Source organism: Bombina bombina, chromosome 3 (genome assembly GCF_027579735.1).
Source record: "Bombina bombina isolate aBomBom1 chromosome 3, aBomBom1.pri, whole genome shotgun sequence".
Lineage (NCBI taxonomy): Eukaryota > Metazoa > Chordata > Amphibia > Anura > Bombinatoridae > Bombina > Bombina bombina.
In genome coordinates, this window is record NC_069501.1 from 1,067,531,044 (window position 1) to 1,067,603,132 (window position 72,089).

A 72,089-nucleotide genomic window follows, 5' to 3' on the forward strand; every position below is an offset into this window, starting at 1 on the left:
GTGGTAGGGGATACCTGTTTTTTATCGTAATTTTATTGAGCTCCCTGAAGTCGATGATTGGTCGAAGGGAGTTATCTTTGTTTCTTACGAAGAAGAACCCGGCTGCTGCTGGAGAAACTGAAGGACGTATAAAACCTTTTTTTAAGTTTTCATCTAAATACGTCTTTAAATGATCAAGCTCGGGTTGGCAAAGAGGGTAAAGATGACCGTAGGGAGGAGTGGTACCAGGTTTGAGGTTGATCGGACAGTCATACGACCGATGAGGAGGTAGAGTATCAGCTTCCTTCTTACTGAATACGTCTGCAAACTTCTCATATACTTTAGGTATGTGTGGAGTTTCTGTCAAATGGAAGAGAACAGAATGATTTAGACAGGTTTGATGGCAATATGGTGAATCAAATTTTACTTCCAAAGAACACCAATTGATCACAGGTTCGTGTAAACGGAGCCATTGTAACCCTAGTACAATGGGGAATAGAGGAGAAGTAATAACATCAAAGGTGATGTATTCCTGATGTGAACCTAGGGTGGATACCAAAATGGGAATTGTATGCTGAGTAATAGGACCAGAAGAAAGTTCAGACCCATCTACAACCCGTATAGAGACAGGAGACAATTTAGTGATGAGAGGTATTTTATATTTTTCAACAATAGCTTTATCTATGTAATTCCCTTGGGCTCCTGTGTCAATTATAGCTTCTTTCATCATGCGATTGCTGTCCCACTGTAAAGAGAGGGTTAAAGTACAGTGAATTGGTTTATCATGTTCAATCATTGAAGTCAAATGTAAGAGAGACTTATTATTTTTATTTTTACGTAGGGAGGGGCATTCGCGGATAGGATGGTTTGGACTTCCACAATACATACACAGTCCTTTTGATTTTCTTCTAAACCTTTCTTCAGAGGTCAATGGACCCCTCCTAAAGCCTATATCCATAGGTTCAGGCACACTTGATGAAGAAGCAGTTGGAGGAGGATGGAATGATCTCTTGTAAGAAGAATCCCCAATTTGACGCTCTGACTTCCTTTCGCAAAGCCTTCTATCTATTTGCATTGAGAGCTTCATGAGGCCGTCTAAGGAGTCAGGGAGATCAGTTCGGGCTAGCTCATCTTTAACTGCTTCCGAGAGTCCTAGGCGAAATTGGTTTCTTAAGGCAATCACGTTCCATTGGGAATCAATGGCATGTTGTTTAAACTCTGTTATATAAACTTCAACAGGACGGTTGCCTTGCTTTAGTTTCCGCATCTTGCTTTCTGCAGTCAATTGTAAATTTGAGTCTGAATAAAGTTCATCCATGACTGCTAGAAAAGACTGTAGGGATGATAGAATAGGATCGTTGGTTTCAAAGAGCGTGTCTGCCCAGATTCGGGGTTCACCCCGTAGATAGGTAATCATTGTGAGCACTTTAATCTTATCATTAGGATATGTGAGTGGCTTAAGGTTGAAAGTGAGGAGGCAGGCATTCCTATATTGGCGATAGAGACTCCTATCACCATTGAACAAATCAGGTGCTGCAATCTGTGGTTCCACAATAGATTCAGCAGCTTTTGCTTTGGGAGGAGTTGTCTCTCTTATAACCTTAGTTAAAGTCTCATTTTCAATCTTTAGATCTCTAAGGCCTTGACTGAGTTTGTCTACTCTTTTAGACAGGTTGTAAACGAATTGGGGCAAATCTGCTGGATCCATATTTTTTAGGCTTAATTATTCTGTAATGATTTAGTAGAGAGTGAGGATGGATCACAACTGCAGAGTATGCAAAATAAATGATTTGTATCACTTTTGGCAAATGGACTATTGAACAGCATAGACCAAGCTGCTTTAAGTGAAGTTGTTATTCTCAAGTAATTGAATTGCAGATCAGAAACTTGTCTGGCAACGAATGATGTAAATCACATATGCTGTTGAATGTCACAGCAATAGTATAAACATAAACAAAGGCTGGATCAGAAGAAATGTAAAAAATAAAACAATTTCTTAGTAGCAAACTTTAGTGTTCAGCTAGCTCCCAGTATGATAAATCTTGATAAAGAAAAGCAGAGTTCCAGAAAGCAGGTAGTGTTGCTATTAGTGCTGGAGTAAGATATAACAGTTCAGTGTGAAGTGTAACTCTCAGTTTTAGACACTGTTAGTTAGTTTGTCACAAAATGGTATACACATGTGCTGATAGTCTTGCTGTCAGTAGAGCAGCAGGGAAAAGCAAAGTTCAAGGTTTATTTGTACAGCACAGCTTAAAGTAACTACAGTGCTTACCCCCAGTCACCGGATGGTGTGAAATAGAAGCAGAATTAATTCTGAGATGTCCTTGTACTTAGTCCGTGGGAGGTTGTTTGTAGATGAGTTGCACTGTGTTGCAGTGGAAGAGAGATTGAAGTCCGCTGTGTGAGAAACGCTTCAGTGGCTCAAATGAGATAGCAACTCAGAGGGAGAAGGCAGCAAACACACTGCAGTATGAAATAAGTCTCTGTTGTAGCGTGCACGCTTAAAAGAAAAACTCGCCTCTGTAAAAGTTTATGTAGGCAAAATGAGCATATGAACCGGCAGTAAAAATAAGTAATCCCAAGGTAGTAGCTGGTTCAGAAATTGGAAGAAAAGCAGACTGGTTTGTTTTCAGAAAAAACACACAGCAAGTGGAAAACAGACAGACTTCAGAGCTAGTCTAGAAACTTAATAATTAAGCACCTGTCTGCAGTCAGCTGATGCCTTAAGTACAGGTAAGGCTGAAGTCAGGTGAATGGGAAAGGCATAGGTAAAACATGGAGTGGAATCCATACATAAGGTGAATGGGAAAGGCATAGGTAAAACATGAAGCGGAATCCTTACAATAACGATCCCCCCATCCATGGGTTCTGTTCATGATAACAATCCCTCCATCCATGGGTTCTGCGCATGATAACGATCCCCCCATCCATGGGTTCTGCTCATGATAACGATCCCCCCACCCATGGGTTCTGCGCATGATAATGATCCCCCCATCCATGGGTTCTGCACATGATAATGATCATCCCATCCACGGGTTCTGCGCATGATAACGATCATCCCATCCACGGGTCCTGCACATGATACTGATCATCCCATTCACGGGTTCTGCATGTGATAACTATCCTCTCCTCCACTGGCTTTATGCATGATAACAATTATACCATCCACGGGTTCTGCACGTGATAACAATCCTCCCATCCACGGTTTCTGCACGTGATAACAATCCTCCCATCCACGGGTTCTGCACATGATAACAATCCTCTCCTCCACGGGTTCTGCACGTGATAACAATCCTCTCCTCCACAGTTTCTGCACATGATAACAATCCTCTCCTCCACAGGTTCTGCCCGTGATAACAATCCTCCCATCTACTGGCAACAAAATGAACATATCAAATTTAACACAAAAAGGGTGTTTATAAAGTGCAAAACTAGACATTTCTACATGTTTGACAGTTCCAGGAGAATTTGGAATAATTATATTATCTTGTGCATGTACAATACACTCTAAAAAACCTAGAGATTCAATTTTAGAAGTATATATATATATATATATATATATATATATCAATATATGGTCTAGATTCATTAAACCTATATTCAGCACTGTTGTATAGTCCTTCAGAAGTGAGCGGGACAAAGATTTATATATGTAAATGTTTTTAATAGACAGATACGTGATATCTCATACAGCTAATAAAAAATCAGCAGGAAATGTAGCCATCACGCTCTTGATATCTTTATTTTTGTTTCATACTATTATTTTTGGGATTGTAAACTACAGTATTCTCTTATTTAGGATTGGAGTTTCTCGTGACAAATATGTTGTCATAATTAGTAGTTCAATATTTGCCATTTAGTCTTGTTTATTTAAAACGGCAATTTTCTTACAGTTCTAAAAACGCGGCATAGACCGCATCCTGTACAGCAAGAGTGAGGTTTGGAAATAGCAGTCTACAGTGTATATTTTAAATACAATGAGTTATGCAACTTTAGACTATCTTCAAAATCCCATCACTTAGTGGATTCATGATTTACAGTGTGCAAACTATTAAAATCCTGTTTTAGAATATAAGATAAAATTGCAGCCACTTTCTTCTCATAGAAATTAATATCCTGCAGCATTCTTGATTTCAGAAACAAAGCTCACAAAACAGAAATTAATTTTTTAATAAATTTAAAAAAAGTAAAAAAATCTTTAAACATATTAAAAGTTTGAAAAAGATATGCCTAGAGTACGAGTTTTGCGTTAACAGGGGTGCGGTGCTAACGAGCAGTTTTCCCTCACCGCTCACTTACAGACAGCGCTGGTATTATGGGTTTTTACATACCAGTGCTGCTTACGTTAGCGGTGAGCTGGTAAATTGTGCTCGTGCACGATTTCCCCATGGGAATCAATGGGGGAGAGCCGTCTGAAAAAAACCCTGCAAAAAAGCAGCGTAAAAATCCTAACGCAGCCCCATTGATTCCTATGGGGAAATAAAAGTTATGTCTACACCAAACACCCTAACATGAACCCCAAGTCAAAACACCTCTAATATTACACTTATTAATCCCTAATCTGCCGCCCCCGACATCGCCGCCACCTGCATTATATTATTAACCCCTAATCTGCCGCTCCGGACACTGTCGCCACCTATATTATACTTATGAACCCCTAATCTGCCACCCCCAACATCGCCAACACCTACATTTTATTTATTAACCCCTAATCTGCTGCCCCCTATGTTGCCGCAACCTACCTACATTTATTAACCCCTAATCTGCTGCCCCCAAAGTCGCCGCCACTATAATAAACATATTAACCCCTAAATTTGAGTCTAACCCTAACCCTAACACCCCCTAACTTAAATATAATTTAAATAAATCTAAATAAAATTACTATCATTAACTAAATTATTCCTATTTAAAACTAAATACTTACCTATAAAATAATGCCTAAACTAGCTACAATATAACTAATAGTTACATTGTATCTAGCTTAGGGTTTATTTTTATTTTACAGGCAAGTTTGTATTTACTAGGTAGAATAGTTATTAAATAGTTATTAACTATTTATTAACTACCTAGTTAAAATAAAGACAAATGTACCTGTAAAATAAAACCTAACCTAAGTTACACTAACACCTAACACTACACTATAATTAAATAAATTAACTAAATTAAATACAATTAATTACAATTAAATAAAATTATCTAAATTATGAAAAAAACAAACACTAAATTACAGAAAATAATAAAGAAATTACAAGATATTTAAACTAATTACACCTACTCTAACCCCTAACAAAATAACCCCCACCCCCAAATAAAAAAAACCCTACCCTACACTAAATTACAAATAGCCCTTAAAAAAGTACAAATCCCCCCCAACATTAAAACCCACCACCCACACAACCAACCCTACTCAAAACCCACCTAATCCCCCCTTAAAAACACCTAACACTAACCCCTTGAAGATCACCTTACGGGGAGACGTCTTCACCCAAACAGGCAGAAGTGGTCCTCCATACGGGCAGTAGTCTTCATCCAGACGGAATCTTCTATCTTCATCCATCTGGCATGGAGCAGGGTCCATCTTCAAGACATCCGATGCGGAGCATCCGCTTCTGTCCACAGCCGACGACTGAATGAAGGTTCCTTTAAATGACGTCATCCAAGATTTCTATCAGCCAATCGGAATTAAGGTAGAAAAAATCCTATTGGCTGATGCAATCAGCCAATAGGAATGAACTTGCATTCTATTGGCTGATTGGAACAGTCAATAGAATGCCAGCTCAATCCTATTGACTGATTGGATCAGCCAATAGGATTGAAGTTCAATCCTATTGGCTGATTGCATCAGCCAATAGGATTTTTTCTACCTTAATTCCGATTGGCTGATAGAATTCTATCAGCCAATTGGAATTGAAGGGACGCCATCTTGGATGACATCATTTAAAGGAACCTTCAATGTACAAATACCCCCCCAACATTAAAACCCACCACCCACACAACCAACCCTACTCTAAAACCCACCCAATCCCCCCTTAAAAAAAACTAACATCCCCCCTTAAAAAAACCTAACACTAACCCCTTGAAGATCACCTTACCGGGAGGCGTCTTCATCCAACTGGGCAGAAGTGGTCCTCCAGATGGGCAGAAGTCTTCATCCAGACGGCATCTTCTATCTTCATCCATCCAGTGCGGAGCGGGTCCATCTTCAAGACATCCGACGCGGAGCATCCTCTTCTGTCCACGGCCAACGACTGAATGAAGGTTCCTTTAAATGATGTCATCCAAGATGGCGTCCCTTCAATTCCAATTGGCTGATAGAATTCTATCAGCCAATCGGAATTAAGGTAGAAAAAATCCTATTGGCTGATGCAATCAGCCAATTGGAATGAACTTGCATTCTATTGGCTGATTGGAACAGTCAATAGAATGCCAGCTCAATCCTATTGACTGATTGGATCAGCCAATAGGATTGAAGTTCAATCCTATTGGCTGATTGCATCAGCCAATAGGATTTTTTCTACCTTAATTCCGATTGGCTGATAGAATTCTATCAGCCAATTGGAATTGAAGGGACGCCATCTTGGATGACATCATTTAAAGGAACCTTCATTCAGTCGTTGGCCGTGGACAGAAGAGGATGCTCCGCGTCGGATGTCTTGAAGATGGACCCGCTCCGCACTGGATGGATGAAGATAGAAGATGCCGTCTGGATGAAGACTTCTGCCCATCTGGAGGACCACTTCTGCCCAGTTGGATGAAGACGCCTCCCGGTAAGGTGATCTTCAAGGGGTTAGTGTTAGGTTTTTTTAAGGGGGGATTGGGTGGGTTTTAGAGTAGGGTTGGTTGTGTGGGTGGTGGGTTTTAATGTTGGGGGGGGGTATTTGTACATTTTTTTTACAAGTAAGAGCTGATTACTTTGGGGCAATGCCCCGCAAAAGGCCCTTTTAAGGGCTATTTGTAATTTAGTGTAGGGTAGGGCTTTTTTATTTTGGGAGGCTTTTTTATTTTGTAAGGGGGATTAGAGTAGGTGTAATTACTTGTAATTTCTTTATTATTTTCTGTAATTTAGTGGGGTTTTTTCATACTTTAGATAAATTTATTTAATTGTAATTTATTGTATTTAATTTAGTTAATTTATTTAATTATAGTGTAGTGTTAGGTGTTAGTGTAACTTAGGTTAGGTTTTATTTTACAGGTAAATTTGTCTTTATTTTAACTAGGTAGTTATTAAATAGTTAATATAAATAAAAATAAAATAAACCCTAAGATAACTACAAAAAGAAAACCAATATGAAAACCAAGAGAAGTAGCACATGTAGTTAAGAGAAAAAAGACAGTCTATAAAAAATTGAAACTCACTGGCTCAGAAGAGGATAAAGAAAAATGCAGAACCCATCAAAAGATGGCAAAGCAGTTAATCAGAAAGGCTAAAGCTGATGCAGAAGAGAAAATAGCACAATCTGTAAAAAATGGTGGCAAAACCTTTAGATATATCAGTGAAAAGAGAAAAACTAACAGAGGGATAGTTAGACTCAAGAATGAGGATAGAGTAGTGGAAGAAGATAAACAAATAGCAAACTGTTTAAATGATTAATTTTGTTCAGTCTTTACAACAGATGGTAAAGATAGTGAGATTCTATTAAGGGATGTTACTGTAAATAATGTGAGTAGTACTTTTCTTTTTACAGAGGAAGCGGTTTCAAGGGCTTTATCAAAAATAAAAGTTAATAAGTCTGTGGGTCCAGATAATATTCATCCAAGGGTTATAAGAGAACTTTGATCCGTAATAGCTACTCCATTAGCTGATTTATTTAATCAGTCACTTCTAACAGAAGTTGTTCCAAAAGACTGGGAAATTGCCAATGTAGTCCCTCTTCATAAAAAGGGTAGTAGGGAAGATTCTGCTAACTATATGCCAGTCAGTTTGACCTCAATTGCAGGGAAATTAATGGAAACTCTTTTAAAGGAAAGACTTGTATCTTTCATTCAGACAAACAACTTAGAAGACAAAGGACAGCATGGTTTCAATGCTGGAAGATCATGCCTGACTAATCTAATTGATTTCTTTGACCATGTAACTAAAATAATAGACCAGGGAGGAGCCGTAGATGTTGCATATCTAGACTTTAGCAAAGCATTTGAACCGTCCCACACAACAAACTTATTCGCAAAATGTATTGCCTTGGAATAAATGCTGAGATTGTTAAGTGGGTAGAATGCTGGCTTAAAGATAGACGACAGAGGGTTTCAATTAATGGAGTACATTCAAATGAGGCATCAATTACTAGTGGTGTTCCCCAAGGGTCAGTTCTTGGGCCTGTTTTGTTTAACATGTTCATAAGTGATATTGGAAGTGGGCTTAAGGGGAAGGCTTGCTTGTTTGCTGATGATACAAAAATTTGTAACAGGGTAGATGTTCCAGGAGGAGTTGATCAAATGAACTGTGATATTAATAAACTAGAGGACTGGTCAAATAAATGGGATCTGAAATTTAATATTACCAAGAGCAAAATTATGCATATAGGATCCAAAAACCCAAAGGCCAATTATAGTCTCAATGGTACATTACTGACTGTAATTAAAGAAGAAAGGGATTTGGGAATTATTATTTCAGATGATTTAAAATTTGGTACACAATGCCGCAGTGCAGCCAGCAAGGCCAGTCAAATGCTTGGTTGCATTGGAAGAGGTTTTAGTAGCAGAAATAGCAAGGTTCTTATGCCCCTTTACAGATCATTAGTTAGACCAAATCTGGAATACTGTGTACAGTTTTGGAGACCATATCTTCAGAAAGATATAAATAAACTAGAAGCTGTCCAAAGGAGGGCTACTAAAATGGTACATGGTCTAAAATATAAAACGTACAAAGAAAGACTCTATGATCTAAATATGTATAGTTTAGAGGATAGAAGGGAAAGAGGTGACATGACAGAAACCTTCAAATATATGAAGGGACTTAATAAAATAGAAGCTGAAAGCATTTTTCACAAAAAAATAAATGCCAAAACAAGGGTCACAATCTAAAGTTAGAGGGTAGCAGATTCAGGAGAAAATTAAGGAAGCATTTTTTTACAGAAAGGGTGGTGGATTCATGGAATGAACTTCCATTTGAGGTGCTAAACACAAAGACTGTAAACGAATTTAAAAATGCCTGGGATATGCATAAGGCTAGCCTAAGGAAAAAGTAACATGTAATATGGGTAGACTTGATGGGCCTTTTTGGTAGACATGTGCGGTTCGTTTCGGATTAATTCGGAAATTCGGTAAATTCGGTAAATTCGGAGATTCGGATCGATTCGGATTTCCGAATTAAAATACTTCCGAATCTACCGAATGAATCCGAAATAGCTGCCGTATCTCCGAATAAATCCGAATTAGCTCGTTAAGATTCGGCATTTCCCCATAGGAAACAATGGGAGTTTCGGCTGAAAAAAAACTAACACCGCAGCCCCATTGTTTCCTATGGGGAAACACTAAGTCTGCACCTAACACCCTAACATGTACCCCGAGTCTCTAAACACCCCTAATCTAACACTTATTAACCCCTAATCTGCCGCCCCCGCTATCGCTGACACCTGCATTATTTTATTAACCCCTAATTTGCCGACCGAATATCGCCGCCACCTACATTATAGCTATTAACCCCTAATCTGCTGTCCCTAACACCGCCGACCCCTACATTATAGTTATTAACCCCTAATCTGCCTCCCCCCAACGTCGCCGCAATCTAACTACAAGTATTAACCCCTAATCTGCCGACCCGATATCGCCGCCGCCTACATTATAACTATTAACCCCTAATCTGCTGTCCCTAACACCGCCGACCCCTACATTATAGTTATTAACCCCTAATCTGCCTCCCCCAACGTCGCCGCAATCTAACTATAAGTATTAACCCCTAATCTGCCGACCCGATATCGCCGCCGCCTACATTATAGCTATTAACCCCTAACCTGCTGTCCCTAACACCGCCGACCCCTACATTATAGTTATTAACCCCTAATCTGCCTCCCCCCAACGTCGCCACAATCTAACTACAAGTATTAACCCCTAATCTGCCGACCGCAAATCGCCGCCACTATAATAAATGTATTAACCCCTAAACCGCCGCACTCCCTCCTCGCAAACACTATAATACATTTTATTAACCCCTAATCTGCCCTCCCTAACATCGCCGCCACCTACCTACAATTATTAACCCCTAATCTCCCGCCCCCAACGTCGCCGCTACTATAATAAGGTTATTAACCCCTAAACCTAAATCTAACCCTAACCCTAACACCCCCCTAACTTAAATATAATTTAAATAAAACGAAATAAGTTTACTATAGTTAAATAAATGAATCCTATTTAAAACTAAAGACTTACCTGTAAAATAAACCCTAATATAGCTACAATATAACTAATAGTTACATTGTAGCTATTTTAGGATTTATTTTTATTTTACAGGCAACTTTGTATTTATTTTAACTAGGTACAATAGTTATTAAATAGTTAATAACTATTTAATAACTACCTAGCTAAAATAAATACAAATTTACCTGTAAAATAAATCCTAACCTAAGTTACACTAACACCTAACACTACACTATCATTAAATTAACTAAATAAATGAATCATATTTAAAACAAAATACTTACCTGTAAAATAAACCCTAATATAGCTGCAATATAACTAATAGTTACATTGTAGCTATTTTAGCATTTATATTTATTTTACAGACAACTTTGTATTTATTTTAACTAGGTACAATAGCTATTAAATAGTTATTGACTAATTAATAGCTACCTAGTTAAAATAATTACAAAATTACCTGTAAAATAAATCCTAACCTAAGTTACAATTAAACCTAACACTACACTGTCATTAAATAAATTAACTACAAGTACCTACAATTATCTACAATTAAATAAACTAAAGTACAAAACCCCCCCACTAAATTACAAAAAAAAACAAACACTAAATTACAAAAAATAAAAAAATATTACAAGAATTTTAAACTAATTACACCTAATCTAAGCCCCCTAATAAAATAACAAAGCCCCCCAAAATAAAAAAAAATGCCCTACCCTATACTAAATTACAAAAGTTAACAGCTCTATTACCTTACCAGCCCTGAACAGGGCCCTTTGCGGGGCATGCCCCAAAGAAAACAGCTCTTTTGCCTGTAAAAAAAAAACACAATCCCCCCCCCACATTACAACCCACCACCCACATACCCCTACTCTAACCCAAACCCCCCTTAAATAAACCTAACACTACCCCCCTGAAGATCTCCCTACCTTGAGTCGTGTTCACCCAGCCGGGCCGAAGTCTTCATCCGATGGGGCAGAAGAGTACATCCAGACCGGCAGAAGTCTTCATCCAAGCGGGGCAAGAAGAGGTCTTCCATCCATCATACAAGTACCAAAATACAAACAAACACTAAATTACCAAAAATAATAAAATATTACAATAATTTTAAACTAATTACACCTAATCTAAGCCCCCTACTAGCTATTAATATAGCTTCAATATAACTAATAGTTACATTGTAGCTATTTTAGGATTTATATGTATTTTACAGGCAACTTTGTATTTATTTTAACTAGGTACAATAGTTATTAAATAGTTAATAACTATTTAATAACTACCTAGCTAAAATAAATACAAATTTACCTGTAAAATAAATCATAACCTAAGTTACAATTACACCTAACACTACACTATCATTAAATTAACTAAATAAATGAATCCTATATAAAACTAAAGACTTACCTGTAAAATAAACCCTAATATAGCTGCAATATAACTAATAGTTACATTGTAGCTATTTTAGCATTTATATTTATTGTACAGGCAACTTTGTATTCATTTTAACTAGGTTCAATAGCTATTAAATAGATATTGACTATTTAATAGCTACCTAGTTAAAATAATTACAAAATTACCTGTAAAATAAATCCTAACCTAAGTTACAATTAAACCTAACACTACACTATCATTAAATAAATTAACTACAAGTACCTACAATTAAATGCAATTAAAAAAACTAAACTAAAGTACAACCCCCCCCCCACTAATTTACAAAAAATAAAAAAATATTACAAGAATTTTAAACTAATTACACCTAATCTAAGCCCCCTAATAAAATAACAAAGCCCCCCAAAATAAAAAAAATGCCCTAACCTATACTAAATTACAAAAGTTAACAGCTCTATTACCTTACCAGCCCTGAACAGGGCCCTTTGCGGGGCATGCCCCAAAGAAAACAGCTCTTTTGCCTGTAAAAAAAAAAACACAATCCCTCCCCCCACATTACAACCCACCACCCACATACCCCTACTCTAACCCAAACCCCCCTTAAATAAACCTAACACTACCCCCCTGAAGATCTCCCTACCTTGAGTCGTGTTCACCCAGCCGGGCCGAAGTCTTCATCCGATGGGGCAGAAGAGGACATCCAGACCGGCAGAAGTCTTCATCCAAGCGGGGCAAGAAGAGGTCTTCCATCCATCAGAAAAGTACAAAAAAACAAACAAACACTAAATTAGCAAAAATAATAAAATATTACAATAATTTTAAACTAATTACACCTAATCTAAGCCCCCTACTAGCTATTAATATAGCTACAATATAACTAATAGTTACATTGTAGCTATTTTAGGATTTATATTTATTTTACAGGCAACTTTGTATTTATTTTAACTAGGTACAATAGCTATTAAATAGTTAATAACTACCTAGCTAAAATAAATACAAATTTACCTGTAAAATAAACCCTAACCGAAGTTACAATTACACCTAACACTACACTGTCATTAAATTAACTAAATAAATTAATCCTATATAAAACTAAATACTTACCTGTAAAATAAACCCTAATATAGCTACAATATAACTAATAGTTACATTGTAGCTATTTTAGCATTTATATTTATTTTACAGGCAACTTTGTATTTATTTTAACTAGGTACAATAGCTATTAAATAGTTATTGACTAATTAATAGCTACCTAGTTAAAATAATTACAAAATTACCTGTAAAATAAATCCTAACCTAAGTTACTATTAAACCTAACACTACACTATCATTAAATAAATTAACTACAAGTACCTACAATTAAATACAATGAAATAAACTAAACTAAAGTACAAAAAAAACAAACACTAAATTACAAAAAATAAAAAAAATTACAAGAATTTTAAACTAATTACACCTAATCTAAGCCCCCTAATAAAATAACAAAGCCCCCCAAAATAAAAAAATGCCCTACCCTATACTAAATTACAAAAGTAATCAGCTCTATTACCTTACCAGCCCTTAAAAGGGCCTTTTGCGGGGCATGCCCCAAAGAAAACAGCTCTTTTGCCTGTAAAAAAAAACACAATACCCCCCCCCACATTACAACCCACCACCCACATACCCCTACTCTAACCCAAACCCCCCTTAAATAAACCTAACACTACCCCCCTGAAGATCTCTCTACCGTGTCTTCACCCAGCGGGCCGAAGTCTTCATCCGATGGGGCAGAAGAGGACATCCAGACCGGCAGAAGTCTTCATCCAAGCGGGGCAAGAAGAGGTCTTCCATCCATCAGAAGTCTTGATCCAGGCGGCATCTTCTCTGTTCATCCATCCGGAGCGGAGCGGCAGCATCCTGAAGACATCCCACGCAGAGCATCCTCTTCTTTCTTGATCCGACGACTAGGTGACTGTACCTTTAAGTGACGTCATCCAAGATGGCATCCCTTGAATTCCGATTGGCTGATAGGATTCTATCAGCCAATCGGAATTAAGGTAGGAAAAATCTGATTGGCTGATTTAATCAGCCAATCAGATTCAAGTTCAATCCGATTGGCTGATGGAATCAGCCAATCAGATTGACCTCGCATTCTATTGGCTGTTCCGATCAGCCAATAGAATGCGAGCTCAATCTGATTGGCTGATTGGATCAGCCAATCGGATTGAACTTGAATCTGATTGGCTGATTGAATCAGCCAATCAGATTTTTCCTACCTTAATTCCGATTGGCTGATAGAATCCTATCAGCCAATCGGAATTCAAGGGACGCCATCTTGGATGACGTCACTTAAAGGTACAGTCACCTAGTCGTCGGATCAAGAAAGAAGAGGATGCTCTGCGTGGGATGTCTTCAGGATGCTGCCGCTCCGCTCCGGATGGATGAACAGAGAAGATGCCGCCTGGATCAAGACTTCTGATGGATGGAAGACCTCTTCTTGCCCCGCTTGGATGAAGACTTCTGCCGGTCTGGATGTCCTCTTCTGCCCCATCGGATGAAGACTTCGGCCCGCTGGGTGAAGATACGGTAGAGAGATCTTCAGGGGGGTAGTGTTAGGTTTATTTAAGGGGGGTTTGGGTTAGAGTAGGGGTATGTGGGTGGTGGGTTGTAATGTGGGGGGGTATTGTGTTTTTTTTTACAGGCAAAAGAGCTGTTTTCTTTGGGGCATGCCCCCGCAAAAGGCCCTTTTAAGGGCTGGTAAGGTAATAGAGCTGATTACTTTTGTAATTTAGTATAGGGTAGGGCATTTTTTTATTTTGGGGGGCTTTGTTATTTTATTAGGGGGCTTAGATTAGGTGTAATTAGTTTAAAATTCTTGTAATTTTTTTTATTTTTTGTAATTTAGTGTTTGTTTTTTTTGTACTTTAGTTTAGTTTATTTCATTGTATTTAATTGTAGGTACTTGTAGTTAATTTATTTAATGATAGTGTAGTGTTAGGTTTAATAGTAACTTAGGTTAGGATTTATTTTACAGGTAATTTTGTAATTATTTTAACTAGGTAGCTATTAAATAGTTATTGACTAATTAATAGCTACTGTACCTAGTTAAAATAAATACAAAGTTGCCTGTAAAATAAATATAAATGCTAAAATAGCTACAATGTAACTATTAGTTATATTGTAGCTATATTAGGGTTTATTTTACAGGTAAGTATTTAGTTTTATATAGGATTAATTTATTTAGTTAATTTAATGACAGTGTAGTGTTAGGTGTAATTGTAACTTAGGTTAGGGTTTATTTTACAGGTAAATTTGTATTTATTTTAGCTAGGTAGTTATTAACTATTTAATAGCTATTGTACCTAGTTAAAATAAATACAAAGTTGCCTGTAAAATAAATATAAATCCTAAAATAGCTACAATGTAACTATTAGTTATATTGTAGCTATATTAATAGCTAGTAGGGGGCTTAGATTAGGTGTAATTAGTTTAAAATTATTGCAATATTTTATTATTTTTGCTAATTTAGTGTTTGTTTGTTTTTTTGTACTTTTCTGATGGATGGAAGACCTCTTCTTGCCCCGCTTGGATGAAGACTTCTGCCAGTCTGGATGTCCTCTTCTGCCCCATCGGATGAAGACTTCGGCCCGGCTGGGTGAACACGACTCAAGGTAGGGAGATCTTCAGGGGGGTAGTGTTAGGTTTATTTAAGGGGGGTTTGGGTTAGAGTAGGGGTATGTGGGTGGTGGGTTGTAATGTGGGGGGGGGGATTGTGTTTTTTTTTACAGGCAAAAGAGCTGTTTTCTTTGGGGCATGCCCCGCAAAAGGCCCTGTTCAGGGCTGGTAAGGTAATAGAGCTGTTAACTTTTGTAATTTAGTATAGGGTAGGGCATTTTTTTTATTTTGGGGGGCTTTGTTATTTTATTAGGGGGCTTAGATTAGGTGTAATTAGTTTAAAATTCTTGTAATATTTTTTTATTTTTTGTAATTTAGTGGGGGGGGGTTGTACTTTAGTTTAGTTTTTTAATTGTATTTAATTGTAGGTACTTGTAGTTAATTTATTTAATGATAGTGTAGTGTTAGGTTTAATTGTAACTTAGGTTAGGATTTATTTTACAGGTAATTTTGTAATTATTTTAACTAGGTAGCTATTAAACAGTAAATATCTATTTAATAGCTATTGTACCTAGTTAAAATAAATACAAAGTTGCCTGTACAATAAATATAAATGCTAAAATAGCTACAATGTAACTATTAGTTATATTGCAGCTATATTAGGGTTTATTTTACAGGTAAGTCTTTAGTTTTATATAGGATTCATTTATTTAGTTAATTTAATGATAGTGTAGTGTTAGGTGTAATTGTAACTTAGGTTATGATTTATTTTACAGGTAAATTTGTATTTATTTTAGCTAGGTAGTTATTAAATAGTTATTAACTATTTAATAGCTATTGTACCTAGTTAAAATAAATACAAAGTTGCCTGTAAAATAAATATAAATCCTAAAATAGCTACAATGTAACTATTAGTTATATTGAAGCTATATTAATAGCTAGTAGGGGGCTTAGATTAGGTGTAATTAGTTTAAAATTATTGTAATATTTTATTATTTTTTGTAATTTAGTGTTTGTTTGTATTTTGGTACTTGTATGATGGATGGAAGACCTCTTCTTGCCCAGCTTGGATGTAGACTTCTGCCGGTCTGGATGTCCTCTTCTGCCCCATCGGATGAAGACTTCGGCCCGGCTGGGTGAACACGACTCAAGGTAGGGAGATCTTCAGGGGGGTAGTGTTAGGTTTATTTAAGGGGGGTTTGGGTTAGAGTAGGGGTATGTGGGTGGTGGGTTGTAATGTGGGGGTGGGATTGTGTTTTTTTTTTTACAGGCAAAAGAGCTGTTTTCTTTGGGGCATGCCCCGCAAAGGGCCCTGTTCAGGGCTGGTAAGGTAATAGAGCTGTTAACTTTTGTAATTTAGTATAGGGTAGGGCATTTTTTTTATTTTGGGGGGCTTTGTTATTTTATTAGGGGGCTTAGATTAGGTGTAATTAGTTTAAAATTCTTGTAATATTTTTTTATTTTTCGTAATTTAGTGTTTGTTTTTTTTTTTGTAATTTAGTGGGGGGGTTTTGTACTTTAGTTTATTTAATTGTAGATAATTGTAGGTACTTGTAGTTAATTTATTTAATGACAGTGTAGTGTTAGGTTTAATTGTAACTTAGGTTAGGATTTATTTTACAGGTAATTTTGTAATTATTTTAACTAGGTAGCTATTAATTAGTCAATAACTATTTAATAGCTTTTGTACCTAGTTAAAATAAATACAAAGTTGCCTGTAAAATAAATATAAATGCTAAAATAGCTACAATGTAACTATTAGTTATATTGCAGCTATATTAGGGTTTATTTTACAGGTAAGTATTTTGTTTTAAATATGATTCATTTATTTAGTTAATTTAATGATAGTGTAGTGTTAGGTGTTAGTGTAACTTAGGTTAGGATTTATTTTACAGGTAAATTTGTATTTATTTTAGCTAGGTAGTTATTAAATAGTTAATAACTATTTAATAACTATTGTACCTAGTTAAAATAAATACAAAGTTGCCTGTAAAATAAAAATAAATGCTAAAATAGCTACAATGTAACTATTAGTTATATTGCAGCTATATTAGGGTTTATTTTACAGGTAAGTCTTTAGTTTTAAATAGGATTCATTTATTTAACTATAGTAAACTTATTTCGTTTTATTTAAATTATATTTAAGTTAGGGGGTGTTAGTGTTAGGGTTAGACTTAGGTTTAGGGGTTAATAACCTTATTATAGTAGCGGCGACGATGGGGGCGGGAGATTAGGGGTTAATAATTGTAGGTAGGTGGCGGCGATGTTAGGGAGGGCAGATTAGGGGTTAATAAAATGTATTATAGTGTTTGCGAGGTGGGAGTGCGGCGGTTTAGGGGTTAATACATTTATTATAGTGGTGGCGATTTGCGGTCGGCAGATTAGGGGTTAATACTTGTAGTTAGATTGCGGCGACGTTGGGGGGAGGCAGATTAGGGGTTAATAACTATAATGTAGGGGTCGGCGGTGTTAGGGACAGCAGGTTAGGGGTTAATAGCTATAATGTAGGCGGCGGCGATATCGGGTCGGCAGATTAGGGGTTAATACTTGTAGTTAGATTGCGGCAACGTTGGGGGAGGCAGATTAGGGGTTAATAACTATAATGTAGGGGTCGGCGGTGTTAGGGACAGCAGATTAGGGGTTAATAGCTATAATGTAGGCGGCGGCGATATCGGGTCGGCAGATTAGGGGTTAATACTTGTAGTTAGATTGCGGCGACGTTGGGGGGGGCAGATTAGGGGTTAATAACTATAATGTAGGGGTCGGCGGTGTTAGGGACAGCAGATTAGGGGTTAATAGCTATAATGTAGGCGGCGGCGATATCGGGTCGGCAGATTAGGGGTTAATACTTGTAGTTAGATTGCGGCGACGTTGGGGGAGGCAGATTAGGGGTTAATAACTATAATGTAGGGGTCGGCGGTGTTAGGGACAGCAGATTAGGGGTTAATAGCTATAATGTAGGCGGCGGCGATATCCGATCGGCAGATTAGGGGTTAAATAATGTTATTATAGGGTTTGCGATGTGGGGGGGCCTCGGTTTAGTGGTTCATAGGTAGTTTATGGGTGTTAGTGACTTAGTGTACTAAATGGGTGTTAGTGTACTAAAAACATACCGAATTTCGGAACGGAATAGAACCGAATTCAGCCGAATCCGAATAAATCCGAAACGAATTTATTCGGATCCGAATAAATCCGAAACGAATTTATTCAAATTTTGCCGAATCAGATTCGATCCGAAACGAAATTCTAAAAGTCCGAATCGATCCGAACCGAAAACGAACCGAATTTTTTAGCGGTGCACATGTCTACTTTTTGGTTCTTATCTACCGTCAAATTCTATGTTTCTATGTTACAATGTAACTATTAGTTATATTGTAGCTAGCTTATGGTTTATTTTATAGGTAAGTATTTAGTTTTAAATAGGAATTATTTAGTTAATGATAGTAATTTTATTTAGATTTATTGTGATTATATTTAAGTTAGGAGGTTTTAGGTTTAGGGTTAGACTTAGGTTTAGGGGTTAACTCTTTTAAAGGAAAGACTTGTATCTTTCATTCAGACAAACAACTTAGAAGACAAAGGACAGCATGGTTTCAATGCTGGAAGATCATGCCTGACTAATCTAATTGATTTCTTTGACCATGTAACTAAAATAATAGACCAGGGAGGAGCCGTAGATGTTGCATATCTAGACTTTAGCAAAGCATTTGAACCGTCCCACACAACAAACTTATTCGCAAAATGTATTGCCTTGGAATAAATGCTGAGATTGTTAAGTGGGTAGAATGCTGGCTTAAAGATAGACGACAGAGGGTTTCAATTAATGGAGTACATTCAAATGAGGCATCAATTACTAGTGGTGTTCCCCAAGGGTCAGTTCTTGGGCCTGTTTTGTTTAACATGTTCATAAGTGATATTGGAAGTGGGCTTAAGGGGAAGGCTTGCTTGTTTGCTGATGATACAAAAATTTGTAACAGGGTAGATGTTCCAGGAGGAGTTGATCAAATGAACTGTGATATTAATAAACTAGAGGACTGGTCAAATAAATGGGATCTGAAATTTAATATTACCAAGAGCAAAATTATGCATATAGGATCCAAAAACCCAAAGGCCAATTATAGTCTCAATGGTACATTACTGACTGTAATTAAAGAAGAAAGGGATTTGGGAATTATTATTTCAGATGATTTAAAATTTGGTACACAATGCCGCAGTGCAGCCAGCAAGGCCAGTCAAATGCTTGGTTGCATTGGAAGAGGTTTTAGTAGCAGAAATAGCAAGGTTCTTATGCCCCTTTACAGATCATTAGTTAGACCAAATCTGGAATACTGTGTACAGTTTTGGAGACCATATCTTCAGAAAGATATAAATAAACTAGAAGCTGTCCAAAGGAGGGCTACTAAAATGGTACATGGTCTAAAATATAAAACGTACAAAGAAAGACTCTATGATCTAAATATGTATAGTTTAGAGGATAGAAGGGAAAGAGGTGACATGACAGAAACCTTCAAATATATGAAGGGACTTAATAAAATAGAAGCTGAAAGCATTTTTCACAAAAAAATAAATGCCAAAACAAGGGTCACAATCTAAAGTTAGAGGGTAGCAGATTCAGGAGAAAATTAAGGAAGCATTTTTTTACAGAAAGGGTGGGTGGATTCATGGAATGAACTTCCATTTGAGGTGCTAAACACAAAGACTGTAAACGAATTTAAAAATGCCTGGGATATGCATAAGGCTAGCCTAAGGAAAAAGTAACATGTAATATGGGTAGACTTGATGGGCCTTTTTGGTTCTTATCTACCGTCAAATTCTATGTTTCTATGTTACAATGTAACTATTAGTTATATTGTAGCTAGCTTATGGTTTATTTTATAGGTAAGTATTTAGTTTTAAATAGGAATTATTTAGTTAATGATAGTAATTTTATTTAGATTTATTGTGATTATATTTAAGTTAGGAGGTTTTAGGTTTAGGGTTAGACTTAGGTTTAGGGGTTAACTCTTTTAAAGGAAAGACTTGTATCTTTCATTCAGACAAACAACTTAGAAGACAAAGGACAGCATGGTTTCAATGCTGGAAGATCATGCCTGACTAATCTAATTGATTTCTTTGACCATGTAACTAAAATAATAGACCAGGGAGGAGCCGTAGATGTTGCATATCTAGACTTTAGCAAAGTATTTGAACCGTCCCACACAACAAACTTATTCTCAAAATGTATTGCCTTGGAATAAATGCTGAGATTGTTAAGTGGGTAGAATGCTGGCTTAAAGATAGACGACAGAGGGTTTCAATTAATGGAGTACATTCAAATGAGGCATCAATTACTAGTGGTGTTCCCCAAGGGTCAGTTCTTGGGCCTGTTTTGTTTAACATGTTCATAAGTGATATTGGAAGTGGGCTTAAGGGGAAGGCTTGCTTGTTTGCTGATGATACAAAAATTTGTAACAGGGTAGATGTTCCAGGAGGAGTTGATCAAATGAACTGTGATATTAATAAACTAGAGGACTGGTCAAATAAATGGGATCTGAAATTTAATATTACCAAGAGCAAAATTATGCATATAGGATCCAAAAACCCAAAGGCCAATTATAGTCTCAATGGTACATTACTGACTGTAATTAAAGAAGAAAGGGATTTGGGAATTATTATTTCAGATGATTTAAAATTTGGTACACAATGCCGCAGTGCAGCCAGCAAGGCCAGTCAAATGCTTGGTTGCATTGGAAGAGGTTTTAGTAGCAGAAATAGCAAGGTTCTTATGCCCCTTTACAGATCATTAGTTAGACCAAATCTGGAATACTGTGTACAGTTTTGGAGACCATATCTTCAGAAAGATATAAATAAACTAGAAGCTGTCCAAAGGAGGGCTACTAAAATGGTACATGGTCTAAAATATAAAACGTACAAAGAAAGACTCTATGATCTAAATATGTATAGTTTAGAGGATAGAAGGGAAAGAGGTGACATGATAGAAACCTTCAAATATATGAAGGGACTTAATAAAATAGAAGCTGAAAGCATTTTTCACAAAAAAATAAATGCCAAAACAAGGGTCACAATCTAAAGTTAGAGGGTAGCAGATTCAGGAGAAAATTAAGGAAGCATTTTTTTACAGAAAGGGTGGTGGATTCATGGAATGAACTTCCATTTGAGGTGCTAAACACAAAGACTGTAAACGAATTTAAAAATGCCTGGGATATGCATAAGGCTAGCCTAAGGAAAAAGTAACATGTAATATGGGTAGACTTGATGGGCCTTTTTGGTTCTTATCTACCGTCAAATTCTATGTTTCTATGTTACAATGTAACTATTAGTTATATTGTAGCTAGCTTATAGTTTATTTTATAGGTAAGTATTTAGTTTTAAATAGGAATTATTTAGTTAATGATAGTAATTTTATTTAGATTTATTGTGATTATATTTAAGTTAGGAGGTTTTAGGTTTAGGGTTAGACTTAGGTTTAGGGGTTAATAACTTTAATATAGTGGCGGCGACGTTGGGGGTGGCAGATTAGGGGTTAATAAATGTAGGTAGGTGTCGGCGATGTTAGGGACGGCAGATTAAGGGTTAATAATATTTAACTAGTGTTTGCGATGTGGGAGGGTGGCGGTTAAGGGGTTAATATATTTATTATAGTGGCGGCGATGTCCAGTTCGGCAGATTAGGGGTTAAAATATTTATTTTTGTGTTTGCGATGTGGGGGGCCTCAGTTTAGGGGTTAATAGGTAGTTTATGGGTGTTAATGTATTTTTTATCACTTTAGTTAAGAGTTTTATGCTACGGCATTGTAGTGTAAAAATCTTAACTACTGACTTTTAAATGCGGTACCAGGCTTGATGACAGGAGAGGGTCTACCGCTCACTTTTGTTCAGACTCGTAATACTGGCGCTATGCAAGTCCCATTGAAAATATAGGATTCGCCATTGAAGTAAGTGGATTTGCAGTATTTCCGAGTCTGGCCAAAAAAGTGAGAGGTACACCTGTACTTGCAAGACTCGTAATACCAGCGGGCGTTAAAAATCAGCGTTAGGACCTCTTAACGCTGCTTTTTAACCCTAACACACAACTCGTAATCTAGGCCATAATTGATTAAAAACATGCACAGTATACCCATCATGCCCATATACAAATGACATTCAGATTGTTTAACACGTATCATAAACTCCACTCTATCCAATTGTTAAACACACATTTCCAAGCTGTGGGAAAATGGAGATCAAATCTGTTGTGCGATAACAATCTCATCAAAGATTGTGATTATTTTGTTAACGAACAAAATAAAAAAACACATAACGTCTGTTGTAAAAAAGGGACAGATTGGAATCAACCCCAATATGTTATAACTAGAAACTTCTCCTAAATGTAGTTTTTCTTCCTTTCTTGCACATTTAACAAGCCAATCATGCATCAGCAGGGGCTGTCAAATCACCCAAGATAAATCCAATTGTTAAACACACACGTCACATCGACTTGTATTTCAGTGATCGGCATCCATTATTGGCAGTTCTGAGTTGTGGGAAAATGGAGATCATATATCTTGTGAGCTAACAATCTCAGCTGTGATTGACTTATAAAGATTTTCAACCACCCAGGATAGATCAATCATCAGGTTTTAATTCACCTTCTCTGAGGTGACAGAGTACTTAGGAAGTAGCAGTCTTACAGTGGTTACTTCTTTAAAGGGACCTCTTAACGCTGCTTTTTAACCCTAACACACAACTCGTAATCTAGGCCATAATTGATTAAAAACATGCACAGTATACCCATCATGCCCATATACAAATGACATTCAGATTGTTTAACACGTATCATAAACTCCACTCTATCCAATTGTTAAACACACATTTCCAATCTGTGGGAAAATGGAGATCAAATCTGTTGTGTGATAACAATCTCATCAAAGATTGTGATTATTTTGTTAACGAACAAAATAAAAAAACACATAACGTCTGTTGTAAAAAAGGGACAGATTGGAATCAACCCCAATATGTTATAACTAGAAACTTCTCCTAAATGTAGTTTTTCTTCCTTTCTTGCACATTTAACAAGCCAATCATGCATCAGCAGGGGCTGTCAAATCACCCAAGATAAATCCAATTGTTAAACACACACGTCACATCGACTTGTATTTCAGTGATCGGCATCCATTATTGGCAGTTCTGAGTTGTGGGAAAATGGAGATCATATATCTTGTGAGCTAACAATCTCAGCTGTGTTTGACTTATAAAGATTTTCAACCACCCAGGATAGATCAATCATCAGGTTTTAATTCACCTTCTCTGAGGTGACAGAGTACTTAGGAAGTAGCAGTCTTACAGTGGTTACTTCTTTAAAGGGACAGTATACGCCAGAATTTTGCTTGTTTAAAAAGATAGATAATCCCTTTATTACTCATTCCCCAGTTTTGCATAACGAGCACTATTATATTAATACACTTTTTACCTTTGTGATTACCTTGTATTTAATCCTCTGCAGACCGCCCCTTATCTCAGTTCTTTTGACAGACATGCATTTTAGCCTATCAGTGCTGACTCATAAATAACTGCACGGGAATGAGCACACTGTTATCGGTATGGCACACATGAACTAGTTCTGTCTAGCTGTGAAAAACTGTCAAAATGCAGGTAAGAGGATACCTTCAAGGGCTTAGAAATTAGCACATGGTTAGCTTTCAATGAATAATATTAAGAGAACAAAGCAAGGATAAAAGTACATTGGAATGTTGTTTAAAATTGCATGCCCTATCTGAATCATGAAAGTTTCATTTTGACTAAACTGTTTGTTAACTGGTAAATACTAGAGCCATAAAATGAGTAATAAATTAGATTAACCAGGCGATGACTCACTAACACCATGAAGTTGAAATAAAAAAGTAAAAGCTTGGAACAGTCAGGTGTTTATAGCCAGGCCAGGGTGATACACAGCAGATCATTATGAACATTTTCAAGCAGACGGGTCTACCAGAGTTAGGGTCAGTTCAGGCAAAGGTCCAGCACTAGTAGATCATTCTAAACAGTATAAAGCAGAGGGGCACAACAAAGGCAGGTCCAATTTAGGCAAAGGTCTAACGACAGTAGATCTATTTAAAGTGACAAGCAGTCTCACGTCATCTGAGCAAGGTTTGGCTACAGTCAGGCAATGCAGAGCAAAATCAGGTGACAAAGGCAAATCTGTATTTCAGGGAAAAGCTCAATAACAAAAATGACAGATGACATAGGCACCACGGATTCTCTCAAGAGAAGAAAAAATTAAAAGAAAAATTAAGATGCAAAATGTCATGTGCATGAAATAAATGCTCAAATGACCGATGATATAACCCGCATCACATAACCCATGTAGACCTAGTGACACAAGCAAGATGGTGTCTGCCATTGCAGTTGAGGTACTGACAGCGCCTGACCCAAAAAAGGACCCTTCAATGACCTATGCACAATTCTTCTGGCTTATACAAAAACAGGAGCATGAACTTCTTTGGTTGGTATTCAATCTCCAGTCGACTGTCCACAGATACAGCAGAGAGATATAAAATACAGGTAGAAAACATTTTGGGAAAAGACAATTTTTTGTAGCACCTGAACATCTGTTGTAACAAGGACTCACTTTTTTTAGGGCTTTCTGAGTCAAAATTTTTTAATGGAATTTGGTAAAGCTCATCCATGTTTATCTATGGTGGATTAATGACGACATGAAGAGGCAAATAATTACTGTTATAAAAAGCAATAAGAGACAAGTGCACTTATTTGTGGTATAGCTGCAGCTACTCCATCTTGAAAAGCAATACTTGGTATGATTTTAGGCTGAATGCCACACTGAATTTCATTCTAGTTTGGCCAAAGGTTCAGTGGTGTAGGTTTTGAGATACGTTTTTAGCCCCTGATTTACTGTCTCTCTCTGTATATTTGTCTATTGGTGATATCCAAAGGTTAAGGGAACTCACAGTTGTTTGTGCACTGCTTTACAAAAGTTAGAAATTATTTGTGGACCTTGGTTTGAGTTTATTTCAAATGTAACTCCTAAAAGCTGGATTAAAGGTGAATAAATAGATCAGTAAAATAAAAGTGGGGCACCAAATAGTGTATCCTGTTGTAACATATATGAAATCAGGTTCACTTGTGTAGTCTACTCACATATCCAAACAAATGGTATCTATGAGCACACTGGAACTTCAAAGTTTCCAGTTAACTCTGCATTTGCAGCAGTCAAACCCTTTTAAAATTAAATAAAACTTCGTTTTTAACTAAAAGACCTAAACATTTATTACTTAAAAATATTATAAGTTCTCTTTTACCAAGCGTTTCTCAACCCGCTGAGCACAGCATGATCGTTTCATCACACCTCAGAATTTAATGTCTATTTTATGTTTATTTTAAATTGTAATAATATATACAAAATAATTATGTAAAATGCTTGGTACTTTTTATATCCTATAGTAAAATGTAAAAGTTTTGTATGATATATAACACAGCTTAGGGCTAGATTACAAGTGGTGCACTAACTGTTGCGTGCAAACTATAATATAGTGCCCATATTATTTGAAAGTAAACGCATTCTCTTAAGTGCAATTGAATTTAACGTGCGCCAGAATGTCGCAACATCAGAGCTATGGGTAATTGTTACGCTCTACAAAAAAGTTGAACAAAACACGTAAAAAATACATTTAAAAGTACAGTTATACTCATAATAACAATGTCTAATAAAAATTATTAAATAAAAATATTGAACAATAGATACGAGGTCTCAAGTGTTAGAAAAAAAAAGCATGCAAAGGGCTTTAACTTATACAGATATATACACAGGAATTTCAAATGTATGTACTATATTATAGTTTGCACGCAACAGTCACTGGTCTTTTTTGTGAAATACTTTTACTTGGAAAAACTGTGTCGTTTCGAGGACAATGTATCCCCTTCTTCAGACGACGCGTGCAACAAACAATAGTGACTTTATACACTGTGACAAACAAACCCCTCCCCCCAATTAGAACAAAAAAACGCCAAACTGGTAACTATGGTGACTTATGAGTCACAATGTAAACAATCAAGTGCTATCATATTGTTAAAAGATTTATATAAGCCATCCCGGGTCCTACATAAATAGTGACTGCCCAGGTGCTAAATAAGGGAACTGCGGTAGAAATGGAAACCAAAACGGAACACTCACAGAACAGAAAAAGCGGAATGACAGTTCTCATTCAGTCATTCAAACTATCGCTTTCAACTCCATAACCATCAGGCATAGGGAGACTGTAAATCAGCATTAGAGAAAGTTAAAAACTCACCAAGGGGAGACACGTCTTTGATCGCTGCAGACCCACATCACTGCATCAGTACACAACGCCGTGTACGGAAACCCGGAACTGCATAGGTCAGTCACGTGGGGGGCAGTGAGCCAATAACAGGAATTGTATACTGCTGCCATGGTGATTGATCGCACCGAGCCACACACAGCAGAAGCGTAACTAAAATAAAAGAATGTTAACAATGTAAGCAAAGGCATATAGGTGTAGAGTAAAAAGCATAGCCTCACACACAGGGGACACACTCATAGAAGCTGGCCAACGAAGACGAGGAAGAGGCCTCATATTCGGAGGGGAGGCTGGAGAGAGAAAGCCACCACTACCATCCAGACAATAACCACTGCTAGTCCCATTGAGGACTTAGTGGTGAACATCAGTGATCAAGTTCTTTCTATGGCAGAGAGGTGTCTTGAACAGAGGTTTAAGTTTTGTCCCATCGGGCAAGGGTGATGATTTTACCACGTATATTGATTGTCAAAAATTCCAACGGTCGCTCAAACTAAAAGAATTCTTTAAAGATTACTCTGCTGATGGTGATCAACAAAAGTTCAAGACAAGGAGTTCTTTTGACCCTCCAAGCAATAATGCCAGCATCAAGACCTTTATGAGACTGGTCTCCAAGATTTGAAAGGGTATGAGTCAAACAGATACCATACTAACTTGTCTGCACAGAAAAGGAAGCCATTTCGACACTCTCTAAGGACCCTGACATTGTAATCCGATGTAGTTGTATTAAACTATAAATACTATAGTGAAGAGATCAACCACCAACTCAATGATCCAGAGACCTATCAAGTACTGAATACGGATCCTACTAGGAGCTTTCAACTACTCATTGATCAGGCTGTACAAGAGGGGTTCTATGAAGGTTGGATTGATGAAGACACAGTTAGGTTTTTGAAGATTAAGCATACAGTCTGCCCAATTCTATATACACTTCCCAAAATTCATAAATGTTTGGAGAGGCCTCCTGGTAGGCCCATCATCTCTGCCCGCAATTCTATCACATCTAGGCTGGCAATTTTTGTGGACCATTTTTTACAACCATTGGTGAAGAACATGAGGTCCTACTTAAGGGATTCCACACAGCTTATTGAAGATATAAGAACTATTACGTTCGAAGAGCCGTATATTTTGGTAACGGCAGACGTTAACAGTCTATACACAATCATCCCGCATGAAGCAGGGAAACAGCATGTGTCTGATGCCTTAGACAGATATCCCTATGTTGGTCCTCCTAGAGATTTCCTTATCAAATTGCTAGATTTGAGCTTGCGGCTAAATTACTTCAGGTTTGAGGGTAAGTACCACCAACAAATATCGGGTACGGCCATGGGATCGAACGTGGCCCCCTCACTAGCCAACATCTATATGGAGCACTATGAAATATCGGTGATGGGGATATACCGGAAACCTGAAGTATTATTTTATAAAAGGTACATAGACGATTTGCTGATTGTCTGGAGTGGTACAGTATCTGAGCTGGAGACATGGTTTGCGCATCTTAATTCCCTTACTAACCCAGTAAAGTTCAAGCTGAAGCACGATATGTCAAGTATTGAATTCCTAGACCTGAACATCTTCAAAATGGACAACGGCCAACTAGGGACTTCTCTGTTTAGAAAACCCACTGACAGAAACTCAATTTTACACGCCACCAGCAACCATCCAACAGCACTTCTCAAAACAATCCCGAAAGCCCAACTCTGTCGGGCTGTCAGGAACAATAGTGATGTGACTAGAACAGATCAACAACTTAAGGAAATGCAGCAACGCTTCACACAAAGAGGATATAATCCCCATCTGATTCATCAGAGTAGAGTGACAGCTGAAAATGAGAATAAAGCCTTGACTACTTCCAGGAGCAAAGATGAGCAGAGAATGACCTTTACAACCATATATAGTCCCTTAACAAGATCTTTGGGAAAATCATTGAGAGAACATTGGCACATCGTACAAGGTGACCCTTCACTTCCATTTAATGACTGGCAACACTCCAGAGTGGGGTACAAACAAGACAAGAATCTAAAAGTTGTCACAAAAAAAAGAAACCAGGGGCCACCTTTGGCCATCCACACCGCAACCAGAGATATAAGATCAGGCATGTGTTGACCTGTACTACCACACATGTGCTTTATTTACTAAATTGCAGTTGTGTGCGGTTTTATGTGGGTAAAACCACTGATGATGCCAGAACTCGGTTTGCCAACCATAGGTCCTCCATCAGGACATCTCTTAAAAAGGGTTCGAGTGACCAGCCTGTGGCTAGGCATTTTGTGGAAAAAGGACACGGACTACAGGACCTACGATTCACCTTAATAGACCACGTCCCCCCACTGAGGCGGGGGGGGGTGATAGAGATACCCTTCTACAGATTGAAGCCAAGTGGATCTTCACCTTGCAACCTCATGGACTTAACACAATGTTTGACTGGCACTGTTTCTTTTAGTTATGTATACAGTTCTGATGGACGTTACCTGCTGAGTGTCAAGATCACTGAATCTTCTAGGACTGACCAGGAGAGTCGACTTATCATTTAATTCACCATCTATCTCTACTGACTGTGTCCTGGTTTGCATAGTTCTTCTCTCCTTTTCACATTCCCTACTGGTGATTATTGTTACTCGCTATTTGCATGTTCTTAAACTCCCTTTCTATATGAATGTGTTCGCGAATGGATGATTAATGATCTGCGCCTAGGCGAGCTTCTACTGTGGTATGGATGGTTGTATGTTTGTCCTTGGCCGGGGTCCCTGTCCCAATTTGATTAAATTTATCAATCTATCAACTTATAGAGATATCTGTTTTTATAACTAGTTATGTGGCAGATGCGTTAATATAGTATCTGATACCCTTTGGCTGCTCTGGCCCTTTTCAAGTTACCTATGGTCCTGTGGTGTTGTAATTCAAGTTGTTAACCTTACCATACAATTTGCGTGATTGGCGATTGCTGCTGATGTGATTCTAACTGTTGTTGTTCTGAAAGGACACTATCGAATCTGCGTGTAAGGCTTTGCGTGTGGCTTTTCTAACGTTGTTGGTAAGCTTGATCTTCTATGAGTGTGTCCCCTATGTGTGAGGCCATGCTTTTTACTCTACACCTATATGCCTTTGCTTACATTGTTAACATTCTTTTATTTTAGTTACGCTTCTGCTGTGTGTGGCTCGGTGCGATCAATCACCATGGCAGCAGTATACAATTCCTGTGATTGGCTCATTGCCCCCCACGTGACTGACCTATGCAGTTCCGGGTTTCCGTACACGGCGTTGTGTACTGATGCAGTGATGTGGGTCTGCAGCAATCAAAGACGTGTTTCCCCTTGGTGAGTTTTTAACTTTCTCTAATGCTGATTTACAGTCTCCCTATGCCTGATGGTTATGGAGTTGAAAGCGATAGTTTGAATGACTGAATGAGTACTGTCATTCTGCTTTTTCTGTTCTGTGTGTGTTCCGTTTTGGTTTCCATTTCTACCGCAGTTCCCTTATTTAGCACCTGGGCAGTCACTATTTATGTAGGACCCGGGATGGCTTATATAAATCTTTTAACAATATGATAGCACTTTATTGTTTACATTGTGACTCATAGGTCACCATAGTTACCAGTTTGGCTTTTTTTGTTCTAATTGGGGGGAGGGGTTTGTTTGTCACAGTGTATAAAGTCACTATTGTTTGTTGCACGCGTTGTCTGAAGAAGGGGATACATTGTCCTTGAAACGCCACAGTTTTTCCAAGTAAAAGTATTTCACAAAAAAGACCAGTGAGTGCAAGTTTTTTGTTCTTTTATATCAATTTTCACTAGCACCCTGGCAGTTGTGGAAAAGTGAGAGTGCACATCCCTGCTACATATATATATATATACGGTATGTATATAAATATATATATATATATATATATATATATATATATATATATATATATATATATATATATATATATATATATATATATATATATAAAACAAAAGAAGGGCGTACAGCAACAAAGATCCTTTCTGGTGTAGTATGCAGGGTGAAGTCAAAAAGGAAAAAAAAAAAAAAGGAAAATGCCAAATGAACACTCACATTTTTTAACCTCAACTCATATGAGGTATGGAAACTGCACGGGAGGGCATAAAGCCTCTGTAGGATTCAGAACAGATGTCCTCACTTTCCCAGCAGCCTCTAAGCAGAATTCGCACAACTCCAACAGAAGATTAACTGTTTAGAAAGGAATTATTCAATCCTGTATAGTGGGTCTATGTGCACCTGTATTCAAGGGAAACGAGAGGAAGACAATAACGGGTGGGGAACAAGATTTATTGGTAAAGACATAAAACCATAAAAATACTGTGTGCCAGTATTAGTATAAAACGAATCACACATTCAAAACGCCCAAACAATCACAGACAGTATACAATACTGTGCCGTAGCACTGACAGCGTGTATGAGCTAGTGAGGGGGTGTTTTATCCTTTCTAAACAGTTAATCTTCTGTTGGAGAGGTACGAGTACCTCATGTGAGTGTTCATTTGGCATTTTCTTTCTTTTTCATGTTTGATTTCGCCCTTCATACTACACCAGAGAGGATCTTTGTTGCTGTGCGTCCTTCTCTCTTCTGTTGTTCCAGATTCTCCTCGGCATCTCTACTGTCTTGGCGTAATTCCCTTTTGTCTTTGAGATTAGGCTGCAAGTGAACTTGGATACCTCTTCTCCTATCCCAAAAAAATTTAACTGTTTTTTTGGGGGTCAGAACTGAAAGGAGGCCTGTTATATCAGGTTTATATCTTGTACTCCAGGTTTGGGACTGCGTTGGTTTTATAGCACTGTATTAATTATCGGCTAGATTACGAGTCTTGCGTTAGGCTTAAAAAGCAGCGTTGGCCGGTCCCAACCCTGCTTTTTAACGCCCGCTGGTATTACGAGTCTTGAAGGTACAGGTACCGTGTACCGCTTACTTTTTGGGCCAGACTTGGAAATACTGCAAATCCACTTATGTCAATTGCGTATCCTATATTTTCAATGAGACTTGCATAGCGCCGGTATTATGAGTCTGACCAAAAGTGAGCGGTAGACCCTCTCCTGTCAACACTGGTAATACCGCATTTAAAAGTCAGTAGTTAAGAGTTTTACACTACAACACCGTAGCATAAAACTCTAAAAAGTACACTAACACCCATAAACTACCTATTAACCCCTAAACGGGGCCCTCCCACATCGCAAACACTAAAAGAAAATGTTTAACCCCTAATCTGCCGAACCGGGCATCGCCGCCACTATAATAAATATATTAACCCCTAAACCGCTGCACTCCCGCCCCGCAAACACTAGTTAAATATTATTAACCCCTAATCTGCTGTCCCTAACATCACCACCACCTACCTACATTTATTAACCCCTAATCTGCCGCTCCCAACATCGCCGCCACTATATTAAAGTTATTAACCCCTAAATCTAAGTCTAACAATAACCCTAACCCCCCCTAACTTAAATATAATTACAATAAATCTAAATAAAATTACTATCATTAACTACATTATTCCTATTTTAAAACGAAATACTTACCTATAAAATAAACCCTAAGCTAGCTACAATATAACCAATAGTTACATTGTATCTAGCTTAGGTTTTATTTTTATTTTACAGGCAAGTTTGTATTTATTTTAACTAGGTAGAATAGTTATTAAATAGTTATTAACTATTTAATAACCACCTAGCTAAAATAAATACAAAAGTACCTGTAAAATAAAACCTAACCTAAGTTACAAATACACCTAACACTACTCTATAATTAAATTAATTCCCTAAATTAAATTAAATTATCTAAAGTACAAAAACAAACACCAAATTACGGAAAATAATAAACAAATTACAAGAATTTTAAACTAATTACACCTAATCTAATTCCCCTAAAAAAATAAAAAAGCCCCTCCAAAATAAAAAAGCCCTACCCTACACTAAATTACAAATATCCCTTAAAAGGGTCTTTTGTGGGGCATTGCCCCAAAGTAATCAGCTCTTTTACCCGTAAAAAAAAAGTACAAATCACCCCCAACATTAAAACCCACCACCCACACAACCAACCCTACTCTAAAACCCACCCAATCCCCCCTTAAAAAAACCTAACACTAACCCCTTGAAGATCACCTTACCGGGAGACATCTTCACCCAACTGGGCTGAAGTCCTCAACGAAGCCAGGAGAAGTCTTCATCCAAGCCGGACTAAGTGGTCCTCCAGAGGGGAAGAAGTCTTCATCCAGACGGCATCTTCTATCTTCCTCCATCCGGCGCGGAGCGGGTCCATCTTCAAGACATCCGACGCGGAGCATCCTCTTCATCCAATGGCTCTTCTCGAACGAAGGTTCCTTTAAATGACGTCATCCAAGATGGAGTCCCTTCAATTCAGATTGGCTGATAGAATTCTATCAGCCAATGGGAATTAAGGTAGAAAAAATCCTATTGGATGATGCAATCAGCCAATAGAATTGAGTTGGCATTCTATTGGCTGATTGGAACAGCCAATAGAATGCAAGCACAATCCTATTGGCTGATTAGATCAGCCAATAGGATTGAACTTCAATCCTATTGGCTGATTGCATCAACCAATAGGATTTTTTCTACCTTAATTCCGATTGGCTGATAGAATTCTATCAGCCAATCGGAATTGAAGGGACGCCATCTTGGATGATGTCATTTAAAGGAACCTTCATTCCAGAAGAGCCGTCAGATGAAGAGGATGCTCCGCGTCGAATGTCTTGAAGTTGGACCCACTCCCGCCGGATGGATGAAGATAGAAGATGCCGTCTGGATGAAGACTTCTGCCCGTCTGGAGGACCACTTCGCTCGGGTTGGATGAAGACTTCTCCTGGCTTCATTGAGGACTTCGGCCCTGTTGGGTGAAGACGTCTCCCGGTAAGGTGATCTTCAAGGGGTTAGTGTTAGGTTTTTTTAAGGGGGGATTGGGTGGGCTTTAGAGTAGGGTTGGTTGTGTGGGTGGTGGGTTTTAATGTTGGGGGGGTGATTTGTACTTTTTTTACAGGTAAAAGAGCTGATTACTTTGGGGCAATGCCCTGCAAAAGGCCCTTTTTTGTGTGCCAGTATTAGTATAAAACGAATCACACATTCAAAACTCCCAAACAATCACAGACAGTATACAATACTGTGCCGTAGCACTGACAGCGTGTATGAGCTAGTGAGGGGGTGTTTTATCCTTTCTAAACAGTTAATCTTCTGTTGGAGAGGTACGAGTACCTCATGTGAGTGTTCATTTGGCATTTTCTTTCTTTTTCATGTTTGATTTCGCCTTCATACTACACCAGAGAGGATCTTTGTTGCTGTGCGTCCTTCTCTCTTCTGTTGTTCCAGATTCTCCTCGGCATCTCTCCTGTCTTGGCATAATTCCCTTTTGTCTTTGAGATTAGGCTGCAAGTGAACATGGATACCTCTTCTCCTATCCCAAAAAAATGTAACTGTTTTTTTGGGGGTCAGAACTGAAAGGAGGCCTGTTATATCAGGTTTATATCTTGTACTTCAGGTTTGGGACTGCGTTGGTTTTATAGCACTGTATTAATTATCGGCTAGATTACAAGTCTTGCATTAGGCTTAAAAAGCAGCGTTGGCCGGTCCCAACCCTGCTTTTTAACGCCCGCTGGTATTACGAGTCTTGAAGGTACAGGTACCGTGTACCGCTTACTTTTTGGGCCAGACTTGGAAATACTGCAAATCCACTTATGTCAATTGCGTATCCTATATTTTCAATGAGACTTGCATAGCGCCGGTATTACGAGTCTGACCAAAAGTGAGCGGTAGACCCTCTCCTGTCAACACTGGTAATACCGCATTTAAAAGTCAGTAGTTAAGAGTTTTACACTACAACACCGTAGCATAAAACTCTAAAAAGTACATTAACACCCATAAACTACCTATTAACCCCTAAACGGGGCCCCTCCCACATCGCAAACACTAAAAGAAAAATGTTTAACCCCTAATCTGCTGAACCGGGCATCGCCGCCACTATAATAAATATATTAACCCCTAAACCGCTGCACTCCCGCCCCGCAAACACTAGTTAAATATTATTAACCCCTAATCTGCTGTCCCTAACATCACCACCACCTACCTACATTTATTAACCCCTAATCTGCCGCCCCCAACATCGCCGCCACTATATTAAAGTTATTAACCCCTAAATCTAAGTCTAACAATAACCCTAACCCCCCCTAACTTAAATATAATTACAATAAATCTAAATAAAATTACTATCATTAACTACATTATTCCTATTTAAAACGAAATACTTACCTATAAAATAAACCCTAAGCTAGCTACAATATAACCAATAGTTACATTGTATCTAGCTTAGGTTTTATTTTTATTTTACAGGCAAGTTTGTATTTATTTTAACTAGGTAGAATAGTTATTAAATAGTTATTAACTATTTAATAACCACCTAGCTAAAATAAATACAAAAGTACCTGTAAAATAAAACCTAAACCTAAGTTACAAATACACCTAACACTACTCTATAATTAAATTAATTCCCTAAATTAAATTAAATTATCTAAAGTACAAAAACAAACACCAAATTACGGAAAATAATAAACAAATTACAAGAATTTTAAACTAAGTACACCTAATCTAATTCCCCTAAAAAAATAAAAAAGCCCCTCCAAAATAAAAAAGCCCTACCCTACACTAAATTACAAATATCCCTTAAAAGGGTCTTTTGCGGGGCATTGCCCCAAAGTAATCAGCTCTTTTACCCGTAAAAAAAAAAGTACAAATCACCCCCAACATTAAAACCCACCACCCACACAACCAACCCTACTCTAAAACCCACCCCAATCCCCCCTTAAAAAAACCTAACACTAACCCCTTGAAGATCACCTTACCGGGAGACATCTTCACCCAACTGGGCTGAAGTCCTCAACGAAGCCAGGAGAAGTCTTCATCCAAGCCGGACTAAGTGGTCCTCCAGAGGGGAAGAAGTCTTCATCCAGACGGCATCTTCTATCTTCCTCCTCCATCCGGCGCGGAGCGGGTCCATCTTCAAGACATCCGACGCGGAGCATCCTCTTCATCCAATGGCTCTTCTCGAACGAAGGTTCCTTTAAATGACGTCATCCAAGATGGAGTCCCTTCAATTCAGATTGGCTGATAGAATTCTATCAGCCAATGGGGAATTAAGGTAGAAAAAATCCTATTGGATGATGCAATCAGCCAATAGAATTGAGTTGGCATTCTATTGGCTGATTGGAACAGCCAATAGAATGCGAGCACAATCCTATTGGCTGATTAGATCAGCCAATAGGATTGAACTTCAATCCTATTGGCTGATTGCATCGACCAATAGGATTTTTTCTACCTTAATTCCGATTGGCTGATAGAATTCTATCAGCCAATCGGAATTGAAGGGACGCCATCTTGGATGTTGTCATTTAAAGGAACCTTCATTCCAGAAGAGCCGTCAGATGAAGAGGATGCTCCGCATCGAATGTCTTGAAGTTGGACCCACTCCCGCCGGATGGATGAAGATAGAAGATGCCGTCTGGATGAAGACTTCTGCCCGTCTGGAGGACCACTTCGCTCGGGTTGGATGAAGACTTCTCCTCGCTTCATTGAGGACTTCAGCCCAGTTGGGTGAAGACGTCTCCCGGTAAGGTGATCTTCAAGGGGTTAGTGTTAGGTTTTTTTAAGGGGGGATTGGGTGGGCTTTAGAGTAGGGTTGGTTGTGTGGGTGATGGGTTTTAATGTTGGGGGGGTGATTTGTACTTTTTTACAGGTAAAAGAGCTGATTACTTTGGGGCAATGCCCTGCAAAAGGCCCTTTTTTATTTTGGGGGGGCTTTTTTATTTTTTTAGGGGGATTAGATTAGGTGTAATTAGTTTAAAATTCTTGTAATTTGTTTATTTTGTTTATTATTTTCTGTTATTTAGTTGTGGTTTTTTTGAACTTTAGATAACTGTATTTTAATTTAGGGAATTAATTTAATTATATAGTGTTAGGTGTAATTGTAACTTAGGTTAGGTTTTATTTTACAGGTACTTTTGTATTTATTTTAGCTAGGTGGTTATTAAATAGTTAATAACTATTTAATAACTATTTTACCTAGTTAAAATAAATACAAAACTTGCCTGTAAAATAAAAATAAACCCTAAGCTAGCTACAATGTAAGTATTAGTTATATTGTAGCTAGCTTAGGGTTTATTTTATAGGTAAGTATTTAGTTTTAAATAGGAATAATTTATTGAATGATAAGAATATTTATTTAGATTTATTTAAATTTTATTTAAGCTAGGGGTGTTAGGGTTAGACTTAGGTTTAGGGGGTTAATAACTTTAATATAGTGACAGCGATGTTGGGGGTGGCAGATTTGGGGTTAATAACTATAAGGTAGGTGACGGCGATGTTGGGGGCAGCAGATTAGGGGTTCATAAGTATAATGTAGGTGGCGTCTGTGTCTGGAGCGGCAGATTAGGGGTTAATAATATAATGTAGGTGTCGGCAATGTTGGGGGCGGCAGATTATGGGTTAATAAGTGTAAGATTAGGGCTGTTTAAACTCGGGGTTCATGTTAGGGTGTTAGGTGTAGACATAACTTTTATTTCCCCATTGGAATCAATGGGGCTGCGTTAGGAGCTAAACGCTGCTTTTTTGCAGGTGTTAGTTGTTGTTTTTTTCAGCCGGTTCTCCCCCATTGATTCCTATGTGGAAATCGTGCACGAGCACGTTCAGCCAGTTCAATGCTAACGTAAGCAGCGCTGGTAATGAGGTGAGATGTGGAGCAAAATTTGCTGTGTGCTCACTTTTTTGCGGTTAACGCCGGGTTTGTAAAAACCCGTAATACCAGCGCTGTCTGTAAGTGAGCGGTTAGCATAAACTGCTCGTTAACACCGCACAGCCTCTAACGCAAAACTTGTAATCTAGCCGTATGTATGTACTACTACATATATATATATATATATATATATGGAAAAAATATATATAGGAAAAGGGAAAGGGGATAGATACGAATGGCGCCACACTCTGGAAATAGGCCCAATATGTTATTGTAAATACAAATGGGAATAGGAGAACAATGTAGTGTGATAAAGTGTTGGTGCAAAGTATAAAGAGACCAAACACAGGTAAATGGTATAATAAAAATGATAGTATATCTCTTAACTAGATATGTCAAATAAATACCTCCCACATAACATGCTGTGATGAAGAATGTATATATAGATGTATCGATTCAATGGAGCAATATATGTATATGTATACTAATATTGATACTGTTGTTACTAGTAATGCCGCAAAGTAACTGAAAAAGAAATAGTGTGTCATATGATTACACACAAAACAGACCCATGTATAACTGATAGTGAGGATATACGAACACTCTTCCGTTATACTACTAATACTCAGGATCACAAAATACAAGATACAATGCTAAAAGTACAAAAATGTTATCAAAATGGAAAGTGATACTTATAAATTAGATATTGATTATAAATTGAATAAAAAGGGGTAACATAATATCGTTATAATTAAAACAAGTAAAGATTATGTGTGATACACGTCCTAAGGAACAAAAATATACTACTATAGATGAGTATTATTATAGTCCATGTCAAATAAGCAGAACTTCAAGTAGATAGTAATTCAATCCACAACGTTCCCGTTGGGAGCCTACTTACACTCCTTCACCTCAATCTCATGAGGTAAGTGCCGCGTAGTTTACAGATAAGTCTCCTTCCCGGTATCAGCTGTAGATTTGAGGTGTGTTGTCTTTTCAATACTGATCTCTCCTCTCACCGCTCTTTCCCCACAGTGCGTGCAATCATACAAGAAGAAGGACATACGATAATGCAACACTGTTTTAAAATAACACACTATTTATTAATATACAACGATGTATGCTTACATCAAGGACCCTCAATATTATGAGGTAATTAAAAACTTTAAAATCCTTTTACTAGATTGCGGGAACACGGTGCTGGTAACATATGCACTCAGTGCAAACTTAGCATAAGGTAAGACACATCCTGTAGGATCATATGACACACTATTTTCTTTTTCAATTACTTTGCGGCATTACTAGTAACAACAGTATCAATATTAGTATACATATACTATATTGCTCCATTGAATCGAGCTTGGATATGCCTTCATTTTTTAGATATCCTTTGTTGAAGAAATAGTAATGTACATGGGTGAGCCAATCACACGAGGTATCTATTGTGAAGCCACCAATCAGCAGCTACTGAGCATATTTAGATATGATTTTCAACAAAGGATATCAGGAGAGAGAGAGAAAGAGGGGAGAGAGAGATAGAGACACAGGGGAGGGAGAGAGATAGAGAGAGAGAGAGATAGAGGAGAGAGAGACAGAGGGGGGAGAGAGAGAGAGACAGAGGGGTGAGAGAGAGACAGAGGGGGAGAGCGAGCGAGCGAGAGAGATAGAGGGGAGAGAGAAAGAGAGACAGAGGGGAGAGAGACAGAGGGGACTGGGGAGAGAGAAAGAGAGACAGAGGGGACTGGGGAGAGAGAGAGACTGAGGGGAGAGAGAGAGAGAAACAGAGGGGAGAGAGGAGAGAGAGACAGAGGGGGAGAGAGAGACAGAGCGGAGAGAGAGAGAGAGAGAGAGGGGAGATGGGGATAGAGACAGGGGAGAGGCGGATAGAGTCAGTGGAGAGGGGATAGAGACAGGGGAGAAGGGGATAGAAACAGGGGAGAAGGGGATAGAGATAGGGGAGAAGGGGATAGAGACAGGGGAGAAGGGTATAGAGACAGGGGAGAGGTAGGATAGAGACAGGGGAAGGGGGAGAAAGAGACAGGGGAAGGGGGTGAGAGAGAGACAGGGGAAGGGGAGAGAGAGACAGGGGAGGGGGGAGAGAGAGACAGGGGGAGGGGGGAGAGAGAGACAGGGGAGGGGGGAGAGAACAGGGGAGGGGGGGAGAGAGAGAGCACAGGGCCGGGGGGGAGGGAGAGACAGGGGAGTGGGGAAGAGAGAGACAGGGGAAGTGGGGAAGAGAGAGACCGGGGAGGGGGGGATTTAATATATGATCCTTTTTAGTCAAAATATGTTAGTGCTGATCTTACATGTGAGTTGTAGTATATTTTGAGTGTAATGTTCCTTTAAGAACACTAACTGCAAGGACGTAGGAGTGGGAAAATGCATCAGTTCAGTTGCATGATTTGTAGTGCCCATGAATCATCATCTCTCTCTGGTAAAAAATGGGTAAATGAACAATTCCAGGAAAGGCTCTGTTTGAGATGAATGTTCAGTGTGGGACTTGCAGGCAGCCTCTGCCCTTGGATTTGGGATTTCTAAATATTATCACATCATTATAATTTACAGCACTGCACAAGAGCTTCACTGTAAAGTTCAAGGCAGCTATATCAATAAGTCACATAATATAGACATAAATGACATGGGTGTCTCTTGCTAACATAACTTATACTCTAGACTGCAATCAGAACCAAAGGGAAAGATAGCACATTGCTTACAAAGACGTATTTATAAAGTGTGCAAATCGAAATACTATTTGTGCAGAGTGCTCCATGCTACACTACAGCCTACTGTTGATCATTGCTGTTTCTCCGGCAACTCCACCTTCACACCAAGCTTCTATGCTGCTCTTCACACATCTGCCCCATTGTGACTCTAAAAGCCTGCGAGCTGTATATTGTGAACTACAGTGTGTGATGAACTTTTTAAATAAATACATTAATATTTTGCTGCTAATGCTAGGGTTGCTGCCTGTCACCTGCTGGGTGCGCTGTTACCTTAATGAGCCTCACACCGGTCCGACACCGTGACCATCCGTCTCCGACTTAGACACACAGTGCGTGGCAGCAGCGGCTGCAGTGCAGAGTCCATCCATCGCCTCAGGCTCTCACCGACCTCCTTCACAGTACACTTCAGTTAATTCACTGTCTGGGCGGGGCACCTGACAGTCACAGCGCATCTCTCACTCCGCCGCAACAGTCCCACCCACTGACTAGTCAGTGTCACTCACTGTCAGTAAGACTGGGAACCGCGCGCTGATTGGCTGAGGCAGGACAGGCAGGGCTGAGAGGGCTCCCGAGGCTGCCATAGACCAGCCTCTATCGGGGAGCCGTATGGGACGTGGAGGAGACATTAAATGTTAGTCGCCACTGGGTGGCAGTCTCCTGCGGCCCATACAAACAAATACAATCATATTGCGCAACGGAAGGGCTCACAGCCTCTACCTACTTGTGCAATATGATTGTATTTGTACTTGAGAATACATTTGGAGTTGGACTGTCACGCCAATTTAATAAAAAAAAAAGATAGCTAAGTTTGGTGGCAGGGGGGGTGGGGTGGTAGGGGGGTCACTAATTAATACAAAAAAAATTTTTTATAAAAAATTATTAATTTTTTTATTCTTAAAATGTATTTTACATGTTTGTAATTACCCACATCGGACAGGTGAGGCGCTCCTATGACAGCACGTCACTGATTTATATGTCTGTACATGTATATTTATGTAGTTATATGTGTATATATGTATTTACAGACATATATACACATATAAACTCATAAATACATATGTACACATATATAGATATCCACACACATATATATATATATATATATATATATATATATATATATATATATATATGTGTGTGCATTGGAGCCCTTTGCAATAAAGTAGGTGAAAACATGTAAAATCATATTTATGCAATATTCATTGCAAAGGAGGCCGAAATGATCATCTGGGGTTGTCATTTCCCTTGTTCAGAGTAGAATTGCCTGGTATTTCGGGCTGGACTGAACTTGTTAGGCGGGATCAGGACTAATATACTTAGGAAAGTTTTCTTCTGTCAAAAGCACAATTGGGCTAAAAGAAGCTACTCCCATGTGATCAGACATGTACAATTCGTTTCAGCTGAATTTCGTTTTCGGACTAATTTGGGCCTATTCGGAGATTCGGATGAATCTAATAAATCAGTTTCCGAATTTTTGGATACATTCTCTATTTATATTTGGAATTTTTCATTGTTAATTTTTCATTGTTCATCTAAACCACCGCCACCCCCATGTCGCCAACACTAAATAAAGCTATTAACACTAAATAAAAACACTACACAAAGCTATTAACCTCTAAACTGCCGTCCCCTCACATCGCCAACACTAACCAAACCAATTAACCTCTCAACAGCCGTCCCCTCACATCGCCAACACTAAGTAAACCTATTAACCTCTAAAACGCCATCCCCCCACTTCGCCAACACTAACAAAACCTATTAACCTCCAAACTGCCGTCCCCCCATATTGGCAACACTAAATAAAACCAATAATCCCTAAACCGCCACCCCCCCACATTGCAACTAGCTAAATTAAACTATTAAGCCCTAAACCTAACACCGCCTAACTTTAACATCATTAAAATAGACCTAAAGTAAAGTTACAATTATTAACTAACTACCTATCTATACTATAATTGTGTTTGAAATGTCCATCGCTTTTGGCAGTTGTGCACCGCATTCGCAATAGAATGTTGGCAGCGCAAGGCCAAAAGAATTCACTTGGATTCAGAGAAGCTGCATCCAGGTGGATTCTGAAAATGGCAGGGTGGTGAAAGAATCCACCTTCAGTGGATTCTTTCACCACCCTGCCTTTTTGGAATCCACCGGGAGTAAGGGGGATTCTTTCACCACCCTGCTATTTTTGGAATCCACAGGGATGCAGCGAAGGCAAACGGAGCATTACAAAAGCAAAAACTAACTGCCCACATCAAGTATTAAAAAAAAAAAATAACCCGTCCGCATCAAGTATTAAACCCCCCCCAAAAAAACGCCGCATCAAGTATTAAAAAAACAAACTAACTGCCCGCATCAAGTATTAAAAAAAAGTTAATCGCCCACACTGTTTTAATAAACATAAAAAAATTAAAGCGCTATCGCTAGGATATATCCTACATTCAATATTCCTGCCACAGAAAATAAAGAACACTTTATGCTAAAATGGGAAACTGAACTAAATTTCACAAGGGACCAGGCAAAATGGATTAACACAATAAATAGAGGATGTTTCTTCTCCATTAGTGCAAACCTAAGAGAAAATTATATGAAAACCGCTTATAGATGGTATCTGCACCCGACACACCTACAAAGGAGAGATGGGGATAATGTTAATAATTGTGTTAGGGGATGTGGGGGGAGAGGCACCTATATACATATGTGGTGGGAATGTTCGGCTGCTTCGCAGATATGGACTCAGACCTCAACTTTACTAAGTACCATCTTTGACACACAAATAAAACTTCTGCCTCTGCAGGCACTATTACATCATTCTATACCTGGCCTATCACCAAGGGAAAATAAACTTTCCATGATTATTTGCACAGCTACCAGACTAAGTATTGCTCGGTATTGGAAGCAACAAATACCAACCTTTTCACTCATCTTGTGTAAGATTGAACACATATTCCAATTATCTAGCATATCTGCAGATCTACTAGATCAGAAAGGCAGCTTTTTGCAGGTTTGGGAACCCTGGATAATGTACTCAGAGGCTGCAAATAGTAACACGAGAAGTACAATCTGTCAGAGTATATGAATATTATGATGAATATTACATATGTATACATATATATGTATATATATATATGTATATTTTATAATGTTAGATGAGCCCTCAGGATTAATTGAGCATGAGTTTGTTGAACACAGCTTCTAATCCACAGGGGGTCCCAACCCCTTTACCAGATGGGTTAGCTGGATGAATACACGTTTATCAGGATTGAAAATCAGCATAGCTTTTGAAGTACCACCTCCTATGGTGTAAAACACACAAACATTTTTTTTTTCCTACTCATTTGACTATATATGCAGAGTTTTATAACTCCCAAAACATTTGGTGATGAGAGAAAGGAATGTGTTCAAGGGCCCTCTGGAATTTGTCACTTAAATCTTATGATTTCAAAGTAAGATGTGTTGCAAACACACAGCTAGGGGGAAGGTGACACGAATATAATTAAATACATTTTGCAAAGGGAACAATGCCAATTTTCCATGTATGTTTAAAATGATTCATGATATATATGTTGAAATTAAACACATTATATTAAATAAATAATTGCTGCAGGGGATATTTATATAGGAAATAAATTAGTATAGAATTAGTATAGAATTAGTATAGATTGAATGACCATTTTGATAATCCCATATTTGAAGTGCATATATATATATATAACATAAATTTTCTATTTTTCATATGGACCATAGACATATGAATGCTTGGATCATTTCTGGCAGTTGTTTCCATTTCTATTGCAGGCATCGATTCATGTGTGCAGAGATTGTCGGAGACATAGAACATATTATATTACATGAAAACATATATAACAGGATATATAAATGCATTTTAAGCTAATAATTAGCAGTATTAAATTGCCTTAATATAATAAAATGTTAATAATATAACATATTTGATATCAAAACGATCAGGGAATTGATCTGACGCTGCTCCATCTATGATTGATGTTGAGAGAGATAAATACAAGAAATTATGGCAGTTATTACATAGTTTAAAGAAATATTTCACTGTCTAAAAATGTTTAGAAATGTTAAGGATGAATTTGTTTTATGCTATCTGCTACCACCAAAGGGCCGATACCGGTATAGCAGTTGAGATTTAACTGCTTAAAGGATGCGTTTCCGTGGTGACCAAGGGCCAATCCAAATAGACATCCCACCTAACCAATGGGATGGTCCAGATCTCGTAGGGCCACTCCCATGGTTTCATCAATGAATGAAAAAGTTATTTAAGTGAATGCATGAAGGAGAAGAGGGACAGATTTTTGCTGACTTGAATGATATACTGTTGGGCGTCCAAAATACATTCATTCTGAACAAGCTGATCTACCTTTTTCTCAGTGATTGCAAAAATTTACTTATATATTTTCTGAGATGAAACAATGAATCCTTGGTAACGTATATATATAAAAAGAAAGAGGGCAGTCTGCATTTTACTAGTATTCAACCTGTGTAGGGTTAAACAAATCCTTGCTACTAAATTATTTTATCTGTACAACTATAGAGTGATAACTCAGAATTGGGTTTTTACATAAATAATATATACAATTTCTGATGTTTTTAATAGAAGTGTATATTGTACTATTGCTTAAATTAACACTGTAAATCATATTGCTGAATGTTTGTAACTGCTATTTTAGGTCTCATTGTAATATTGTAAATGCAGCTCTGAATGAAAGATTGGGTTTAAAGTAAATTGGCATGAGCTTTGCATAGCATATTTTAAATAGTTTTTGTTTTAACGCATATAATATTGACTCATATTCTAATCATTACAAATATGTACGTATCAACATGTTCATAGTTATTTACTAATAATAAAGAATTCAGATATTTAGATTAATTTTATTGTCTTAGCAAATGTATGTTTGATTGCAGGTTTAGTTTAAAGGAAGATTGTTAAATATATTCCCTGCCATATACTTACACATTGTTTAGAGAATACTGCTAAGATTTTCATAAATATACTGACATATTCGGCTAGATTTAGAGTTTTGTCGGTAAGGACCCGAGTAGCTAACGCTGGCTTTTTTCTGGCCGCACCATAAAAATAAATCTGGTATTGAGAGTCCACGTAAAGGCTGCGTTAGGCTCCAAAAAAGGAGCGTAGAGCATATTTAACGCAGCTTCAACTCTCGATACCAGAGTTGCTTACGGACGCGGCCAGCCTCAAAAACGTGCTCGTGCACGATTCCCCCATAGGAAACAATGGGGCTGTTTGAGCTGAAAAAAAAACTAACACCTGCAAAAAAGCCGCGTTCAGCTCCTAACGCAGCCCCATTGTTTGCTATGGGGAAACACTTCCTACGTCTGCACCTAACACCCTAACATGTACCCCCGAGTCTAAACACCCCTAACCTTACACTTATTAACCCCTAATCTGCCGCCCCCCGCTATCGCTGACCCCTGCATATTATTTTTAACCCCTAATCTGCCGCTCCGTAAACCGCCGCTACTTACATTATCCTTATGTACCCCTAATCTGCTGCCCCTAACACCGCCGACCCCTATATTATATTTATTAACCCCTAATCTGCCCCCCACAACGTCGCCTCCACCTGCCTACACTTATTAACCCCTAATCTGCCGAGCGGACCGCACCGCTATCATAATAAAGTTATTAACCCCTAATCCGCCTCACTAACCCTATAATAAATAGTATTAACCCCTAATCTGCCCTTCCTAACATCGCCGACACCTAACTTCAATTATTAAACCCCTAATCTGCTGACCGGAGCTCACCGCTATTCTAATAAATGTATTAACCCCCTAAAGCTAAGTCTAACCCTAACACTAACACCCCCCTAACTTAAATATAATTTTAAATCTAACGAAATTAATTAACTCTTATTAAATAAATTATTCCTATTTAAAGCTAAATACTTACCTGTAAAATAAATCCTAATATAGCTACAATATAAATTATAATTATATTATAGCTATTTTAGGATTAATATTTATTTTACAGGTAACTTTGTATTTATTTTAACCAGGTACAATAGCTATTAAATAGTTAAGAACTATTTAATAGCTAAAATAGTTAAAATAATTACAAAATTACCTGTAAAATAAATCCTAACCTAAGTTACAATTAAACCTAACACTATACTATCATTAAATTAATTAAATAAAATACCTACAATTACCTACAATTAAACCTAACACTACACTATCAATACATTAATTAAATACAATACCTACAAATAACTACAATGAAATAAACTAACTAAAGTACAAAAAATATAAAAGAAACTAAGTTACAAAAAATAAAAAAATATTTACAAACATAAGAAAAATATTACAACAATTTTAAACTAATTACACCTACTCTAAGCCCCCTAATAAAATAACAAAGACCCCCCAAAATAAAAAATGCCCTACCCTATTCTAAATTACTAAAGTTCAAAGCTCTTTTACCTTACCAGCCCTGAACAGGGCCCTTTGCGGGGCATGCCCCAAGAAGTTCAGCTCTTTTGCCTGTAAAAAAAACCATACAATACCCCCCCCCCCCAACATTACAACCCACCACCCACATACCCCTAATATAACCCAAACCCCCCTTAAATAAACCTAACACTAAGCCCCTGAAGATCATCCTACCTTGTCTTCACCTCACCGGGTATCACCGATCGGTCCTGGCTCCAAAATCTTCATCCAACCCAAGCGGGGGCTGGCGATCCATCATCCGGTGGCTGAAGGGGTCCAGAAGAGGCTCCAAAGTCTTCATCCTATCCGGGAAGAAGAGTAGATCCGGACCGGCAACCATCATCTTCCAAGCGGGCATCTTCTATCTTCATCCGATGAGGACCGGCTCCATCCTGAAGACCTCCACCGCGGACCCATCTTCATCCGGCGACGTCCAACTGAAGAATGACGGTTCCTTTAAGGGACGTCATCCAAGATGGCGTCCCTCGAATTCCGATTGGGCTGATAGGATTCTATCAGCCAATCGGAATTAAGGTAGGAATATTCTGATTGGCTGATGGAATCAGCAAATCAGAATCAAGATCAATCCGATTGGCTGATCCAATCAGCCAATCAGATTGAGCTCGCATTCTATTGGCTGATCGGAATTCGATCAAAAGAGCTGAACTCGAATCAAAAGAGCTGGTAAGGTAAAAGAGCTTTGAACTTTAGTAATTTAGAATAGGGGTAGGGCATTTTTTATTATGGGGGGTCTTTGTTATTTTATTAGGGAGCTTAGAGTAGGTGTAATTAGTTTAAAATTGTTGTAATATTTTTCTTATGTTTGTAAATATTTTTTTATTTTTTGTAACTTAGTTCTTTTTTATTTTTTGTACTTTAGTTAGTTTATTTCATTGTAGTTATTTGTAGGTATTGTATTTAATTAATGTATTGATAGTGTAGTGTTAGGTTTAATTGTAGGTAATTGTAGGTATTTTATTTAATTAATTTAATTATAGTATAGTGTTAGGTTTAATTGTAACTTAGGTTAGGATTTATTTTACAGGTATATTTTGTAATTATTTTAACTATTTTAGCTATTAAATAGTCCTTAACTATTTAATAGCTATTGTACCTGGTTAAAATAAATACAAAGTTACCTGTAAAATAAATATTAATCCTAAAATAGCTATAATATAATTATAATTTATATTGTAGCTATATTAGGATTTATTTTACAGGTAAGTATTTAGCTTTAAATAGGAATAATTTATTTAATAAGAGTTAATTAATTTCGTTAGATTTAAATTATATTAAGTTAGGGGGGTGTTAGTGTTAGGGTTAGACTTAGCTTTAGGGGTTAATACATTTATTAGAATAGCGGTGAGCTCCGGTCGGCAGATTAGGGGTTAATAATTGAAGTTAGGTGTCGGCGATGTTAGGGAGGGGCAGATTAGGGGTTAATACTATTTATTATAGGGTTAGTGAGGCGGATTAGGGGTTAATAACTTTATTATAGTAGCAGTGTGGTCCGCTCGGCGATTAGGGGTGAATAAGTGTAGGCAGGTGGAGGCGACATTGAGGGGGGCAGATAAGGGGTTAATAAATATAAATATAGGGGTGTCGGCGGTGTTAGGGGCAGCAGATTAGGGGTACATAAGGATAACTTAAGTAGCGGCGCTTTGCGGTCGGCAGATTAGGGGTTAATTATTGTAGGTAGCTGGCTGGAGTTTTGTCGTTAGAATTCCAATGCTCACTTCAGACACGACTCTAAATACCGGAGTTAGAAAAATCCCATTGAAAGATAGGGATACGCAATTGACGTAAGGGGATCTGCGGTATGGAAAAGTTGCGGCTGAAAAGTGAGCGTTAGACCCTTTTTGAGTGACTCCAAATACCGGAGGTAGCCTAAAACCAGCGTAGGAGCCTCTAAAGCTGGTTTTCACGGCTACCGCCAAACTCTAAATCTAGGCCATTGTATGGAGGCATTGCGCGAGATATTTAATTAATTATCATATTGATATAGTATATTTGTGGGGTAAATAGAAATTATTATAGAGAGAGAGAAAAAATTTCATATTTCGAATTGATATTTGAAAATATAGAAGTTTTTTTTTTTTTGAAAATTGAAATACTTGAATTTTGTGTTCAAGATTAATATTAATATTTTGAAATATTATTAAAAATTAATTTTTGAAAAATTGATAAAATATTAATTTTTCATATTAAATTTTTTTTTTATCAAAAAAGATAAATTTTTCATATTTCAAAATTCATAAAAATATTAATTTTTCATATTTCAAAATTCATAAAAATATTAATTCTTCATATTTCAAAATTCATAAAAATATTAATTTTTCATATTCCAAAATTCATAAAAATATTAATTTTTCATATTTCAAAATTAATCAGAAATATTAATTTTTCATATTTCAAGATTAATAAAATATTAATTTTGTCATATTTCAAAGTTGATATTGATATTTGAAGATATAATTTTTTTATCTCTCTCTCTTATTGGTCAAAATTGTATTAGCGTTTTATCTTATTAAGTACAACACTAAATAACAATGTCTTCAGCAAAACCGTAATGCTAGCGTTTCTGTGCAAGATGAAATTGTGTCCTCCCCAATATCCTCCGTCAATGAAGTGATTAAAAAAAAAATGCTCAAATTAGACGCCATGAATCACATCATGACTAGACTTGATGTTGGGGACGATGTCTCCAGGTATATTAATGAGTGTAAAGATAAGGCCAAAGATTTAGTAAAGATATGTGGTTTGAAGATGGGGAATTATACCAAATGTTACTGAAACTTAATAGATGCACGGAACTTGGGGGGCGTGATGGGTTAATTTTCGAAACTTGGCACGATCCTAATGTATTTGAGCTGTGATATGTCTAACCAAATGGCAGGGACAGAACAGATAATTAGGGCGGCTAAGGGATGAAAATAATTCATTACGAGACTTTCAAGATGCATTTATTCAGGCAAAGACAGAGGTTTTCCATGCTAGCCAAAAGGCTTCTGACTTAGATAAATATAATCAGGAATTAATGGCTGATTTTAAAAACTTTCGAAGAAGAATATCAAAGTGCCAAAATGAAAATAAAACTTTAAGGAGCTAGATATCATGAGGCTGAAAAAGCATACGAGCAGGCAATACATAAATTATAGAGACAAATTAGCAGCTATAAGGACTGGGACAGAAATGAGAGTCAAGATCCCAGGCAGGAGGATAGACAAAGATACCCAAACTATAGCCCTAATTCAGGCCCAGAAGTAACTTTTTCCCCTAGGCAACTACATAACTCTGGGGGACCAGAAAATTAGTACTCTTCAGATGAAAGGCACTCTAGCTCAAACAATAAGTCCCCAGTAAGATCCAGTGATGTACCAAATAAAGTGTATGACACCCCCACAATAATTAAATTCCTAAAGAATACAGTACGCCCATTTTTCTAAAGGGGGGGCCACTTCCATAATTAACCACTTAGAGGCCTTTGAAAATGCATTATCTATAATGAGTGTTACAAGTGAGCAGTTAAAAATTGAATTTCTACCCTGGGTATTTGAAAGTAAGCATCACAAATTCTTTGCTTCACTAAAGGATATGAATATTCGTTCCTGGAGTGAAACAAAACGACAATGCAGAAAAGAATTCGGACAACATCGCACTAAAACGGCAGCGAGAATAGCTGTATATGGTTTAAAATGTAGTGCAAATCAAAGTCCAATCGAATTCCTTTCTATATTGAAGAATGCGTACAGCATGGCTGAAGATGATCCCATATTTGAAGGTTCAGAGTTTGTGAATATATTTTTTGAAGCGCTACCCACACCCATCAAAATCAATTTAGCTAGAGATTTTGAGGAGAACTGTTCATTGGAATGGCTGATCAAAGAGAGTACGAAATTATACTCTATTCAGCAGTCCAGTGAACAGGGGGATAAAAGGGAGAAAAAGCCCAATCCTAAAATAGTGGCCGAAACTAGGGTGTCCACCTGAACCCCTAAATTTGGAGTCTAAAAAAGAAAACCTATGCAGAAGTGGCCAGAGAAAATGGGCCATCTCCACAGAGGTTTAACTCTACCCTCCCCCAACACGGGATGAGACGCTGAGAGGACTATAGCCAAAACGGGGGGACATACTCAGGCGAATAATTACGCCCAAAGAGAATACCCACAGAATAATGGGTACCCCCGCAATAGACGGCAAAGGTATTCTCAGGATATCCAGACACCCCAAGTAAATAATGCTCCCCAAAATAATAATGCTGAACAAATTGCACCCCAGGAACAACCACGCCAGGATAGAAATAGCAGCTCTAATTCTGAGGGGAACCAATGGTCCAAGAATCATTATTATGGGGCATCAAGAGATAGGCCCAGGAGTAGGGGTAACTTGTACAATCAAGTAGATCAGCTTAGTACCCAGCTAATTCGGTTTGAGCGAAACAAGTCGCTAATATGAGTCAAAAACTTACGGCTCAGCAACCGAACAATACTTTTTTAGGGGTACAGCCAGTGGTCATAAACACTGCGGTATCACCTGAAAGGGAGGGAAGAGATATACAAAATGAAATAATAAATGTCAATGATACTAATCATGTTCTCTCCCCACAGACCGAAAACAGACAACTTAGCTGTGATGACAGGCAACCTCATCCGGGAAAAATTAACGAATCTCTTCTTTTGCAGCACTCTCTTAACCTTATTTCCACAGATGCAGTACAAAAGAATCCAGCAGACCCTGTCATAGAGGAAACAGGTAGGGTATGAAGCTTCCTCTACACAGGAAAACGTGGCGAATTCAGGTAACACGTGGCGGAAGCCCACAGATGTATGAGAATGCCAATTTTATGTGTGAAATGGTAGAAAATACAGGAAGATATTATGTATTAGTTGAGCTGCAAGATTCAGTCTCCAACCCTATCATGGGATTAGTCGACACTGGATCTCAGGCAACTATTTTATCCCACAGGTACTACACACAGCTAAATGAGCTAACACCCACAAACCTAAAATAAAAGAATTTGACGGTTCTCTAATAGGAGTTGGGGGTGATTCTCTAAAAGTCTACGGTACGGCCTGGTTAAAATTTAAATTGGGGAACAGGGTCATAAGACACCCTGTCATTATAGTGGATCTGCCTACTGATCGTTTAATTATTGGTAGTGATCTCCTGAAGCGATTAAGCACCATAATTGATTGCATAAATAATGTAATTTGGTCACAAGTTAAAAGGCCTATAATTATGAAAAATCTGGTATATATCGCACCCGACATAGCTGTCACGTGGTGGAAGAGAAACCAGACGCTGTGGAGATTCATTTCAGGAATAACTCTATACCTGAAATCACTATTCTACAAATAGATGATCAGACTCCTTTAAGTGGCTCTGATGGTAATTCTTTTAAAATTTCGCCTGGAAAGATAGCGAATATTTCCCTAGATGGCGATGTATTAACCATATCACTCCACAAGGGGGATCATAAAATCCCTTAAGGGGGAAGCCACGCTCAATACCTCACAGGGATTGAGAGAGTTAAAGAGGATCTATTTATCCCTATACAAGTGCATGACCTTGGTAAAACCAAGTATGCTAAATTAAACCTTTAAAACAGGAAGCTAGCTATATAAGTGAAGGTTTATTAGCGCAAATAGCTGAACCTAAAGTGATTAAATATCTTTCTCCCCAAGACCACAGTGTCAGCAACCTGGATGACAGGTTTGAAAGCTATAACATCACAGCTAAGTGCTTATTATCTATCTCTATAGGAAATAAGTCAGTGAAGCACCTATTTTTAGTTTTAAATACTCCCCATAATCAAATATACATTGGCAATGATATCTTACATAGATATGCCATACAAATTGATTTGATTAATTCTTACCTCTGGAGCAGGTTAAAGGGGGACCCTGAAGTATTTCAGGATGAAAATGCAGCCCTGAAATCAAACCAGCAATTGCCATATGCTGTGAATATGCAGGTATCTAGCGATATTATAATTTCCTGCTGGGGCTGATAAATTTCTTTTACCCTTACAGATAAAGAGAGGTCAGAAATTAAAAACTTCTGAAACACTGATTTGCCTCTCCCATAGAATACAAAAGCTGGGTGTCACAGTAACCTACACTCCTATGGGGAATTCTAAAAACCCAACTAACTTAAAGGAATGAGATCATTCCTGGGTATGACGAATTATTCTCGCAAATTCATTGATAATTATGCAGAGTTAGCTAAACCACTACTACTTCTTCTAAAGAAGATTGAGCTTGCATTCTATTGGCTGATCGGAACAGCCAATAGAATGCGAGCTCAATCTGATTGGCTGATTGGATCAGCCAATCGGATTGAACTTGATTCTGATTGGCTGATTCCATCAGCCAATCAGAAAATTCCTACCTTAATTCCGATTGGCTGATAGAATCCTATCAGCCAATCGGAATTCGAGGGACGCCATCTTGGATGACGTCCCTTAAAGGAACAGTCATTCGTCGTTCAGTCGTCGGTCCGGATGGATGTTCCGCGCCTGGAGGTCTTCAGGATCCTGCCGCTTCGCTCCGGATGGAAGAAGATCGAAGATGCCGCTTGGCAGAAGATGTTTGCCGGTCCGGATGTCCTCTTCTTGCCGGATAGGAGGAAGGACTTTGGAGCCTCTTCTGGACCGGATTATGGATCGCCAACCCCCGCTTGGGTTGGATGAAGATCTTGGAGCCAGGACGGATCGGTGATACCTGGATGGTGGAAGACAAGGTAGGAAGATCTTCAGGGGCTTAGTGTTCGGTTTATTTAAGGGGGGTTTGGGGTTAGATTAGGGGTATGTGGGTGGTGGGTTGTAATGTTGGGGGGGGGGGGGTATTGTATGTTTTTTTTTACAGGCAAAAGAGCTGAAATTCTTGGGGCATGCCCCGCAAAGGGCCCGGTTCAGGGCTGGTAAGGTAAAAGAGCTTGTAACTTTTTTAATTTAGAATAGGGTAGGAATTTTTTATTTTGGGGGGCTTTGTTATTTTATTAGGGGGCTTAGAGTAGGTGTAATTAGTTTAAAATTGTTGTAATATTTTTCTTATGTTTTGTAAATATTTTTTTATTTTCTGTAACTTAGTTCTTTTTTTATTTTTTGTACTTTAGCTAGTTTATTTAATTGTATTTATTTGTAGGAATTGTGTTTAATTAATTTATTGATAGTGTAGTGTTAGGTTAATTGTAGGTAATTGTAGGTAGTTTATTTAATTATTTTATTGATAGGGTAGTGTTAGGTTTAATTATAACTTAGGTTAGGATTTATTTTACAGGTAAATTTGTTATTATTTTAACTAGGTAACTATTAAATAGTTCTTAACTATTTAATAGCTATTGTACCTGGTTTAAAATAATTACAAAGTTGCCTGTAAAATAAATATTAATCCTAAATAGCTTATAATATAATTATAATTTATATTGTAGCTATATTAGGATTTATTTTACAGGTAAGTATTTAGCTTTAAATAGGAATAAGTTATTTAATAAGAGTTAATTTATTTCGTTAGATAAATATTATATTTAACTTAGGGGGGTGTTAGTGTTAGGGTTAGACTTAGCTTTAGGGGTTAATCCATTTATTAGAATAGCGGTGAGCTCCGATCGGAAGATTAGGGGTTAATAATTGAAGTTAGGTGTCGGCGATGTTAGGGAGGGCAGATTAGGGGTTAATACTATTTATGATAGGGTTAGTGAGGCGGATTAGGGGTTAATAACTTTATTATAGTAGCGCTCAGGTCCGCTCGGCAGATTAGGGGTTAATAAGTGTAGGCAGGTGTCGGCGACGTTGTGGGGGGCAGGTTAGGGGTTAATAATATAATATAGGGGTCGGCGGTGTTAGGGGTAGCAGATTAGGGGTACATAGGGATAACGTAGGTGGCGGCGGTTTACGGAGCGGCAGATTAGGGGTTTAAAAAAATATGCAGGGGTCAGCGATAGCGGGGGCGGCAGATTAGGGGTTAATAAGTGTAAGGGTAGGGGTGTTTAGACTCGGGGTAGATGTTAGAGTGTTAGGTGCAGACGTAGGAAGTGTTCTTCCCCATAGCAAACAATGGGGCTGCGTTAGGAGCTGAACGCTGCTTTTTTGCAGGTGTTAGGTTTTTTTTCAGCTCAAACAGCCCCATTGTATCCTTTGGGGGAATCGTGCACGAGCACGTTTTTGAGGCCGGCCGCGTCCCGTAAGCAACTCTGGTATCGAGAGTTGCTTTTGCGGTAAAATGCTCTACGCCTCCTTTTTTGGAGCCTAACGCAGCATTTGTTTGAACTCTCGATACCAGAGTTAATTTTATGGTGCGGCCAGAAAAAAGCCCGCGGAGCGTTAACAGCCCTTTTACCGCCGAACTCCAAATCTAGGCCTGAGAGAATAAGAGATGGGAATTTGTCAAATAGCCGCATAAACAGCGTGGACTCTTTCCTTATAAGGGCTGGCCATTAGAAAATTTGCTACAAGCAGAATAAAAAGAATCCAGTCGCCCAGGGACTTGCCTGAACTCCACGACTGTACTGCTAGAGATCCTGGGAAGAATTATCAGAAGGATGATTTTCTGGAGGAACAATTGCTTTCCCATATAAAATATACAATGAGAACCATTGTCATACATTACCTTGAGTGTATGTTGATGGTTGTTCTTACACATGCCACTATAGATAATGAGCGCAGATTAGTCGCTGGCATTGGTATTATGTTGGGCAAATGGATTCTCAAATATATCTATAGGTTTCAACATTGGACCAACATGGTATTCATGAATTTGTGATCATAACTGATCTCAAATTATGTGCGTGACAGCTTTGTTGAATACCTGCCAACTTGGAAAAGAAATGGCATGCAGAAAAGCAATAACAAACCAGTCAAGCATGGCAAGTTGTTCTGCGAGATTGATAATCTGGTGGTATCCAATGATTTAACCATACACTGGAAAAAGACCAAGGGCTATTCCAGGGTTCTAGGTTCGGATAAGGAAGGCAATGACCTTGCGGATTCAATTAGCCAAACAAGGAGCCCATAACTGGAGAAACTCCTTAATATTGACCACTTAATGGGTGCAGTTCAGGGTAGAAGCCATTACCAGAAACCAGGCAAAACAACAGAGTGAGCCTAACTTGGTACAATGGAGTCAGGATTCTCCTAGTGAGGACCTGATCACTATTCAAAAAGAAGACCCCATTGTAGGCACCTTCTATAAAACACATAGAAGATCTTGAAAGCAAACCCCCATCTCAAAAGATGATTGTATTGGCAAAGAAGATCCTTAGAATTTTAATGAAATCCAGATCACAATTCAAGTTAAAGGATGGTTTGTTAATTATAACCTCCAAAACTGGCATTCAGCAATGGGTAGTACCCCACCAAGTTCAGAGGTCTAATGCTTCAACATGCCCATGATGCTCCCCCCCCACATCTGGTCATCGTGGTGCCAAACTCACGTACGAAAATATTGCGTGACTACGCTTTTTGGCCACACATGTTGAAAGATGTTCACACCTACTGTCAAGGGTGTTTAATCTGCCCACAGTTCCAACACCACTGCACCAACGCATAGAGCGCCATTTGCAGAAAAGGGGGGATGGTAATGCCATGGTCAGATATACAAATGGATTTTTTTGGCCCGGTAACAAGATCATCAAGAGGTAACAATACATGTTAACCGTAACATGCTGTTCACTAAATGGGTAGAGTGCATTAGTGCACCTAACAATAGTGCTGAAACATGTGCAGCGTTGCTCATCAACCATGTATTTTCCAGATTTGGTTTACCCCAAAGAATCGAGTCAGATCGGGGGACCCACTTCACTAGCGAAGTGATGACCAAAATGTGGAAAATACTAGGGGTTAAAAGAAAGCTCCATATTGCTTATAGAGCTGCCTCAAGTGGTGGTGTAGAGCGTTACAACCAGTCCATTGTTAAAATCCTCAAAAAGTTTTGTGAGTGAAACGGGTTAAAGACTGGGATGTAAAACTCCTCTAGTCTTAATGGCATTAAGAGCAACTCACAAGTAATGCTACCAAGATGTCACCTTTTTGAACTGATGACTGGTAGAAGAATGGTTCTAACCTCAGCATCTGCTGTACCGTACATCAGACCAAAACTTGATAAACGCTGCCAATACACAATCAATATGTGGAGAACCTAATGAAAGCACCTGCAATATGCATTTGCATTTGCTCAAAAGGAATTTAGAAAGAGCTGCAACTGCCACTAAAACCTATTATGATCTCAAAACGTCCAAAAAGGAATATGAAATAAATGATAAAGTTTATCTTTATAACTTTGGAAGAGATCAGGTTAGGGAGAAGAAATTTCTTCCCTCATGGAAAGGTCCTTTCGTCATTACTGACAAATATATCTCAGTGGCCTATAAATAAGGATCCCCAAAAATGAAAGTTTCATAGATATATGGGTCCATATCAATCAATTGTGGGCATGTCATCCAGATCCCAACTACAAGTCATAGAGGGAGAATGAAGTGTCATATCCCCAAATGAACTATAAGACTTTCTGTAGTTTAAAGATGCCCAACTGATTAAACATGAAGGCTCAAATAACAAACTTTCTACATAGAGACTGTCTATGAGGTATACGGTTGATCCTCATCAAATACCACTGACTTTAAGCCAATTCAAATACATGTGTCCTACATCTATTTGAAGTGGGAAAGGGGGATTTATGTCAGAGTATATGAATATTATGATGAATATTACATATGTAATACATATATATGTATATATATATATATATATGTATATTTTATAATGTTAGATGAGACCCTCAGGATTAATTGAACATGAGTTTGTTGAACACAGCTTCTAATTCCACAGGGGTTCCCAACCCCCTTACCAGATGGGTTAGCTGGATGAATACCCGTTTATCAGGATTGAAAATCAGGCATAGCTTTTGATAGTACCACCTCCTATGGTGTAAAACACACAAACATTATTTTTTTCCTACTCATTTGACTATATATGCAGAGTTTTATAACTCCCAAAACCATTTGGTGATGAGAGAAAGGATGTGTTCAAGGGCCCCTCTGGAATTTGGCACTTAAATCTTATGATTTCAAAGTAAGATGTGTTGCAAACACACAGCTAGGGGGAAGGTGACACAAATATAATTAAATACATTTTGCAAAGGGAACAATGCCAGTTTTCCATGTATGTTTAAAATGATTCATGATATTATGGTGCCACTGAGAGGTCCAACGACCCCCTGGCGCAATTCCTGTGATGCTATATCTCGGACAACCACGATAATTGCACTGATCAGTGTTATCACTTGTCCTCCCAAATTTCCCCTTTCATGGCTTACCCATTCGTTTACTTCCCAAAACATTCTGGTTTTAGAGGATCATCTTCAAGTGCTCTGCTCTTCATGGGTGCAGATTTAGAATTCCCTTTGTGCCTCTATTGCAGCGCCAAAAAGTTCCAGGAAGATTGAAGACAATCTTTCCGCTCCTTCCTACCAGGTCGGGGAGAGAGTGTGGTTGTGGTCCTGTTACCTCAACTTCAGAGTGCCTTACTCCAAAACTGGCACCTTGTTACATTGGGCCTTTCCGTATTCTCCATAAGGTTAACCAGTTGCTTATGTTCTCGACCTTCCTTCTAGCATGCGTATATCCAATATTTTCCACATATGGATCCTTAAGCCGCTAGTTTGCAATTGTTACACTATCCCTTTCCTTGATCATCATCCTATTCCAGTTGGCAACTATGAAGAGTACAAAATATGCAGCCTCCTCAACTCCCGTCTGTTTAGGGGTCAAGTCCAGTACCTGGTCCACTGTAAGGTTCTTGGGTTTCCTCTTCTGATGTTCATGGTCCCGTCCTTCTCTTTGCATTCCTATGCCCCATTTTCACATAAGCCTTTTGTCCCACACTAGGGAGGGATCTTGAGGGAGGGGTACTGTCAGCCGTTACTTACCCTTCCTTGTTTACCTTGGAATGCAGGACAGTTTCTGGTTTCTCTAGCTGTGTTTTCTGACACTGCGCATTCCTCCCACACAACCTCTTATGGACAAACTTGTTAACATCATAACGCTGCAACTACTAGCAACTTCTGGCAACTTCCAGTCTCTCAGTGATGTTGTTATGCCAGTTTAAGATATAAACCATCACCTATTCCACGTTGTGTGAGTCTAGATCTACCAAGTGCCCACTCCAGTATTTTGCTCCTGTTCTCTGTGTATGACTCTGGGCATTTTGACTTGATTTTTTTCCTGGTTCCTAACGCCCGGCCCTTTTTTTCCTGTAGTTTCCAGCTCTCTGTGTTCCCTGACCAGGCTTGGCTGACACATTTGGCATCTGTACCCTGGGCTTGGTACTTGACTTCATACTGGAAATCCCTTTTGCTGTTTATTGTTATTTTAAATAAACCTTTATTTATTTTCTAACCTTCACTTTCTGTTTCTGTCTGGTCCTCTGACAGCAACCCTACTGTATGATACACTCAATGGAGACTTCCTTTTTGCTTTGTCCCCACCTAAGAGATTACTTAATCTTACTTAATCAACTAAAACATGCTTATTTTAAATGTCCTAATGTCACCACTATTAAATCAAAGTGATCATAAAAAGAACAGTATTGTATTAAAAAAACACCAAACAACTTACTTGTTTTCTTGCCTAAATGCTCAGTGTAGCCACTGCCTGTAGCTAGATATGTGAGCTATTACATAACTTAGGGTTCTAATGTCACATGATATTTGCAGTAAAAGTCCTCTACTGAGCATGGGACCAAGAAACTGACTACAGCTAATGCAGGTGTCTCCTAACAACTACTCTAAAGGCAATGCTTTCCTTTGGAGAAGGAAATAATGAACCCTGCTCAAAAGAAGCTAAAATCATAAATGGTTAAAAATCCTTTTAAAATGAAAAATTAATACATAGCTCAATAATTTCTGTTATGTGCAACCTGCCTGCTTAGTGCTTTTTTTTAATTACAAAAATGAAACAGACTGTTTTATATCCCTTTAATAAAAGAAAGTACAGAAAATTAGGTATACTGGCACATTACAAGTTATTAACAAGACTACAATCTATATTGTAAAAAAAATAATAAAGCAACAATATCTCTACACTTTAAATTACAATTATGTGAGCTAATATCTTAAGATTGTTATAAGAACCAAGAACCATTATAACGAAAGACATCACACCTAGTAGGTTTATGATTTATGCATTCAGTATGTGCTCATTATGAGTTCTCATTCATGCAGTAATCAGCCTAATGTACAATTTTGTCAGTGCTGTCCCAGAGGGTCACTTCATAAATGGATATGCCTGCTTTAGAAACCTAATATCTAACAGGGCCATTTTTAAATCAAGGATTCCTGTCATGTAGGAATGTGAATTCAGAAACTCATAGCCATCTTCTGCTTTTTCATATCTGTGTATAATCAGTTTTTCTAAAGCTTGAAATCTTTTAACAGCTACATGCTTAATTAGTCTGCAGCTGTTTTACCCAGTTCGTTATCCAGACTCAATATGCAGCTTGCTTTAATGCAAGAAAAAGGTAGTCTTAAAAAAAAAAAAAAACTGCTGGAAAAGTATCAAATGGATGAAAGTCTGTTTTTGAACAGATATCAGAACACAGCATAATGTTAAATAAAGCATTGTTATAACTTCAATAGCAAAAATTTAACTCTGAAGACATCTGTCTCTAATTCTTCAAGACACTATTTAACTGCTAGAGCCATGGGACCCTATGATAAAAAGTTCACCACCCCTAAAACATGAAAAAACATTTTTGTGCAATTATCAAAGAAAATGGCTGTCCCTGCGAAGTGGCGAGCTGTCTCCCATAGGAGTAATGAGAGCCCTCTGCTATGTAAAACTTAAACAAATAAAAATGTGTTTTCAGTGCACTGCACCTTACAATCACTGGTATTTTGTATGCGAGATAAATTAGTGTTTTGTGAGTTATTTAGATTAAAAGCTCACCACCTTTCAGTTTGCCAAGAAAATACAGTGAGAACCATAGGGCAGAAATATTTAGATAATGACGCTGGGTATTTGAGAGACAATATTGGAACATCCAATAGAATGCGAGCTCAATCCTATTGGCTGATTGAATCAGCCAATCGGATTGAACTTCAAATCCTATTGGCTGATTGCATCAGCCAATAGGATTTTTCCCTACCCCTAACTCCGATTGGGCTGATAGGATTCTATCAACCAAATCGGAATTGAAAGGGACGCCATCTTGGATGACGTTCACTTAAAGGAACTTCATTCAGTCGTCGGATCAAGAAGGAATGCTCCGCGTCGGATGTCCTTCAAGATGGAACCTGCCTCCGCTCTGGATGGAAGAAGAATAGAAGATGCCGCCTGGATTGAAGAGTTCTGCCGGTTCTGGATGTCGTCTTCTGCCCGGATCGGATGAAGACTTCTGCCCCCCTCTGGAAGGACCACTAGTGCCCGGCTGGGTGAAGACGGCTCAAGGTAGGGTAACCGTCAAGGGGGGTAGTGTTTAGTTTTTTTTTTAGGGGGGATTGGGTGGGTTTTAGAGTAGGGTTGGGTGTGTGGGTGGGTGGGGTTTTAATGTTGGTGGGGTATTGTATTTTTTTTTTACAGGTGAAGAGCAAAAGGCCCTTTTTGGGCTATTTGTAAATTAGTATAGGGTAGGGAATTTTATTATTTTGGGCGGGGCGGCTTTTTTATTTAATTAGGGGGATAAGATTAGGTGTAATTAGTTTAAAATTCCTTGTAATTCTTTTTTTTCTGTAATTTAGTGTTTTTTTTTCTCGTAATTTAATTTAATTTTATTTACATTGTTAACTAATTGTAGGTAGTTTAGGTAATTTAGTTTAATTATTAGTGTAGTGTTAGGTGTAATTGTAACTTAGGTTAGGGTTTATTTACAGGGTAATTTTGTACTTATTTTAGCTAGGTAGTTATTAATAGTTATAAACTATTTTTTAACTATTGTACACTACGTTATAAATAATACAAAGTTGCCTGTAAAATAAATATAAATCCGTAAGCTAGCTACAATGTAACTATTTACACCCTGTCCAAATTAATTATACCAATGATATCTTTCTCATTTACCCTAAATAAATGATGTAAACAACATGTCTGCATATCTCATGTTATCAACAATAAAGAGTACAATTTAATTATATTCGAACAAACTCCTATGATAACAGTATTTTTATTTTCAAAATAAAAAACTTAACAATGCACTTGTTCCAAATTTTTATGCACAGTAAGTTTCAAAACACTTTATAGGTTGTAAAGAACTGAAAATTGTCATTTGTTGCTGTTTGCAGCATATTTACTGAAATCAAACAGCTATTTCAATCAAACTTTGAACAACATTTTAACTTTTTAAACATTTTAAACAGGTCACGTTACATTTTAACATTGGACCTCTTATTTGATCGCAGCTTCACAAGTCATTGCATCCATTGAACTTGTGAGTTTTTGGACAGTTTTCTGCTTGAATTTGTTTGCAAGATGTCAGAATAGCCTCCCAGAGCTGCTGTTTGGATGTAAACTGCCTCCCACCCTCATAGATCTTTTGCTTGAGGATGCTCCAAAGGTTCTCAATAGGATTGAGGTCAGGGGAGGATGGAGGCCAACACCATGACTTTCTCTCCCTTTTCTCCCATAGCAGCCATTGATGCACGAGGTATTCTTTGTAGAACTGAGATGGTGCATTGTCATTAGGGCATGGGCGAATGTGCAATTTTTCGAATTTCGAAATGTAGAACAAATGTTATTACCGAAATTCGAATTCTAAACTTCGAACTGTCGATATAGAACGAATATTCTTAAAAATTCGAAAATCGAATGTTATTTACAGTTTTCGAATGTCACTTTCGAATTTGAATGTTTTATAATTATATTGAAGTCTACATTCGAAATTCGAATTTTTTAGAATTCGAATACTAAATTCGAATTTTTAGAATTCGAATATAAATTCGATTTTTCTAGAATTCGAATATTGCATAATTCGAATATTACATTTTAAAGCATTGAGAAATACTATTACAATCTAAATTCGGAATTTTTTCGAATTCGAATACACGTATTGCATAATTCGCATATTACATTTAAGAAAAAGCATTAGAGAAATACTCATACAATCTAAATTCGAATTTTTCGAATTCGATATATTGCATAATTCGAATATTACATTTAAAGAAAAAGCATTAGAAATACTATTACAATCTAATTTCAAATTTTTCCGAATTCGATACCACGTATTGCATAATTCGGAATATTACATTTAAAGAAAAAGCATTAGAAATTACTATTACAATCCTAATTTCGAATTTTTCGAATTCAAATACACGTATTGCATAATTTGAATATTACAATTTAAAGAAAAAGCATTAGAAATACTATTACAATCTAAATAGAATTTTTCGAATTCGAATACACGTATTGCATAATTCGAATATTACATTTAAAGAAAAAAGCATTAGAAATACTATTACAATCTAAATCTCGAATTTTTCGAATTCGAATATTGCCATAATTCGAATATTAAATTTTAAAGAAAAAGCATTAGAAATCACCTATTGACAATCTAAAATTTGCATATTTCGAATTCGAATATTGCCATAATTTGAATATTACATTTAAGAAAAAGCTTTAGAAATTCATATTACAATCTAAATTCGAATTTTTCGAATTCGAATACACGTATGCATTAATTCGAACTATTACATTTAAAGAAAAAGCATTTGAATTACTATTACAATCTAAATTCGAATTTTTCGAATTCGAATATTGCATAATTCGAATATTACATTCTAAAGAAAAAGCATTAGGAATACTATTACAATCTAATCTTCGAATCTTTTCGACATTCGAATATTGCATAATTCGAATATTACATTTAAAGAAAAAGCATTAGAAATGCTATTACAATCTAAATTCGAATTTTCAAATTCGAATATTTTCGAATGTAATCGTAAAATTCGAAAAACCGAACATTCGAAAATCGAATGTTTAGAATGTTATGTAAACATTCTCGAAATATCGATTCAACGAACGACGAATGTGTTAAAATTCGTGCCGTTTTTTCGAATGTTGCCGAAAACATTGCCCATCCCTAATTGTCATGCATGGAAGATGATTTCTAACTTACGGAAAGCATAGTTCTTCCTTCTGTACCAGGGAAGGAAGTGGTCAGTCAGGAACTCCACATACTTTGGCAGAGGTCATCTTTACACCTTTGGGGACCTAAAGGGGCCCAAACCAACCTCTTCCATGATTCCTGGCCCCAAACATGACTCCACCATACCTTGCTGATTGTTGCAGCCTTATTGGAACAGGGTGGCCCGCTCCCACCAACCCAAACCACTACTCACATCCATATGGACCATCAGGGTTGCACGGCACTCATCAGTTAACAGGACTGTTTGAAAATTAGTCTTATGTATTTTTCTGCCCCATGCAGCCGTTTCTGCTTGTGATCATTGGTTAGTGGTGGCCGAATGGAAGGTTTTTACACAGTTGCAAGACTCTGGAGGGACTCTACACCTTTATGTCCGTGGGACTCTCAGAGGCACCAGCAGCTTCAAATATCTGTTTGCTGCTATGTATTGGGTATTTTAGCAGCTGCTCTCTTGATCGATGCATGGATCTGGCAGAAATCTTCCTCAATGTGCCTTTATCTGCACAAACCGGTCTGTGCTCTGAATCAGCCACAAATCTCTTAATAGTGCGATGATCATGCTTAAATTTTCATGAAATATCTAACTGTTTTCATACCTTCTCGAAGGCATTGAACTATTTCACTCTTTTCGGCAGCAGAGAGATCCTTTTTTGTCCCCATATTGCTTGAAAATGGTGCTCTGCTTAATAATGTGGAAACACTTCCCTTTAGTAGTTTTTCCTTTAATTGGGCTCACCCTGGCAATCTAATTATCACAGGTGTCCGAGATTGTTTTCAGTTATCAAAAGAGCCCCTGAGACACAATGCCCATCCATGAGTTAAACTGAAAAAAAAAAATTTAATCTTTGTGACAATGAAATAGAATTTGCATAATAATTTGGAACAGGGTGTAGTTATATTGTAGCTAGCTTAGGGTTTATTTTATAGGTAAGTATTTTGTTTTAAATAGGATTAATTTATTTAATAGTAGTAAATTTATTTCGTTTAATTTAAATTATATTTAAGTTGGGGGGGTTAGACTTAGGGTTAGACTCTGGTTTAGGGGTTAATAAATGTATTATAGTAGCGGTGACGTTGGGGGTCGGAAGATTAGGGGTTAATAAATTTAATATAGTTGTGGCGACATTGGGGGGGCAGATTTGGGGTTCATAAATCTAATGTAGGTGTTGGCGATGTTGGGGGCAGCAGATTAGGGGTCCATAAGTATAATGTAGGTGGCCGGCGGTGTCCGTAGCGGCAGATTAGGGGTTAATAATTATAATGTAGGTGTCAGCAATAGCGGGGGGCGGCAGGATTAGGGGCTAAGAAGTATAAGGTTAGGGGTGTTTAGACTCGGGGTTCATGTTAGGGTGTTAGGTGCAGACGTAAATTTTCTTTCCCCATAGGAAACAATGGGGCTGCGTTAGGAGCTGAACGCTGCTTTTTTGCAGGTGTTAGGTTTTTTCAGCCCGATCTGCCCCCATTGTTTCCTATGGGGAAATCTTGCACAATCACGTTTTGCCAGCTTTACCACTACCGTAAGCAGCGCTGGTATTGAGGTGAGATGTGGAGCTAAATTTTGCTCAACGCTCACTTTCTTGAGGCTGACGCCGGCTTGCAGAAAACTCGTAATACTATCGCTGGCTTAAGGGAGCGGTAAGAAAAAAGGAGCGTTAGCACCGCACAGCCTTACCGACAAAAACTTGTAACCTAGCCGCCTGTTTTTAAATAATTCCACAGGGGAAATAGAAGAACTGGCGAGCATTCTTAAAGAATGTCACCCAGCCCAGAGACCTTTAGATCATTGGACCGATTATATGTAGGCCCCTGTAGATCACACAGCCCTGATTATGGGCTCAGTGTGGGAGTGAAGATTAGATATGTGCAATTCGTTTCGGATCGATACGGAAATTCTTAAAATTCTTAAAATTCAGAGATTCGGATTGAACCGAATTTCTGAATTAAAACACTGCCGAATTTACCGAATAGATCCGAATTAGTTTGGATTTATTCGGTAAATTCGGATTGCCATGGATTACACTAGTATTGTACAGTATATTAGGTTATATCACTCTGCTATGGGTTACACCTAATATACAGTACATAATACTAGTCTAATCCCAACCTAACACTTACTGAAATTCCGAATTTCGAACCGAATCGAACCGAATCCAGCCGAATTTCTTCGAATCCGAATGGAATCGAAACAAATCCAAAACGAATCGATTCAAAATTTTCCGAATTTGAATCCGAAATTCGAAAAAATTCCGAATCGATCCGAACCGAACCAAATTTTTTTCGCCATGCACATATCTAGTGAAGATTGCCCTAAGGTCTCTGAGCTCTGAGTGTAATTTTCTCTCTGTTTCTTGGCAGCTATGCTGTCCAATGCTTCAGTAACACAATTCCATGCCCTTAATAGTTTTTTTAAGTTAGATACTGTATATATTTGTTTTAAACTGCAACATTTTGTATTGTTGTCCCACCCCTTCACTACCCCTGATATCTCCAAATACAGAAGATCAGCTTTAATCCTTATGCATATCCCTTGCAGCTCTCCTTACTTTATTGACCCCCCCCCCATTACTCTACCATCAGAAAACAAAATCTCCAAGCACTTTTTCACCCTTACAGCTTTCACACATAACACCCATATGTGCTCTCACCTGTATGCACATGAACACAGCTGTTCTTCCAACTTTTTTTATTTTTTTATTGAGGAATTATGCAATACAGTTATCAAGGTTACATAGGGTTATACACTTGGTGAAAGTTCAGGCAATGTTTAGTAACATTATTGCATTTCCCTAATAACTGTCTCCACTCTTGGGTCTACTATATCAATGTAAAAACAGAGATTTATGGAATGTATGTAAATAAAACAAAATAAGAATAACACATCTATATAATCAGTACATTATAGAAAATATAGAATTGGGGGCCCACAACCAATCTGCTATATAAATTTTAACATCTAAATGAAATGGACCTTGCTCTGACTTATGTCTTCTAAGGTACAAGGAATATGGTTTCTGAGTGATTATTGTATTGAAATAACCCCAAAAAGCGTTTGCTGTCGGCATTTATCGATGTGCAGCAGGACATGATACGCTACTTCGTATCATCAAGTTCAAAACGTGGAAGTATAGACACTTACCACATGAAAGAATGCACGTCTAGCACTCTACGCCCAGACTCTAGGGAAGTACTGGTTGTGAGAGACTTAAAATATAACTTTTATTGATTATTATAGATAAAATACAAATGAACAACAACACAAAGATAAAGGACTCAAAGTGAAGCAATCACGTAGGAAGTAGTAGACACAAGTACTATGTAAATGCCATCATGTAAGTATCATAGTGTGTCACTACTATGGTAATGGAAATGAATGGAAGCTCCTATGACAGTGCTATTAGCGTATTGCTCTAATATGATAGAGGCAACTAAATAGGTAACTACCACAGTAAAATTGCTTCTGTTAAAGCAACGTAAGTGAGTGTAGTAACGCTCTGAATTGCATCAATAAGATGATTCTAGTATGGTACCCAATAAGATAAAATATAATCAACCACTGGTATTTGAACTTAATCGTGTCTTGGCTGATACAGTGTTTGTGTTAAGACTCATGTAATATATGAAGTCACATCAGTTTAATGATATCCTATTATATCCAGGTAGTTTTGTGAGATTGTTCACATATAGAATAACAGGTCAATTGATGTAGTATTGGTGATGAAAAAGGATACTGGTATTCCTTATGTATCCAATATTATTATCAAATGAAAACAGCGCAGTTTTTATGTCAGTGTAGGTCCATCTGATGATAGAATATATATGCAAAGATCGTTAGAAATAATTTCTTGTAGGTTTTATCAACTGGTATTTTGTATCATTATTACATTAGTAGTATATATAAAAACAGATACAATTCACTGCCAGTATGTTCTGTGTTCACATTAAGGTTATATATAGGCGCACTGAGGTCCCTATGTATCTCGTGTACTATTATCTATTCAGCACACAGTAGAGTGTAGGCTTGTTATATGTATCTGTTGCTACCCTAAATCACTGACAGATTGCGCGGTTAATCCCCTCTAGTGACCTAGGCAATCATTAGAGTATGTGGCATCAATTCTCTCTTTTTTCTGCTATTTTACATGTGTATGGCTAGGATGTAGGAAAGATGGAGCAGATAATAACATTTAATTCTTGGTTAAATAAGTGGTGCAGGGAAAGAGGATTTGATTTCATTGGCTCGGTTTGCAAGATACCAGGTTATTTAAGAGACATGACTTGCATTTGGATGCTAAAGGAACAGAGAGTGTTGATCAGTGTTAATTTTGACGGCAAATTTCGATTTAGTCTTAGTTTTAGTCTTATTTTAGTCATTTAATTGTTTTAGTTTTAGTCTAGTTTAGTCGACTGAATCTCCAGTAGATTTTAGTCGATTAAATCTCCAATAGATTTTAGTCGACTAAAATCCTAAGTGGTTTAGTTATGGTGTAATGCATTATTTAAGTATGCGCAACCTGACATTCGGTGGCCTGCGCTGCACCAAGAGGGAAGGTGTGCGGCCGCGCTGCAGCGCACCTTAGAGGGAGCATTGGTTTACTTCCAACCCAAAAAAACTTCGACAGCTTTTAGACCAGGCTCTTACAAATGTGAAGAACTGCAGTACCTGCACATATATGATCCCAACTACTGAATTCATGATAGATTTGGAACAAGAAATAAAATCAAGAGATACATCAGTTGTAACACGGAGGGAGTAATCTATGCCCTAAGATGTAGCTACAATTTGTTGTATGTGGGGTATGACGACACGGAAACTCCACACCGCGATTAATGGAACATCTAAGGAATATAAAAAATGCGGCAAGTGACCGTGAAAAGGAAAAACACTTACAAGTGTAGCAGCCCAATTTTTAAACCACCATGAAACCAATAAACAAGATCTTAGGTGTTGGGGAATTGAGAAAATAAGCCTTGGAATCAGAGGAGGTGACCTAGAAACGGCACTCCTGAAGGCCGAAACTAAATGGATTTACAGGCTTAACACAGTGTGGTTCCAAAGGGAATGAATGAACAGAACAATTATTACATATTCTATAATAAAAAATAAAAAATTAACCCTCTCCAAGATAATCTAATTCAAAACCAGATACACGTAAGGAACCTTAATATATCAGTAATAAGTGTACATCAGTGTACAAACATACCCTTCAACAAGGATATTTTCACATCTCAACCTAAGTAGGAGCTAAATAATACTTTATCTGGGTCTGAGAATCAGATCATCACCTTATTCACTTAATTTTCTTTACCCTCTCCTCTCACAACACTCACCTCACTTTGATATTTGTTTTGGTCACTTTTGTCACTGTTATCACCTCACTCACACCTCTCCCTCCCACTTTTTCCTTGACCCCAGTCCATCCCATTCCACAATTTAAGCCTACTTATTTATTCATAGTTTTCTTTACTCACACAGAGACCTCAAGCAACACATCACGAAAACACAGGGAGTGTTGAATATACTCCTTTTATCATAACACACAATCAGGCACTTTGTCAAACACTGCACTATGCAAATAGATTTATAATATAAGATCTATTTTAGATAGATAATCTAATATACATCCACATTCTACTAGTAATAGTTATGACTTTGTAACTCTTTAATGAGCAGTACTTTACTAATAATCATAACAGACCAGATTCAAGCAAAATAGTAGCCCTATTAATATAAGACTTCACTTTAATACTATACTCCTATATTTATTCAAGTCATATATAATTACGAGATTTATGTTATTTCTGTAACGGATATTGTAACTGGCACCCTTTATCTATCGTGTATAGGCAGTATAATTCCATCAGATAATATAACAATCTAAGAAAATTCCCAAACCCCAAGTTAGACTTAATGGGGTACAGTTTACACAGATAGAAATGATTATAAATATTATGTTCATAATTCCTTTTAAAAAAACTCGGCAAATAATATTTCCCTAGAATACAAAAATAAAATTACAAATAAGTAATGAAAAATTACCCAACCAGATGTTACTACTAACATCCCTGCTGTCTTGACCCGGTTGCTTCAATAATCTCAAATAATTCCCTCCTCAGTATTATTAATGTAACTGAAAATCGTAGAATCTATGTTGCAGATCCTCAGATTAGGTATATACCACCTTAACCAATACGAGATACACACCCTCTGAATGCTGAACCATCGAATCCTAAAGGGGTGGTACTTCCTCGAGAATACAGCACATAAATATTTGAAAATTTGGCGGCTCGCTGCCTTTGAGAAAGCCCAGTACGGGCGAAACGCGTCAGTAGTGATAGACGCCTTTTAACTTGTCAAAGTGAAGCTATTGATTTACATGCTCCTATGCAGCCGATATTTACATTAGTTATTATATGTAAAAAATGACTTAGCATTAGCGGTATAGCATAAGGGGTAACGTCCCTTCTTTCACTAAGTGGGTATCGCTCTGTTACTAATCGGAAAAAGTTATTTAATAGAAGTCTCAATATAAAAAACAACTTGTTGTTTGTAGAACAGTACTATTACGCCAAATCCAGTAATTTATACGGGGACCGCATAACGCTATGCACTTCTAGTCCTTTAAGTTGGTTATTATCTTTATATAGAGACTAGAATTCTAGTTCAATCTAGTGTAACCACAATATATCAGATAGATGGGCTTACACCTAACCGCTAGATTATAACATGTAATAACGGGACTAACTTAAAGAATATACGGCCCTTGTGCTGTCAACATCCGGGTATTACTGAATGACAACAAACATTGTGAGATACTATCACATGGTAGTGACACAACAGCCGTTTGAAACGAAGACCTCAAAGTACTAACGCAGGGTTATTGTGCTTTATATTAACCCTTTAATGATGGGGGTAACTTTATGTTACACAATTTACCAATCCTAATTCTAACACATACCACAGAGTTAAGGGCGCAAGAGTATGCTAATGCCCTGCCAGTATAATGACATGACAATAACCAACCTAGGTGTATAAAAAGTAACAACACTCCGGTACATAATAAGAAATACTGCATTTATTAAGTGTGACTTTAACACATAGGAGATGTTGATAAACGCTTGGTAACACAATAATAGTGAAACACGTCCATATCATACCCTTGCGGTTAATATAGAACCCTCATCCGGGTACAAATAACCGGTTACTAACACGCTCTAAAAACTTACATAGAAAAGCATTAGGCTAAAACGGCCCCCCCTTTTTATTTCTTACTCACATGATATAAGAATTATGTTACAACAGAAATCCTTTACAAACTATTTATGAGTGGGATAAATACTGTTTAATAAATTCTGGGGCATTCCAAGATTCACTTGAATTCAATGCTTTATCAATAATAATAATAAAATGCAACATTGTAATTTGTGGTCTAGAGGATTAGCAATTTGAACATGTATATATAAGTCAATAAACACACTGCTGATTTTATAATAACTCTAGTCAATCTAGGTGTATAATAAATACCAATTCAAGCAGATGTAGTGCTTGTCAACAACGATTATATCGCATATTCGTGTACTTTACACACGACTAGAGGGGATTAACCGCGCAATCTGTCAGTGATTTAGGGTAGCAACAGATACATATAACAATAATACACAAAGGAAGAATGGTATAAAGGATACCAGACTACCCAAAGTATGCACTTGCAGCACTCTAGGTCTGAACTAAAGATTGGGATTCCGTAACAGGATATTAAAATATAACTTTTATTGGTATTAAAGTTAAAAAAAACAAAATTTGTTTGGTTGATACACACACGATTAAAATTTGCTCCAGTGCTTGAATCAGTATAATGAGTTCACATTAGATCACTATTCATGATAATTCGGCCTGAATAAATTCACTAGTTATAGTGATCTAAATAGTTCAGTAAATCAACTTGCTAATGGTTACCAACAGAGTGTTCATCTGAATAGTAGAGCTTATATATAAATTCTGGTCAAGGTTGTGTACTCTCAGCTATATAGGTTCCTGCTATCCTCATTCAATATAATGGATGATAGCAGAGTAAAGATTATTAATAATGATTATCCACAAATAGGGGTACTGGTGAATTAAATATTCACAAAAACGAGGGTTTGATCAATTGTAACCTGGGTTATAATTTTAACCTGTATATTGGTATAAAATAGTAATGTGTGCGTGCTTGGTGCTACTGTAGTTTTCGAAATTTCATTAGGTATATATTCCTAAAAAATTGGAGTACAGTTATAATCACAATAAGCCCTAGTTCTGTGTAGCCCAGACCTCCGATCTGGCCACTATGGTTCACTAAAGTTATTAAATAGTTAGACCCTAATTAGTCCATATAGCAATGGCTGTAAAAGTTACT